The 72,089-nt window shown below is 41.0% G+C and overlaps 1 protein-coding gene across 5 annotated transcripts; it reads left to right on the top strand.

Moving 5' to 3' along the window:
• The first annotated feature begins 18,300 nt into the window (after positions 1-18,300).
• On the top strand, positions 18,301-44,973 carry nab2 (NGFI-A binding protein 2 (EGR1 binding protein 2)). 5 transcript variants are annotated; one of them, XM_051925220.1, is made up of 7 exons: positions 18,301-18,389; positions 26,524-27,444; positions 32,335-32,468; positions 33,558-33,609; positions 35,560-35,701; positions 35,947-36,147; positions 44,007-44,973. In XM_051925220.1, the coding sequence occupies exons 2-7, from the start codon at positions 26,536-26,538 to the stop codon at positions 44,108-44,110; spliced, it is 1,542 nt and encodes a 513-aa protein (XP_051781180.1). In that variant the 5' UTR covers positions 18,301-18,389; positions 26,524-26,535; the 3' UTR covers positions 44,111-44,973. The 5 variants fall into 5 exon arrangements, 4 of the variants coding, with proteins under 4 accessions (XP_051781180.1, XP_051781182.1, XP_028653874.1 ...); XR_007934523.1 differs by lacking the exon at positions 18,301-18,389 and adding an exon at positions 18,789-19,689 and having other exon boundaries at positions 35,603-35,701; positions 44,007-44,100; XM_028798040.2 differs by lacking the exon at positions 18,301-18,389 and adding an exon at positions 18,800-19,689.
• Positions 44,974-72,089: the final 27,116 nt, after the last annotated feature.

Below are 72,089 nucleotides of genomic sequence, written 5' to 3'. Positions count from 1 at the left end.
GTTTTAGCTAATTTCATGTGCACATTATTGATGGAGAGTTAAGTTGCTTGAAGCACAGTGCACTGAGAGAGGCTAGCCACGTGTGACATGTCAGCCTGTATATCGACAGGGAGTTTGGGACACGTCAGCCTGTGCATTGACGAGCTACTCTCTCGTGATGCCTGTGCATTGAGCCTGTATTTTCTTCTCTGGCTCCAGCAAGCCTCCTTGCTCTTTGTCTCTCCGCCTACTCACTCCTGTCATGTGGGTGCTATTCCTGACGATTCCGGTTGCCGGGCTAATGGCATCCTTGAGGAATTGCAGGCTGTGGATAAGCTGAGGAGTGCTAGAGCTGATAGGAGGGGGGCGGCCCGCTTGCAGCTGTGGGCGGAAGGATGTGCGTCATGCATTGAGGGGACAGACAGAGGTGGGGGAAGGAAGAGGGGCCAGGATAGGGAGACAGCTAGCGTCAGAATTTTAAACATGGAGGCTGGACAGAAAGGAAATATAAGATAAAAGAGTATAGTGGAAGAGAAGTTATTTATTCACCTGCTGAAAGTTTGATCATGGTCCAGGTTACTCAGAATGTCAGGTTTTCAACACGATTCCACCTGACCACTTTGACTAGAATTCTGCTTGGTGCAATATGGTTGTATTACCAATAGTTTAGAATACTTCAGCCAATTGACACTACATCATCCTAGTTACAATGCAAAAAATCTTATAAGGTTTGGCTTGATCACACTGCCATGGACAGATAATGATCAAGGTTTAATAAACTCCAGCTTTTTGTGAGGTAAGCTGAATGGTGCCAAACTGGTTACAGGACAGAGAAGTCAAAATTTATATAAAGTTTGGTTGTGTCACACTATACAAGAGTCTCAAACAAAATGTCATGTTCTTCTTTGATCTCCAGATAAGTGGACTCAAACAAGAGTTTTTCACAACCTGGCAAAGCCCTCTACATTGAGAATCAAAGAAAGCCCAAAGACTTAAGAGAGGCACTTCACAGTCAGGGTGGCTTATGCACTGTATGAGTCTTGGCGTCTAGAACAGCCATGCTTATAATAAGGACTAGCCTGCTCGAAACTTTGTTTTCCTAGTTGTTTTATTCAGGCATTTGATGTCAGCTAACCACCCTGTCTGTTTACATGGTGGGAGGTGGACATGCCCCATATCAAATTGTGTAATTCTAGCTTTTCTGATGAGCAGGGCGGATGGCCCACGCTGAAGAACTGGCATGTAGTGAGGGGCCTAGGAGGCTTGGCTTCAAGCCTGAGTCTTTTGAACAATACATCTGCTGTCCTGGCTAGCAGGCCAGATGAAGCTGGACTATTTCACTCCTACACATTATACTTACATTCCAGTCACTGCCATGCGGACAGTGCAGCTGCTACACAAATCTATGTGAGTGCTAACCAAACCTGTGGCAGGAATTAACTGTCCATTTCATACTTTACTAATCTGTCTTAATTGTGTCTAAGCTGTAAGGGGCTGAAGAGATTCTGCCTTCACATATGGGATGCCCACTGGGCATCATTAAACTGGGGTCTGTAGGATGTAAACAGTTAGAACTCAACCAATATGCAGTAGCACAGATATAACCTTGCATGACCATGATGGGCTTCCTCTGCAATGACTAAGCAGTTCTCTGCTAAATGGATAGTGCAATCAGAGTGAAACTGGGGTAGCACTCATCAAACCAAGATCTGTGATATGACTATGATGTATAGTCCTACCACCCTAGGAACCAACCACTATGCTGTGACTATGCTTGCTAGTACTGCTAGTAAATATCAGTGGTCTAGGCAGTTCCCACTGTTGTAAACATCTGAACAGACCACCGCACAATGAACACAGTGAGAAGCTCTGTCACTGACAGGTCCTGTGCTGACCCATACGACATAACCAGGTGCTCTTTATTTTTAGAGCTGTAATCTACATATTGAGATGAAACCCTGAAAAATAGGCAGAAGTGCTGCCCACGGTTTTCCGCTGAGCCGCAGGCCAGAATCCATTTGAAATAAAAGGTTTCCAGTGACGCCAAAGTAAGCGAATGCCCGCAGATTGAGCTGCTGCCATAAGAACTGTAGACGCACATATCCAGGATAACCTAATTTGCCGCTAACATCAAACAACATGAGCGTCATTTACAGGCTTTCAAAATGCAATATAGGAGTGTAAAAATAAATACTCCCTCTTCCTATCTCAGTAGTGCATGGATAAATAAAAGCCTTCTTCCACTCTGACCAGCAAGCGGGATTTGTAAATAAATACAGAATACACTAGTTCCCTTTTTCTCTGAAAAGTGGAAACAAGAATATATAAAGATCCTCCTTTACCTTGCTGACCAGTACCACAACCTGTAAATACAAATCTCCTTTATTCCTTTGTGACCAATGCACATAAGACTATAACTAAATATACTCCTCTTTCTCTCTGACAAGTGCACAGGACTGTACCTATAGCTGTGCTTCTCAAACTGTAGACCCCTGATGGGTCTACCGCAAAATAAGATGTTTGATTTGAAAATTCTAGGAGCTGAAGGTCTTGAGGGATTTAATAACCTCAAGTTCCTAGAAGGCTAGAACCACCTACCCTTTAATCTCCTTTCCAAGTAGTGCCCCCCTCCCCCTTCATTTCTTGTTTCCATCACTTTTTCATGGGGAAAATGTCCGTTAGTGTTTCAGTTTGCTAAAAACAGAGCTTAGATTCAGTACAAAAGTGAATCAAGCCCTACTCAGATGGGATTAACTTTATACCAGGCAGTATCAAATGTTGATTTTAACGTCAAAAGAATTTTCACAAATAATTTTGTTTTCCTTTAGGTTTAATTTATTAGGAGGAGAACGGGACTGTAAGGACCTTTGTACTGGCTTAGAAGAGAATGGTTTTAGAAGCACTGGTCTATACAGTCTCTAAGTTCGCCTCCTGATCAGTCCACAGCAGAGTAAATACAGAACCTCCTCTTTTTAAAATAGAGTCCCCAGGCACGTACTGAAACTCGTTCCATTGATGCTCCCCAACCAGACACTGCTCTTTCTTCCTGATCAGTGCTACAGAGACTCTTATGTATTCCTTCACTCCTCATATTCCCTGCATGTAACTACAGAGTCACCTAGTGCCTCACCTGACAACTGCATGAGAGAGGAAACACAGACAATCCCCACATCTGACCAAAGCCTAGGCATGTACTGTCAATGGAGTCCAGTATTGCTCCCTGACCAGTGTGGACCCTTATCTTTCTCACTGGTATACTGTAATGTCTTTTTCCTCCTGTCCAGTACTCAAGTGGTAATACTGTCACTGCTCTTCTACAATGGCCAGTACCCAGACACAGAGTCTCCCAGTTTATGGCTTGACCATAATAGCAAATGGAGATCATCCTGTTTTTTCCCTTGTCAGAGCCCAGGACTAAGAGTAAGGAAGGTCCACTTCTCTAAGCACGAGGGCACATTACACGTGCACTTTCTCCAAGGTGGTGGCGGGGGTGGCCCACGTCTACAAGCTTGACGGGGTCTCTTTTTGTGTCGGTGGGTGTCTCCAGTGTTGGGGGGAAAGGAGGGGGGTGCTGCTAATTTTAATTCCGCAAGTTTAAAGCAGCAATGCGGTCGGTGAGACTGGCGTCATAGGGAACTCCCCTCCGCCGCCCCCGCGCCCGTCAATCATGAAGACGCAACGCTCGCCCACGCGCCGCCAACAAGCGGATTTGGCTCCGAGGCGCAAAGACAAAGGCGGTAAAAACCCTGGGTGGGAATCTCAAATGACACAAAATACGTTTAACGGGTGAAAACGTGGATGACAGTACGAGTGTGGGGTTGCTGTGACCCCAAATGAAGGCGCAAGGCGCGTCAGGAGCTGCAGCTTCCACGCAGGTGTCAAGTCATACTGAATAAGATGTATGGATATCTTGCTTTTCCTTGCTCAGTCCATTGTGTGTAAATTGCATTATATGAAACTATGGTAAACATAAAATGAAATTCGTGCAGAAAGAAAATATATAAAACTTAAATATACGTTAAACTTATGTCGTACCAAAACACGGACATGTTAAGACCGCCTACCTCTCTTCGATTGCTGTAATTCAGTTAGGAAGTTCAAATGGGAGGTCCGGGAATCCCGCTCGTTGATTGGTGCACAGCGTTGTCAATCAGGAAGCGTACTGTTCACGGCGTAGCTGGCGTGAGATCGATTATACTGACAGTCTGTGTATAGCACCAGTGGGGGAGTGGAATTCCTTTTGAAGGGTACGTACTGGCTGCGGGGTAAAATGCTGCTTGAAAACTATCTTGGTACTACAGACCTTGTTAGAAATATATACAGTACTTGATCTAAATCCAATACATTCTTGACTATCCCTTCAAAATGAGAAGGGAAATCAAGGCGAGGCTGATCATCTTTAATACAGGTGGCTTATTAAAGACGTCTTTTCCACTATCACCTTGAACTTTATATGATTTGAATAAATCAGCTTCGTTACTGGCCAAGCTTGCCATCCTCTCAGGTCAGACATGTAGGTATATAGGTAGACGACAAGGTGTGAGCAGGGAGAAAAAAAAAAAGTTTGAGTACACGAAATGGAGAAAAAGATAAACGCATTTAGTAAGATGGGGAGCATTTAATCTGAAACGCAACTTGGTAACCCATTGGATTTCATGGTCTCTAGGTAGTATCCGATTGTAGAGTGACAACGTTCTAGATAGATAGAAAGATAGATAGATACTTTATTAATCCCAAGGGGAAATTCTCAACATTCTCTACATATTTTTAAAAAATAATATTATTTTTTGTTTGTCAAAAATCTACTTGAGATCAGATGATGTTAATCTGACCACTTCGTTTACTCTTTGCTGTTTTCAGTTCTTCAAAGCTCTATACACCTTAGTCTAGTCTGATAAACAGAACCATTTCTTAGACTTATTTATATCTCAATCTTTGCATATTAAACACATTTTTCTGCATTTTATTTAAATTTCTGGTAATCCTTTTTTTCCCTAAATCCTTTTTTTTGTAACAAACATTCTTCTGTTATTTTTATCCATTCTTAATTGCATTATTTCTTACTTCTGAAAATTCTTGAAAATTCAGACAAATCCATTGGCATTTTTTTTTATCATAAAAATTGTGGTGAGGACATACAACAATTTTCCTTTACATCTACAGTCCTCTCTAATATTACATTAGCTTGCCTAACTAGTAAATGTGTGGCTTTTGCTAATGACTTGCAAGATATCAATCCAGCAATGGGATGCTCATGCTTGGTCTGTCCTGATTGGCGTCAGATCATTGTGATACTCTTTGACATTGTCATCATCTGACAGAATACCACCATATACAGCAAACTTAAATGTGAGGTAAATTGAAAGCCTCACAACCACCTACTTCCCAGGAAAAAAATATTGAATATGAATTGTCTAAACTGAAACAGCAACTCCTCAAGGTTAGATTAAAAAAGCTGAGGTGAAAAGGACAAGACACAGTTAAACTCGAAGAAAACACAGACAACACACACTGCACAAACTGGACACAAGGCTCTGGGGCTATCCAGCAGCAGTGCTAACCACTGTGTGGCCAGACATTAACTGAAAAGCATTAGGCTGGCAAACAATTCAAAAAAATATTTTCTAAGTACCTGTTCTTTCTGGAACAAAACTCTGAAACAGAGGTATCATACTGCTTGCTTCCTTTCCACAAAGTGGATAGAACACACATGAGGCTTCCTTGTTGGGTTTTTAAGAATTTAGCCCCACAATTTTGAGTGAAGATGAAGAATGTATGGTCTTGCATTGGAAAAGCTTGACTTGGAACTGTAAAGAAAAAAATATCAGTCCTCTTTTAATAGCCAAGAATTACCTGGTAAGCCAAAACCACTGCAGGGCCAATTAGTCCATCCTCTCATTCAGAAATAGGCTTACAGCAAACTGCACAAAGAAAATTTAAAATACCACAAAACACAATATTGTTCTACATAAGAAATTACATTAAGTGTATGATGAAAAAACTGGGTAAAATTTGATTAAGAAGACAAAGTAGAGAGTTGCTGAGGAAAGCTAATTTTGCATAACATTTGTGCCACTGGCCATTAACACAGAAATGCTGTTGACTAAATCATATCCATCCATCCATTAACCAACCCACTATATCCTAACTACAGGGTCACGGGGGTCTGCTGGAGCCAATACCAGCCAACACAGGGCGCAAGGCAGGAAATAAAACCCCGGGCAGGGTGCCAGCCCACCGCAGGGCACACACACACACACACACCAAGCACACACTAGGGACAATTTAGAATTGCCAATGCACCTGTCATTGGACTGTGGGAGGAAGCCAGAGTACCCGGAGGAAACCCACGCAGACACGGGGAGAACATGCAAATTCCACGCAGGGAGGACCTGGGAAGCGAATCTGGTTCTCCTAACTGCGAGGCAGCAATGCTACCCACTGCGCCACCATGCCGCCCCTAAATCATATCCTTTACCACATTATTACCACAGAAACAATAAAGTGAAAGCTTTTTTACATTTTGCAGGTTTTGTTCAAAAGTAATCCCTTGTACTCTTGTGCATGCATGTCAGAACTCCTTATACTTGGCTTACTTAAAACTGACCTGCTTACCATTGCTTTGGCTTGCGGCAGTGGTGGACTTCTTTTCAAACCAGGCTGTCCCAAGAAGGCAATGGAAACCTTATTTCTCAGGTTGGTGAGATACTGGAAAACATGTGTGCTGTCCTATTGAATTAGGGTCATGTATCCTTTATCCAGTAGTCCACATGAATAACACAACTGCAGGAAATTAAACTTAAATTAACTTTTCTTATAATTTTCATTTTTCCTTTACAACACACTTTTTCTCCAATGACATGATCTGCAATAATGCAACATGGACCAGGATCTCAAATTAATGTTTCTAACATCTTCTAGAATCCATTTCATAAAGAACTGAGGTTGTTTTTATAGCAAATGGAGGTTATGTTCCCATGTACTATAAGTAGAAAAAAAAACTACTCCAGGTTAAGCCGAGCTACCAAAATCCAAAATACTGTATTTTGTATACCCTTTAAAAATTAGCAGATTGTAGAGAAGTTTGTCAGTTCACCCAGAGTAAATTACAGTGCTTCACTGATTTAGCTGCCACTCAGATTTGTAATTTGCTTTTGGTGAAATGAAGTCTCAAAAAAGTAAAGGTGTAACATCTAGTTTTGTAGCAACTCTAAAGTTGCCCAATAGGAGTAACAGGGAGTTTGGCTTATTACTGCCCCATCCAAGGTTGATTCCTACTTTGAGCAAAGCTGGTGGTAGAATAGGCTCTATTGGTACCTGACGACACAGAGCAGACAGATTTAGAAAATGGATACTTGGATAAGATAACAGAATATTTATATAGCTCCACTACTGGAAGCATATACAGTATATTCACTAACAAATTATGCAGAATACCTGTACACCTGCTTATCCATGCAATTATCTAATCAAACAAACAAGCAGTGTAATAGATAAAATAATGCAAACACATGTGAAGAGCTTCAGTTAATGTTCACGTCAAACACCAGACTGGGAAAAATATGTGATTTCAATGATTTAGATCATGGCATTGTTGGTGCCAGATGGGCTGGTCTGAGTATTCATGTAAATGCCAAAAGTTTCATGTTACAACAGTGTCTAGTGTTTAGTTAGATTGGCTTGTTAAACAAAACACCTCAGGTGAGTGTCAATTCTGCAGACTGAAACATATTTTTAACGAAAGAGGGCATAGGAGAATGGCCACACAGGTTTTCGAGCTGGTAGAAAGGCCATGGTAACTCAGATAATCACTGTGTTCAACTGGGGTGAGCAGAAAATCATCCCATCCCATCGAACATGTCGAACCTTGAAGTGGATGGGTTACAACAGCAGAACATCATGTCAGATGCCATTCCTGCCAGCCAAGAACAGAAAGTTGAGGTTGCATTGGCCAACAGCTCACCAAAACTGGACAGTTGAAGATGGGAAAAATGTGGCTTGGTCTGATGAATTTAGATTTCTGCTGAGGCACACAGATAGTTGGTTCCAACAGCATCAATCCATGCACCCTATCTTATGTCAGAAGTCCAGGCTGGTGGAGGTGTAACAGTGTGAGTAGGGCTGGCACCACCACTAAGGCAGACTAGGCATTCGCTTAGGGCGCAGATCATAATGGTGGGGAAAACCCAGCCGCACTGGTTAGCTACCAAACAGTCTGTTAGTGAACTAATAAGCTTGGCCTATGGCACAAAATAACTAATAAGTGTGAAGAATGTTTTCTTGGCATACTTTGGGCCCGTTAATACAAATCAGTCATTGCTTGAATGCTGCAGCCTGTTTGAGGATCATTGATGACTGTGTGCATCCCTTCATGGTCATAATTCACCCATCTTCTAATGGCTACTTCCTGCATGTTAATGCACCAGGTCACAAAGCAAAAGTTGCCTCAAACTGGTTTCATGAACATGACAATGAATTCAGTGTTCTTCGGTGGCTTTTCCAGTCACCTTATCTGAATCCAACTGAATACCTTTGGGATGTGGTGGAACAGGAGATTCACAGCATGACTGTGCAGCTGACAGATCTGCAGAAACTGAGTGATGCAAGCATGTCAACATGGACCACAATCTCAAACAAATGTTTCCAATATCTTGGGGAATCTGTGCCATGAAGAACTGATGCTGTTTTGAGTGCAAAAGGAATCCCTTGTCAATATTAGTAAAGTGTTCTGAATAATTTGCTCAGTAAGCGTGGAATTAAACTTCTTTTGGAGCAAGTCAAGAAAAAGAATCAAAATAACAGCCACAGCATATCTACAAGCAAAGGAAATAAAGGAAAACTGCAGAAATATACTCAATATTCAGACTTCCATGTAGTAGTGCCTTCTATATTCTGTGCTATAAAAATGTAGTCCCTCTGCACATACTATACAGTCTTCCATCTTAATTATGTGTATAAAATTAATTTTATAAAATGACATGCATACATTGAATAATCACAGAGTGCTTTCCAAAGAAACAAGTGACAATGAAAATAATTGTCAAATTCAATTATATTACATACACTACAAGAATGATGAGCTAATAATAAAAGGAGATACACTATTAAAAAGTAGAATATTTCAAGCACCCTTGACAAAGGATGATGGATCTTTAGAGCACACCGATTATCGTTGTAGTAGAAATCACAAGATTACAAAATAAAGGACAAAACAATCTACTTCTTTAACCCTCAAAGCAAATCCCAATTTATAATAGTGGCGTGAGATATTTTATAATGAGAGCATAGAGAGTTCAATGCAGCAAATGTAGTTAGCATTGTGAACTATACTGTATTGTGCAGGCACCTTTATTAGAATAAATTTCAGTTGTTTCAATGTATTTTTTACAAGTAAAGTAATCTGTTTATTTTCACACTATTATTTAGAGATTTGGTCTCTAAAGAAGTCCCAGCACTGCCTGCCTTTAATAAATGTTCATCTGCTATAATTACCTACTCAGTCAGAGATGGCATCTTAATGTGCACACACAACGCTACTTAATGCAAATAGGCCAGTGAAGCTTAAGGCCAAGATGAACTTAATTATTTCTGAATAAAGACATGAGATGAAAGAAAGGTAAAGTATACAGTAAGGTAAAAAATAAAATTCAAACCTGAAAAATATACTGTGCTTTATGGTTCTTGCTTAGCTACCCCTTATTATAAATATGCTAGTGACTGGAGGTACGGATGATCTCTTTTATTGTGAATTTAGAGAAAGAATGTGCAAAACTAAAGAATAAAGTGGTTTGTAATGTGACAGAATCAGTATGTCATCTAACAGCTGACGACACTTTGTCACTAATGGCATATGGTATCTAATGGCCCAGATTATTTCCTCTTATTTCCTCTCTTCTCAGATTTACACTAAAGGGAGGGCAAGAATGTATTTAAATCTCTCTTTTCTCTGACCTATCAGTGTCCTTGAATGTGGAATGGTGACAACGTCGTAATGGTCCGCTGATGTCTGTTCATGGTCCACACTGAGTACAGTGACATGTAAACATTCCAGGAAATCAAGATGTTTTTGTCTATCATGCTTATCCTTTCATGGCAGCTGCATAACTATCTCTGAATGGTTTATTTTGGTCAGGATAATACTCAGTGGCCTGGATTGGTTTCCGAAACACAGTCATTCAATCAGTTTTTTTATTTTAGATAACATCCTTTATATCATAATTTCATTTCAGTTATTTTTTGCATATAAAAATATGCTGAACAGTTTTAACAGTCAATTATTTAAACATACCTTTATATACACGAATGTATAAATTAGCTATGGACACAGTAAAAAATTTAAAACTGATTAACTTTGATCATCCATCCATTCATTTTCCAACCCGCTGAATCCGAACACAGAGTCACGGGGGTCTGCTGGAGCCAATCCGAGCCAACACAGGGCACAAGGCAGGAACCAATCCCGGGCAGGGTGCCAACCCACCGCAGAACTTTGATCATCTACTCTCTATATATAAAATCATAACCCTAAAAGTGCAATGATTTTGTGCAACGATTTTATGTGACTTTTTATGTCACGCTTTTTGTCACCCTTTAAATCGGGCTTATTTTAAAACCTACATATATATGTTTGGTGTCATTCTATTCCATTTTTTAAATTGCAAACTAAAAAATATCAAGAACTCACGACCCGCGAGACGAGATTTTGTGCCAGAGATTTAACCACGCCCGGGGCCGGAAATAAAACACAAAGAGTAGGACAGTTGTACAGGCTTTTAAATGTTTGAAGTGTCGCGTGAAATGCCGATGCAAGCCAGCAGCTGATCGAGCGAAGAGGAGGTAAAAAAAAAAACTGTATTTGTTTCCCATTGTATCACCGTTTAGGAGGGGGTTTTGGAGGAGCGACCGTGTCTCCTTGGGGTGCGTTCAGCCCCCCCCCCCTTCACAATGCGAGCGGCAGAGACGTGAAGTGGCTGGCGTGTAGCACAGGCCGGGGGCGTTGGCAAGTGAAGTGAGCAGGGGGGAACCCCCTAGTTAGACTATAGTCCTCCTATAATTTAGATATTACCAGCTGGCAACTGAGGAAAGAAAAACAAAAACTCCAGTTAACAGCAGTCCTGGACAAAATAAACCTCTGGTGAGTCCGTGGTCAGTTATAGCAAACAAAGACACACGTCTAATGTCCTAGTCCAACTGGTCACTTCCTGCTGTAAGTATGTGCTTTCATACAATACTAGTTTATTTAGAAACACATTGAATTTCATTTCATCTTAAGGCTCCCAATCTCACTAATGTCTTTTTTCATAGGTAAGAATGGTAGCTTGGGAATTTAACAGTGGCACCTCGTGACACTGCAGAATATTGAAAAGAGTAACAGAAAAGAGAAAGGTCAGTAAGAGTTCATAATGATTGCCATCCTTGTGCCAAATGACTAACATGCAGAGTTGCAATATGAACCATCATAATTCTTTACAAAGAAACTTTCACAATACAAGTGGAGCGTTTACAACAGCATCTTACCTGTGACTTCAGCCTCATTAGAAATATGTGCAGTTGTCACATTTTTAAAAGGTGGTTAGAGGCAGAAATTAATAAGTATATTTTTTGAATAATGTTGATAGTTGTTATTTTTTTACAGTAATGGACCAGTGTGTATATTTATTGTATATTTGTTTTGTGTGGTTTATTAAAAAAAATATGTATGCTTTAATTTGCAGTAATTCCACATAACAACTTCCGAAAATAACAAAAAGTGATCAAAATCTTATCAGTTCCTCCCATGTGACTAAGACACAGCCTTGAATTACCCTGTCTGCTTTACGGGATATTGAGGATTGAGACAGACATTTTTTTTTTCTCAGAATCATAATCAGAATGTACCAAAACATGAAGAAAGGCCAAGAAAATAATGCAGTTTCCACCTCCTTTATGCACTGGCTAAGGCGGGAGTCATAAGGTAAAATACAAAATCATTACATTGCATGAGAAATTACAAGAAAGTATACTTGAATGCCTACATGAGAAACAACATTATGAGAAAGAATTAGATAAGATTAAATTATATTATGCTTTTTTTGATCCCAAGGGGAAATTAAAAACTGATATAATGATATGAAAATACATCATTCAAACTTGACATGTACTTATAGACATGGTTGAATAAAGGTGAGGTTTCAAACGTGATTGAATGATTGCACTGAAAATCCAATGTGGCAACTGTGGGATGAAGAGGAATGGGGTCTTTATTGTGCTTGTCTTTTTCTTGTCTTCTTAGGGAGTCAATGCTTGGGGGGCTGTCCCAAAACAGGGCCTGTTCCGTTCCTTGTGTGAGCTTGGGCTATAAGTGTAACAATCTGTAGTTGTTGTTGTCCGCCACCAGATAATTTAAAACAGCCATGGGACACACAGAACTTGATATGGGCTAGCAACATGGAGTCCAAGCCTTCGTAAATAGGCTGCTCCTCGCACAAATTGACAACCAGCTTACTTGCCTTTGGGTAAGTGTACCTAATAAAGTGAAAGTTTAAAAAACGTTAAGATTATTCTGGACTAATTTTGTTCCTTATGTGGCAAAGGCTCTTTATTGGCACCAACCCGACACAGACTGACACCAGAGGTACGGGTAAAATAAGCAAAAAGATTTTATTTTTTCTTCACCTGTGGGGCAAGTCTTCCCCATAATCCCCACAGGCACAACACAGTCCCAAAAACACCACCAAAGAAAAACACCCAAACCACTCTTCTTTTCCTCCACTCCTCCCAGGGTCGCTTTGTCATCATTGTCATTGTCCTCGTCCTCGTCCTCGTCCCGACTCTGGTGCCCTGAGTAGTGGCTGCAGGCTCTTCTTATAGCCCACCCGGAAGTGCTTCAGGTGGTAATTAGCCTAATTAGGCTGCACTTCCGGGTGTGGCTGCATCACAGCCCAGATGGGCTTGTTAAGTCCTTGCAGCTTCCCCTGGCGGTGGCCACTGAACCCAATATGAACCCAGGAATGAGCTCCGAAGTCCCATGCCTGTGGCCCCGATGCAACCCAGGGGCCTGCCACCAAGTGTTCCGGGGGACATAGCATGGATCCCATGGCTACTCCCCCAGATCCAGTGTTGAAGGGTCGTCCTGGCCAGGCATAGGTCCTGGCTGTCCGCCACACTTACTATAAAGAATCCTTTGAAAATGTTGTCACATTTGCATGAAACTAGAGCCACATGTTAGTAACCTTGGAGTGTCTATAAACATTTCTAACAAACAGAGAAAACATAAATTAGGAGAGAATGGCATGGTGACTGAGGGTTGTTAACTCTTATATTTCTACTGCCCTGGATTCAAATATTGGCTTGGTCACTTTCTGTGTGGAGTTTGCACATCTGCCCATGTCTGTGTGGGATTGATTATGTGTCAAGGCGCTGAATTTTTTTTGTCTGTTGGGTTAGCTACTGACTCTAACCTCTGCACATGTGTGTATGAAAGTGACATGTGAATAAATATGAGGGACGTTCAAAAAGTTTCTGCACTTTTTTAACTCAATTCATTAAGAATTTCAAAAACAAATTACATCACTTTTCTACATAGTCATCTTCATTTGTGATGTAATTTTCGCAACATGGTACCAATATTTTAATGCCCATTTACTACTCCTCCAACGAAAATATGAACGTCCTTTGTAGCACCCTGTAAAACAATGGTTCCTACTTTGAACGCAATGCTGCCAGGGGAGACTCCAGACCCAGTGACCAAAGTAATAGTTAACAATATACACTGTTTATGGTAACACTGTTTTCATATACAGTATATAATCTTAAGGATTGCTTTAACAATAGCAGAGTTAGTTAACAATGGCAGTTTTGGTGTGTAGGTTAAGTGAAATCCCATCCAGGGTTGGACTTTGATGCTATGTGTATGGACTTGGGGTACTGTCAACCCTAAAACTGAATTAAATGGCCTTGGTAAATTGACAAATAGTGTGAATGTATTTTTATTATATTTAGTTTTATTATTAAGATTTAATTCATACAGTCTTCTCATTACAGGACCTTTATTATTCCAGAGTCATGAACCGGGCTAGGAAAATCATTACCGACCCCTCACATCAAGACCACAACATTTTGGAACGTCTACCATTGGCTAAGTGTTATAGATTAATATACACCAAAACAAACAGATATAAGAACAGTTTTTTCCATCATGCCATGAAGCTCACAAATGGTTAATTTCATCCCCCCAAGCCTCCCAGGGTCTTGCAATACTGCTCACATATTGTTAATACTTGTTTTTGTGTCAGTGTTTACTTCAGCATTCCTTACACTGAGCTGCACTCTGCACTTTGTATGCATATATACAGTACATAAATATATATTGCATAGTTTACTGTCAAATAATTCAAAGAGTATGCGGCACGTGTTTCGCCCTCATTTGGGCTCATCAGGCGTACACACTCTACTGCTCACCTCGCGGGGATCGAACCTCGGACGTCAGCATTCATTTTTATTTGACAGCCTACATAGGAAACCACCCATACAATCAGGTCGGGACTCATGATCAAGAGAGGAAGAACACAAACTGACAAAAGAAAATAACAGAAATAAAAAAGCTGCCAATCCCCCTGCCAAACTATGTGGCTACCAGCTAGAGAATTGTATACATGCCTGCATTCCAAACCAGAACAAAGCACTCTCCCTTTACATCAGCCCTCGTTCCCTCTCTCTGACTCATGACCCTGGCATCTTCCTTCAGCCGTTGACCCTTTATTCACCCCAGCCTCTCTGCCCTATTCTGAACTTATCATAACGCTGACTGATGGTGGCATCAGTCTCTTCATATGGTTTGCTTTCATGCTACCAAAATAGATAGATTAATGGACATTAAATTGAACAACAGGTGGCGCAGTGGTAGTGCTGCTGTTTGCAGTAAGGAGACTGTGGAAGATTGTGGGTTCACTTCCCGGTTCCTTCCTGTGTGGATAGTGCTTTGAGTACTGAGAAAAGCGCTATATACAGGTGCTGGTCATAAAATTAGAATATCATGACAAAGTTGATTTATTTCAGTAATTCCATTCAAAAAGTGAAACTTGTATATTAGATTCATTCATTACACACAGACTGATGTGTTTCAAATGTTTATTTCTTTTAATGTTGATGATTATAACTGACAACTAATGAAAGCCCAAATTCAGTATCTCGGAAAATTAGAATATTGTGAAAAGGTTCAATATTGAAGACACCTGGTGCCACACTCTAATCAGCTAATTAACTGAAAACACCTGCAAAAGCCTTTAAATGGTCTCTCAGTCTAGTTCTGTAGGCTACACAATCATGGGGAAGACTGCTGACTTGACAGTTGTCCAAAAGACAACCATTGACACCTTGCACAAGGAGGGCAAGACACAAAAGGTCATTGCTAAAGAGGCTGGCTGTTCACAGAGCTCTGTGTCCAAGCACATTAATAGAGAGGCGAAGGGAAGGACAAGATGTGATAGAAAAAAGTATACAAGCAATAGGGATAACCGCACCCTGGAGAGGATTGTGAAACAAAACCCATTCAAAAATGTGGGGGAGATTCACAAAGAGTGGACTGCAGCTGGAGTCAGTGCTTCAAGAATCACCACGCACAGACGTATGCAAGACATGGGTTTCAGCTGTCGCATTCCTTGTGTCAAGCCACTCTTGAACAAGAGACAGCGTCAGAAGCGTCTCGCCTGGGCTAAAGACAAAAAGGACTGGACTGCTGCTTTCTGATGAAAGTAAATTTTGCATTTCCTTTGGAAATCAAGGTCCCAGAGTCTGGAGGAAGAGAGGAGAGGCACAGAATCCACGTTGCGTGAGGTCCAGTGTAAAGTTTCCACAGTCAGTGATGGTTTGGGGTGCCATGTCATCTGCTGGTGTTGGTCCATTGTGTTTTCTGAGGTCCAAGGTCAACACAGCCATCTACCAGGAAGTTTAAGAGCACTTCATGCTTCCTGCTGCTGACGAACTTTATGGAGATGCAGATTTCTTTTTCCAACACAGTGCCAAAGCTACCAGTACCTGGTTTAAGGACCATGGTATCCCTGTTCTTGATTGGCCAGCAAACTCGCCTGACCTTAACCCCATAGAAAATCTATGGGGTATTGTGAAGAGGAAGATGCAATACGCCAGACTCAACAATTCAAAAGAGCTGAAGGCCACTATCAGAGCAACATGGGCTCTCATAACACCTGAGCAGTGCCACAGACTGATCGACTCTATGCCACGCCGCATTGCTACAGTAATCCAGGCCAAAGGAGCCCCAACTAAATATTAAGTGCTGTACATGCTCATACTTTTCATGTTCATACCTTTCAGTTGGCCAACATTTCTAAAAATCCTTTTGCATTGGTCTTAATTGATATTCTAATTTTCCGAGATACTGAATTTGGGACTTTCATTAGTTGTCAGTTATAATCATCAACATTAAAAGAAATAAACATTTGAAATACATCAGTCTGTGTGTAATGAATGAATCTAATATACAAGTTTCACTTTTTGAATGGAATTACTGAAATAAATCAACTTTTGTCATGATATTCTAATTTTATGACCAGCACCTGTAAATGTAATGAATTATTATTATTATTATTATTATTATTAATAAACTTGAGCTTGAATGTCTCAGTGTAACCTAATTGGTACCACGTGGCACAACCTAAAATGACAGCCTGACAATATCAATGGGCTGAAGCAGTTCTGCAAAGAGTAATGTGCCAAGGCACCTCCAAGCCAATGTACTAATTTATAAGACGTTTGACAAAATAGAGGAGACAATTCAGTCTATGAAGCACATTTGCTAACAGCTATGCACACAATATGGCCAAACATTTGTGAACACCTGACTATCACCTATATGAGGTTGTTGGACATCCCATTTCAAAACCATGTGCATTAATATGGACTTGCATTTATGGGATTTTGGATTATGTCTGTTAGAACGTATACCCGTTCAGCCAAAAGAGCATTTGTAAGATCAAAGATTAATGTTAGACAAGAAGACCAGGCTCGCAATCGGCCTTCCAGTGAACCCCTAAAGGTGTTCAATAGGATTGAAGTCAGAGCTCTGTAGAGACAACTTGAGTTCCTTCATGTCTTTATGGACTTGACTTTGAGCATCGGGTCGCATTCACGCAGGAACAGAAAAGGGTCTTCCTCAAATTGTTGTCACAAAGTTGAAAGCACACAATGTCTTTGTATGCTGTATCAGTACCCTTTACTGGAACCAAGGCATCTAGTCCAAACCCTAAAAACACCCCTAGAACATTATTCCTCCTTCATCGGACTTTACAGTAGCCATTATACAGTCCAGAAGGTGGTATTCTCCTGGCATCCACCAAACCCAGATTCATCCATCTTGTCGCTCAGCTAGTGAAACGTGATTCATCACTCTAAAGAACATGTTTACACTGCTCCAGAGTGCAATGGTGATGTGCTTTAAATTGCTCCAGCCAATGGCTTATGTTGCACATAGTGACCTTAGGCTTCTGTGCAACTATTTGGCCATGGTGACTCAATTCATGAAACTCTTGATGCACAGATCTTGTGCTGATTTTGCTTCCAGAGGCAGTTTTGCGCTCTGTTTTGAGTGATACAACAGAGGATAGGCACTTTTAACACACTATGTGTGCCTCAGCACTTGGCAACCCAGCTCTTTGAGTTTGTGTAGTCTACCACTTCATGGCTGAGCTGATGTTGCTCCTTGACCCTTCCACTTCACAATAATAGCACTTACATTTGACTAGGGCAGATGTAACAGATCACTGACTTGTGATAAAGATGGCATGCTATGACAGTGCCAAAGTTAAAGTCACCAACGTCTTTAGTATGACCCTTTGCACAGCCAGTGGAGACTGCATGGCTATATGCTTGATTTTATGCACCTTTTAACAATGGGCGCAACCAAAACACTTGAACTCAATAATTTGGAGGCATGTCCACATACTTTTGGCCATACAGTGTATATTTTCTCTATATCTCATCCAAGTATATATTTTTAATTCAGCACACAGACCAAGAAACATTTAATTGAAGTCATTACAGCTAAAGCAAGTTCCATTATGAAGTGACATCATTTTTTTAAACAAATATAAGTGAATGTGAAACCAGTATTTAAGTAGACATGGCACGTGCACGTTCAGATTATTTGTTTAGTCAAATTCTCTGTTCATGAGTACTCGGATAAAAATGAGGTCTCAAAGCTTTTTTTTCCATCTCTGTATGTGCTTAGCCGGGAATATTAGGAACTGTTAACTGACTGAGAAAGAAAAGTTGAAGAAAACGCATCTCAAGGGGTGCTGCCTGCACAACTGCACAAGCAGCGTCGACTCCCACACGCAAAGCAGACAAGGAAGCTGAAGGTTGAGAGATCAGCCCCAATTAGGTCAGCTTACGCCTTTGGACTTCAGTTTACTGCAGTGAGTATATGATGTACATACTGATATCATATGCATACATTCAATTGTGAAATATTTATCTTATATAAAAGATCTGCTGTCTTCACATTTTCTCTGAAGAGCTGTAACTCCCAACAAACCATCATAGGAAATGCGAGATGCCTTTTGTAGTATCTATGCCTTTTACGGCTATCGCTGGTGTTCCTTCAAAAGTGTATTTTTAAGGCGGCAGATGGGGGAGTCTAAAAAAGGCCGTTTATCACTTAAAAGAAAATAGAAGAAGTGGAAGCAACGACCGCCCCCGAGCTGAGCTCATCCAAAGACGCGCTAAGGATTTTTTTCCATCTAAAGAGAGGAAATTTCAAGATTAAAAAAAAGCGCGCAGAGGGAATCCCGAGAATGACGATTAAAAAAAAAAAACTTGCTAACCTACAGTTTGAGATGGTCTATCATTGATTTATAATTTCATCAGAGATTATAGTCTTTAATCCACGAGTGAACTAAACCATGCGCGTGCACGTAGCGCGTCCCATTTAAACCAGTTTAATTTTGTAATTTTTGCTCGTGCGCGACGCAACAACGAAACGTGGAAGGTAAACCCTGAGCAGACGCTGTACTTTCTTATTTACTGGTCCATATGCGGACAACAGGGCGGGCTACAACCGTAGTAGATGGTACATTGGTAGTAAAGAGTTAACCCCCAGCCCCCCACATTGTGATCTACTCCACACCTCCAGGTTGAAAACGCCTCTCTCTCTATCTCTCTCTCTCTTTCCCCGGGAGAGGAAAGCACTTTTTCGGTCAGATGGCGCGCTGCAGTCCGCCCCCGAGTCTCTCTCACCCACACACACACAACAGCAGCAGCAGCAGCAGTAGACTCAGCCCGTCATTAACAATGCGAGTCTGGGAAGGACAGGAGACAGCGCAGCGCCTGCAGCCGGGGAGAGGCAAGGACTAAAAGAGGAAAAAAAGTGAGTGTCTAAACTAAGAGGAGCGAAAGAGACCTAAACGAGCGTACTCTGTACTGGCGCTGCCCATCTTTTCTTCGCTGGGACAAACGACTTAGCCCGGGTTCCCACTACGCGTGCGAGTACACTAAAGACTCAGATTGAGGGCATCGCCCCCCACAAACTCAGTGGCATTCCCAGCCGAATCATCTGTACACGGGCAGTACTTCCAGAGTGTGATCGGGCACATTAAGGACCAGAGGAACTCGCGGCAAGACCGATTCCTGTTTACCGGCACCAGACCAACCCAGTCCGAATCCCGACTGCGCGATCGAACGCAAGAGGACCACATCCTACTGGATCTACCAGAAAAGGTGATACTATTATTGTTAGTAGCGAAACATTTTCATGCAACTTTTTAGTAAAAAGTCGAAAACGTGAAGACAAAATAGGACTGCACCATCCAGGTTTAGATCCTGTTTTAGCAGAGGGGCGAGGCACGGACGTGGGCGCATTGTGGAAGTTTGTTGGCAGACACCTGGTAGTAAGTGGAGCTCAGGGAGGCTTGTTATGTAGGACATCTAGAGTTAGGAGATCAGACCATCAAACATTTAATCCTCAGAGGCTTGTGGAAGCGTGTCTCACGGGTCACCACAGAACTATTTCAAATAGGGAGCTCTTCTGGCACTGTCAAATTGATCAACTTACTTTCTGGTCAGTTTATTTTATTTTTGCTGGCTTTCCCATTTTAGAATTTATTTCTGTGTGACCTGTCTTATTTTACCCTTTGTTCTATTAGTAGTTTTCATTCTGAATTGTGCTTTGTGTCAGTGCGCACATTGAAAGGTATTGTTTAGGATATAAGAGGAGTGACTGATTGAGTGATTGACTAATACGAAGCTCACTATTTAAAGCTTTCTTGGCGGTAATTCATGTTTGCTCACCTTAATCCTAGCTAAGCTGGAAATGTCGTAATCAGACTTCCATGCCTTTTTTTTGCAACTGGAGTTTCTCAAATCAGCTATCAGCATAACCAATTTGCATGTTGTTTTCACACTTTGACTTTTATTAACACACCTTGCTTGGGGAGAAGAGTCATCAAGAAAGACATACTATAGCAAGTTGGAGAAAACCATAACTGTGCTATATATTCTTGCTTCTGAGGCCCTTCAAGATTCCTAAATAAAGGATGGGGAATTTTACATGTTAGAGATAAGCACATTTTCGAATTGTTAGAAATGCTGTGTTTGTGCCATGCTGGATCACCTGAGCACTTTTTTGTTATCTGTTGTTCAGGTTCATATTCAGTTCAGTTCCGTTCATTGTATATAATGCCTTTCTCAGTAGACTGGCACAGAATACTACAAAGCTTATGTAGATCTGAAGTCTACGAGAGTGGGTGTGCATAAGTATGGCAAGCAATGGACAGGCGACACCATCCAGGTCTGGTTCAGGCCTTGCATTAAATGCTACTGGGATTGACAACAGCTCCCCGCCAAATACAAACTGGACAGGAAAACGGACGGATGGGCGGACATGCATTACAAGGCTGTTTATCAATCCATGCTCACTTGATTAGTGCCAGCTGCTTATAGATCAACAATTAATTAAGGGTCAGATATTGTTAGCCCCCACGACCTTGCTTGGTATTAAGCAGGGTTTGAAAATGGTATGGTATGGGGTACTGTATTGTTGGTTTTCATTAATGTTAATGAGTTTGTATTGTTTTCTGTGTGTTTTAACACATCTGTGTTTTTATGTGTACTAATTCTGTATTAAGTAATTTGTAAAATTTATACTTGAGAACTTATCAGTGCACTCTGTCCCTACACTCAGTAAGGAGTACTATGCAAAAATAAACTGAATTGAATTAGTACAATTCCTAGTATTCACTGTCACAAGGCTCCTCACAAAGCAAAACAAAGTTTGTAACAGTATCAAAAAAGCTGATGATAGTGGAAGAAGACACATTAATAAAATAAATTTAAAAACTAGAGATATATATTATACATTTACCATGAAGTATAATAACAACAAGGCATAAAGGCTATGCAAAACTGAATATGTGTACGTGTACATTATACAAATTAGCTTAATTGAGTAAACACTTCTAAAAGACTTTAAGAAGAGCCACTGAAGAAAGAGCAACTTACATTTTAAAAGAAGGTAAGAAATTCAGCATTGTACCTGTTGAAACTTCATTGGTTTGTGTGTGTTTTTTTAATATGATTAAATAAAGCAGGTTCAGAGTGAATGGATGAAATATACAGTATAGACAAACTTTTCCTTGTTCAATAAAGTGCTTGTAAAATAGTTCATTATTCACCCATCCATTTTTCTAACCTTTTATTAGATTGCAGGGTTACGCAAAGCTGGAATCTCCTGCAGCAGGAACCAACCCAGGATGAAGCAGCAGTCTGTCATGGAGCACATTCACGCACACACATACATATACTCATACAAGGCTTATTTAGTATCACTTCATTTAATGAGGACATCTCTGAAAACTGCAAAAAAACTTGGAGTATTGGCAAAACAAATTCTGGGAAAGTCTAAATTCATACAGAAAATGTGCTGTCCAGGAACTAAAATCTGGGCCTGAACATGGGAGGCAGCAGTGCTAACCTAGTGTGCCATTATTACAGTTATTACATTAAAATACATGTTTTTGAAACTGACTTTACAAAGAGCTGACGCAACAGCAGATGTCAATGTCTGTCAGTCTGTCTTTATTTTATACAGTGCCTGTCTTATACATAGTACCATCACAAGGTGCTTTACAAAGCACAAAAGAATTTAGTGCAAAGCGACACAAAATAACACGTTAGCATGCCTGCAGAAAAAATTGCAGGGACATACAGGTATTGAAACTCTGGGTGAACCTGCAAACATCCAGCCGAAAAGTCAGGTGATGACACAGTGAATGGACTGACAATGCAAATTAATGGACTGCAATACAGAGTCGGTCTTAATACAATAATTAAAAAGTCAAATTAGCATAAGGCACCCTAATTCAGGGTGTTCATTAGAAATATAATGGTTTACTTTGTGTAGTACGTAATAAACAAGAATAGTTGCATCACGTATTTGAAATATTAAAATATGTGCTTCAATTTAAATGTTTAAAGTCAAAAAATTCTCGATTGTAACAGAAATTTGCCATTTTCCACCTTCTGATAGAGTTCCTTAGAGTGCTAGATTCCTAGAAAAGGATAAAAAAATCAAAGTAACATCATATTTGTAATCACTGACCTTGAAATAGTCTATAATTATACCCCACATGCTCATGTTTGAAATTAGTAATTTTTAAAATTATAGGAGTGTCTCTTAAAGGATAGGAACACCAGTAAAGATTCAGATATGAAATATTTGTGATCATTAACCACAAAATAGAATATAACAACATTCTAAGTATCTATCTATCTATCTATCTACATGCCTATGTGCCCATTTTTTCAAAGTTTTATGAAAATAATTTTACCCCTTGTATCCCATTAAGGGATGAGACCCTGGGGTCCACTGATGCATGCACAACTTCTTCTGATCATTTTTGCTAAAGACACCCTTTGGTTCACTCTTTATCATAAGTGTGTAATTTCCTGCAAAAAATGTGGTTCAAACATGGCCTAAATTGAGTTTTTTTTTCGGATCTAGATTATAAAACATTGGGAGAGAACCCAAAAAACCTTGACATCTTGCATGACTAAGCATCAAGACGAGTCAAATGATATATCATATATGGGAGTTTCTTTGTAACGGTGAGTCAGGTGTAAGAAAAAAATGAAATGATTTCAAAGTGTTCATAAGTAATTCTTATCGACACAATAAAATTATTTGCAAAATAATTAAGTACAGAAAAAACAGAGGAGCTGGAAACTTTGTGCTCATTTCTGTTGGTATTCATTCTAGAAATGCCACATGGGCATTCCAGGTAAAGGCGAGTTGGAATAATTTCCAAATATGGTAGTTTGTTAGATTCTTGTTAGCCAAGTTCAACTAACCAGATACAGTGCATCCGGAAAGTATTCACAGCACGTCACTTTTTCCACATTTTGTTATGTTACAGCCTTATTCCAAAATGGATTAAATTCATTTTTTTCCTCAAAATTCTACACACAACACCCCATAATGACAACGTGAAAAAAGTTTACTTGAGATTTTTGCAAATTTATTAAAAATAAAAAAAACTGAGAAATCACATGTACATAAGTATTCACAGCCTTTGCTCAATACTTTGTCGATGCACCTTTGGAAGCAATTACAGCCTCAAGTCTTTTAGAATATGATGCCACAAGCTTGGCACACCTATCCTTGGCCAGTTTCGCCCATTCCTCTTTGCAGCACCTCTCAAGCTCCATCAGGTTGGATGGGAAGCGTCGGTGCACAGCCATTTTAAGATCTCTCCAGAGATGTTCAATCGGATTCAAGTCTGGCCTCTTGCTGGGCCACTCAAGGACATTCACAGAGTTGTCCTGAAGCCACTCCTTTGATATCTTGGCTGTGTGCTTAGGGTCGTTGTCCTGCTGAAAGATGAACCGTCACCCCAGTCTGAGGTCAAGAGCGCTCTGGAGCAGGTTTTCATCCGGGATGTCTCTGTACATTGCTGCAGTCATCTTTCCCTTTATCCTGACTAGTCTCCCAGTCCCTGCCGCTGAAAAACATCCCCACAGCATGATGCTGCCACCGCCATGCTTCACTGTAGGGATGGTATTGGCCTGGTGATGAGCGGTGCCTGGTTTCCTCCAAACGTGACGCCTGGCATTCACACCAAAGAGTTCAATCTTTGTCTCATCAGACCAGAGAATTTTCTTTCTCATGGTCTGAGAGTCCTTCAGGTGCCTTTTGGCAAACTCCAAATGGGCTGCCATGTGCCTTTTACTAAGGAGTGGCTTCCGTCTGGCCACTCTGCCATACAGGCCTGATTGGTGGATTGCTGCAGAGATGGTTGTCCTTCTGGAAGGTTCTCCTCACTCCACAGAGGACCTCTGGAGCTCTGACAGAGTGACCATCGGGTTCTTGGTCACCTCCCTGACTATGGCCCTTCTCCCCCGATCACTCAGTTTAGATGGCCGGCCAGCTCTAGGAAGAGTCCTGGTGGTTTCGAACTTCTTCCACTTACGGATGATGGAGGCCACTGTGCTCATTGGGACCTTCAAAGCAGCAGAAATTTTTCTGTAACCTTCCCCAGATTTGTGCCTTGAGACAATCCTGTCTCGGAGGTCTACAGACAATACCTTTGACTTCATGCTTGGTTTGTGCTCTGACATGAACTGTCAACTGTGGGACCTTATATAGACAGGTGTGTGCCTTTCCAAATCATGTCCAATCAACTAAATTTACCACAGGTGGACTCCAATTAAGCTGCAGAAACATCTCAAGGATGATCAGGGGAAACAGGATGCGCCTGAGCTCAATTTTGAGCTTCATGGCAAAGGCTGTGAATACTTATGTACATGTGCTTTCTCAATTTTTCTATTTTTAATAAATTTGCAAAAACTCAAGTAAACTTTTTTCATGTTGTCATTATGGGGTGTTGTGTGTAGAATTCTGAGGAAAAAATGAATTTAATCCATTTTGGAATAAGGCTGTAACATAACAAAATGTGGAAAAAGTGATGCGCTGCGAATACTTTCCGGATGCACTGTAGGTCTGTTCTTCATGGCTTTATTGAGTGACCAGCCTGAATGCAAGTTGTGCAGGATCTGTCAGATTACCCCAATGTCATTCTTTTAAAGCTGAGGTTTTGAGCCTCATTCTGTTTATGATCCACATGCTGTTTAATTGACATGTTCAGCATAGTGTGTTCATTTTCCACCTTTGGTCACTAACTGGTTGTATTGTCAGTAAACCTTCTGATCTGTTCAGGTTTAAGGTGGTTGATTAGTGGGCTTAAAACTTGCCCTGTTCCTTTCAGTAGCCCGTCGGCTTTCTTACTCCTTCAATTGGCTGATTCTACACTCTCTCTGTAATCAGTTTGCCTTTTTAATTGATACTCCACCTCAAGTATAGTTTATCTTTGTTCTCATCTCCTAGTAGATGGCCTGTTGATATGGTTAATTTGAACTTTTCCTTTTCAGTAGCTCCAAGTTCATCTGCCATATGCCTCATTCATTGTCCACTGCCCCATCATTGGGTTTAATTTCATATCATTTTCCATACATGTTGTTGTCTATGTTGTATTTGCATGTTCTCCCCTTGTCTGTGTGGATCCCCCCATGTACTGTTTTTTTTCCTAACTTTCCCAAAGACCTGATTCCAAATTAGCACCAGTAGGGGTGTTTGTGTGATTGAATGGGTCTGCGACAGACTGTTACCCCCTCCAGGGTTCTTGTGCACAGAGTTGCAAGGGCAGACTCTAGGCCCCAACAACAATAAACTGGATTAACTAGCTTTAGGAGTGATATTTTCTGTTATCGGTGCCCATAATAACATGTATCCTTATTGATACCTTTCCCAACTCATTTTATTTACATGTGTGTTGTTTTGCCTAGTTGATCCACTATCTGTACTAAGCAGTTCTGTGTCCTCAACTCTGGGCATTATGAGGGCTTTTAGCGCTACTCCATATTTCAGTATAAACTCATGTGAGGCAATGCTCTTCAAAGAGCTTCCATAAATTATGCCTAGTTTATTTGTTTGTGGAATATAAAGTTGAGATACTCATTTCAGCAAGCTGGTACATTGGTAAGTACTGCTTACTCTCAGTTCAAACAGCCTGGCTTGAAATCTCAAACCAGTCTCTATCTTTGTGGGTTTTGCATGTTCCTTTTCTGTCAATGTAGTACTTTCCGAGATACTCCTGTTTCCTTTGACATTCAAAAAATGTGCATATTATGTTGGCTGGAGTGTGCAAATTGGTGTATTTTGAGTAAGGGTGCGTAAAAGTGTCAATCTGGACTAGCATCCCATCCAGGGTTGGTTCCTACTTGTGCCAGATTTTGTTAGGAAACGCTTAGCTCCCTGACAAAGAAAATGGTTAAAAAAAATAAACAAGGGTGCCCACAGCTCATTGTCTTGCAGTTTAGGCAGCAAGTGCATGGAGATCCATTATATTTCTCATACACCCTCAAGCTGCAGTTGTAGGCTTCTGTCTTTGGTATTATATTTTAGGGCATTTGGGCATGTTTAGGTTCCTTGTAAGTAGCAAATATCATCTCTGGTTCCTGACTAATTTGTGTTTTCTTTTTCTCCTCCAAATGCTTCTGCAGGAAGTGTGACCCATGATGTCCCTTCCACGTACCCTTGGTGAGCTCCAACTGTACAGGGTCCTGCAACGTGCCAATCTGCTTTCCTACTATGACACCTTTATTCAGCAGGGTGGGGATGACGTGCAGCAATTGTGTGAGGCAGGGGAAGAGGAATTTTTGGAAATCATGGCCCTGGTTGGCATGGCTACCAAACCGCTGCATGTGCGGCGGCTGCAGAAGGCCTTGCGCGAGTGGGCCACCAATCCAGCCCTCTTCAATCAGCCCCTTGCAAGCGTTCCAGTTAATAGCATCCCTCTTTTCAAAATTTGTGATGCTCCGGGCCACCGCAAATCCGTGAGCAATGGACATTCCTCAAGCTCACCAGGTGGTGGGGATCATGAGAGACCAGGCTCTGCCCTCACTCCACAGTGCAGTGGAAGTCCCAAAAGCCCATCATCTCAGAGCTCCCAGCCAGATATTCAAGGGTCATACCGAGACAGAGTGCAACTCTCCCCTTTAGATCTGAGGGAACATTCAGGGTCTTGGATTGGACGCCACACCCCAGAGCCAGACGTTAACAGCAACCATTGCACCAGCAGTCAGCCTGCAGAAGATGACCATGCTGTTACCACACCGCCACTTTCCTCCACACCTCCTGCACCTATGTCCTATACCTTGGGTGTTGGTGCCAGACTGGAGGCAGAGACTGTGAAGGCTGTGTCAGAGAGTGTGGAGCGGCTCATGAAGACAGTACCCCGTACTGACCCTGGTGAGGTCAAGGCCCTGCTGAAGCTCAACAAGAAGCTGGCAAAGACAGTGGGGCACATCTTTGATATGGACCACATGGATCCAGCAAAGGAGGAAGAGATACGCAAGTATAGCCTGATCTATGGTCGGTTCGACTCCAAGAGACGGGAAGGCAAGCAACTCACCCACCATGAGGTAAAGATCTCTTTGCTTAGTACTTAGAAGAACCCTCCATAGTGATTAACAGAATATTGGCCTACAATCATAGTGACTTTCTGAATGAAGTTCACCCCGCCATATTACAAGTTTATACATTAATGTCTCTAATTATTTAATTACTCTGACATGACTCATGAACTTAACTTATCTACTGTCACATTGAAGAGGGCCTGCTATTATTTTTGTTGTGTGTAGATAATCATCATGACCCTCTGAATTTAATGAATCCTATCCAGTTATAATTAAAATCGATAGGAACACCAATCATTTTTATTTATAAATAGATTCAGTCACATCCTTGTTAATTAAAAATCATAGTTTCTTTAATTACAAATGATGATTGTAACTTTTATTTCAAATGAATTACATTTAGCTACAGCTGTATGAATCACTGTTGCTGATTATAGCCGTTCATCCTGACCAATGTTTCATAGTAGTTAATTGAGTCCAGTTGCAACAACTTCGGCTTATACTGTACGTCTAATTATAAATTGATCTACTAGCACAATTTCAGACTTGTGAATAATGGTATCCAAGTGTAGCTGCATTGCTAAGCTCCTTTAATTATTGCTATTTAATAAGAGCAAATGATCTTGAATGACCAATGTAATACGTTTGGCTTAATCACAGCCATATTGATTAAGACCATTAACAATTTGTATCAACTACAGCCAGTCACCTTGACTGATTACAAAAAATTAATTGCGTATGGCTACAGTCTGTGTAAGTGTAAATAAGACTACTTAAATAGATTAATTTCTGTTGTAGCCTTATTGATGAAGCACTTAATTACTTTCCTTAACTATGGACAATTGGTACAGGTTTCAAAATGTGACTAATTTCAGATGGCTATAACCTCAGTGATTAGACCCACTAATTACGTTACACTACAGCACATTCATATCAGCTTCTAAAAATTGCACAGTCATTATAACTTATCCATCCATCCATCCATCCATTTTATAACCTGCTTTTCCAGATCAGGGTTGTGGGAAGATCATGTCCTATCCTGAAAACATTTGGTACAAGGTGGACATCAACATATTACAATGTGTCAGTCTCACATAAATGAACTTAGTGTGACAAGTGTGTTTGATATTGACTATTACCTACTATAGTATTTTCTCATTAAGCTGTATAACCAAAGCCTGGTGAAATTAGTAAATTACATTTAGTAATCGTTGCTGGCTTCTGTACAAATGACCATTTATATTTATAATAAAAATATATTTTGAATTCTAATCCCAAGGTTGTATAAGTGTTATATTTGCATTTGAGTGTACTTGCATACTTTCTGGATTATAGAAAGAGGGAAGTTGTCAACATGGTGATGCATAGGGCCATCATGACCCCACATAATAGGTCAACCAGCTCGTCTTCTGTCCTACTACAGAGAGAGGGAAGGAACCAATAATTCTGATGAGTCCAGCTGTATCCTGGTCACACTCCCACACACATCAGTGGCTCAGTTCTGCTTTGTAAAGCCACCAGGTCAAAAACGCCCACTGTAGTGTATATTTCAAAAATCTGCTATGAATGCTCATTTATTGCAGCAATTGTCACTGACAGATAGTGCAATTATGGGCAGGATGCACCGATTTCTAAAAACACATCTGGTCACTCACAAGCAATAGAACAAGCAAATCAGAGAAATAAAGGCAGAAAAGTTTTCAACTTACCTTTAAAACAGATTATTTGTGTGTTAGCATTGTGCTCAGAAAATGTTAGAATGGTTATTGCTATGCTTAACTGTTCCTTGGTTAGGAATTAAGGACAGAGACCAAACTGATGAAAATTTGCCACAGATCAAACAGCCACATTTTATTTTATACAGTGCCTTTCATAATAAATACCAGCTGAAAGTGCTTTAATGTATACAGTACGGAGTAACATTAATCCAGCCATCCGTCCATTTACTGAGCCTACTTGTTCCAGTTCTAAGGTCTTGACCAGATATAGCTTCTCCTGCCAGCACTAGGCACAAGCAGAGCTTGGACGGAATGGTACTCCATCACAGATTACCAAAGATGTGGTTATAAAACATCAGAGTGAAAGGGTTTAGAGCTTAAGGCATCTCTGTATAAAATTATTGATTTCTAAGTTACATTACCTGAATAATCAATTGCAAAAGTGCATAGAAGTAGATCATCACATATGTTACACAAGAATTTTGTTTGCCCCCAATAATTGAGGTATCTGTAATTTATATAACAGAGCGAGCATCTCAACCCCCAACTAAAAAATCCTTTTGACACCCTGCACAGAGGGTAAGCACAGTAGACTCCAGGCCCTCTGTGTCAGCTACTGTATCTCGACTTGCACCCGTATATGTTTTATTAAATGTAGTGCCTTTGCTAACCAAAATCCATTCTAATGAGCATTGCACATGCAATGCAGTTGTTGACAGATTTGTTCCTTTGGGATTCCGACATGCTAAATAGCTTGTTCAGCATCCCACAGAGTGAGTCATGAAACTTAACTGCTGACCCAGTGGTCTCCAGCCGCTAGGCCACACAGTCTCCAAATGTAGATATCTTGGTTTTGTGAGGGCTTCCTTTGTTATACTCAGAATGCATTTTCTTAAATCGTTTTCCAAATTAGACTTTAAATAAAAAATCAAAAAGTCATATAATTAAATAAATACTTGTGCATCATTAGCTTCACAGTAGCTTATTTAAAGATCTAGCACAGCAGAATACCATCAAGAGATACCTAACAGAAATATCTCCTGTAAGCCACCAGGAGCTCCTTTGTGTATCAGTTCTGCACTAAGTAGTGCTGAAGTCCTAATATGCCCATATTGCTTGCCATATATTTCATTTTGTATTTATAAATATATGTGTAATCAGTCTGTACTGACATAATTTCAATATGCTGTGTGAAGTTACAGTACAGGAGTAACATGACCTCTGCTGCATCTTTCAGAAGCACATCCACCTCCAGTGTTTTGGTTTCAGCAGAAAGGTGTGGTGACATTAGAATGAAAAGGGAACAGTGCACTCTAGGAATGGAGATCCTTAGTTAACAATCTGGTTATGGTTCATATAACTAAAAAATTATGGAAAACTACAGAAAGCTCTCTTTCTGTGGGAAAAAAAAATTATCATATACAGCAAGGATGTTATCTTTGACCCTGCTGCCTCACAAATGTGGAATCTTGGGTTTGTTTCCTGGTTCAGTGTCACACTCACCCTGTCTCTATGGTTTTCTCTCATGTTTTCCTCCATTATCCTCAAAAGTTTTGTGTGTTAGATTGTTATTCTAAACTAGACCTGTGAAAGTGTTAGTGCATGCAACCTATGATGGACTGGCACATAGTGCTGTTCTGCAACTGTTCTTAGTAGGCTCCTACAACGGTGAATTGGATTAAACCAATATGGCAATGTTATGTTGTATGTGTATGGAAGAATGTATGTATTATTAGAGGAAGAAGTGTATGATGTGTATACTCCCTGTAGTGCTCTGGCACCCAGTTCCTTTCTGCCTTGCATCCATTGCCAGCAGGATAAACTCCAGCTGCCCTTCAACCTTGCATTTTCATATGCAGGTTTGGAAAAAGGATGGATACATACCTAATAAATAACTAAATAAATATCTGAATGCCAGTCTGGTTATTGACTGCAGGCTGTTTTCATGTTCTCCAATGTCTATGTGGATTTTCCTCCAGGTTCTTCAAGGATGAGCTTTCTGGATTGCCTGGTGACTCTATGAGTGGATCAGTCTGAGTGAATGTGGGTATGTGTGTGACTATATTTTTCAATGGACTGGCACCCTAACCAGGGGTGATTCCTACCTTTTGCTTAGTGCTACTGGGATACCTACTGGTTCCTTATGACCCTAAACTGTAAATATGAGTTAGAAAATAAAAAGATGGATGGATTCATAGATAATAAATTGTCACTAAAATTAGAACTTGGTGGCACAGAGACTTCTCTCAGTCAATATAAGAAGCTTGCGTGTTCTTCCCATGTCCATATGTTTATTTGGATTCTTTGGTTTGTACCATTCATCCCAAAATACATGCATGTTGGAAAATTGGTTAACGTAAATTTATGTGGTATGAGTGTTTGTGGTTAAAGGTGTGTATGGTCTACTATAGAGTGATGGCTCATATGTGACTGCTTCCAGCCTTGAGCCCAAATATTGTTAGGATACGTTCTGACTCCACACCACCTTGAACTGGATAAAGAGGTTCAGGAAATGGAGAAAATTGTAAATTTGACCCCCAACCACAGTCCCACAACATGCTATGAGATTGATTGGTAATTGTAGACTATCTATGGCACACTATCAATGGTGACCGCTTGTCTTGTGCATTTTGCTGCTGGATTAGTCTTTGGCTCCCTGCATCACTTTGTCATGTTAACTGAATTCAATATGGCTGGTAATAATAATAATTATTATAACAATAAAACCAATCAAGAAACTCTTCCTAGAGTGTAGTATTCCCTTTAGGAGTAGTCTGTATGACCATCCATTCATTTTCTAACCTGCTTAGCCAGTTCAGTGTAGCAGTGCCAGCAACACAAGGCCTACAGCAGTGGTCTGTTCACCCTAATCTAAAGACAGACGTATTAAATACTGGACTTAACTTCACACATCCTTTTATTTTGTCTAAGTCCTTCTTCTCTCTGCCACCTTCAAAAGTGCTTGATATCAAGCAGAAATGCAGCATTGCTTGATGGTGAAAGGATTGTGAAGAATTGAACTTAGGCAGCAGATTTTTGATTTACACAGTGTCTCAAGTGTCTCCTATTGTTTTTAGGCATTGTTATTTTGTTTTGCCATAATATGGCTTCTTTCATATTGCAGTGAAATTAATTCTCTGTCACCACTCCCCATTCTCTCTCTCTTTGTTTTCTGCAGTTGACCATCAATGAGGCATCAGCACAGTTCTGCATTCGGGACAATGCCCTACTTCTGCGGAGGGTCGAGCTCTTCTCACTGGCACGGCAGGTGGCACGGGAGTGTGCCTACACCTGTACCCTCAAGTGCTCCAGGTGACTAACTGGTTGGGAGTGAAGTAGGAGGGACTGGATATGCATTGTGATTTGGTGTATGTCACATTTTCAAAGAGTTAAGACAGAACAAAAAGCTGAACAGTACTCCAACACCCTCCCCGCCACATAAGACAATAAGAAGTTTGACAAATGACAGGAGAACATTCAATCCATCAGGCTTCTTTGGTTAGGTAATAGCTAAGGTGTCCTCATATCCTATCTAGATACTTTAAAATTTTGTCAAGGTTTCCACATCAGCTTTTCCTTCCAGTATAACTGGACCAGCCTGATCACCCTGGATGACTCCCAACCATTGAACAATGCATTTTATTTGGGTTAGGAATTCAGAAGTGTTCCCACAGCAGTGCTGGCCAGTCCTTCTATGAACAGATGGTTGTCCCTTTCAACTGCAGCTTGTATAAAGGTCACTAGTTTTGCAATGGCTGGTGAGGAGCTGCATTACTGCGTCAATCCTGTCTCTCTCCTGATAATGTCCCAGCAAAGGAAAGCTTGCTTGCGTATGTGTGAGTCATCCCACCAGTTGGGGGGGGGGAGATTGTGTTGGGGGGGGCAGGGAGTGTAACTATGCGTGTGTGAGAACCATCTGTGTTTGTACGTGTGTGGGTGTGTGTGAGGCGCCCACCTCTGTGAGCATGTGTGGGCGTGTGCCAAGCACTGCTCTATTCTGCAAAGCGTCCCTTATGAGTGTGTGCCTAACCAAGCACAAGTAAATGTATGCAGCACAGAGTGTGTGCGTACCTCAAATATTTGTGGGTTCAGGCTCAAATTGCAAATCAATATTTGACCAGAAAAATATGCAGTCATGAAGTTCCATGCTCAGATACATACAGGTCAAGACGAATTAGCACAGTCATGTTAATTTTCTCTTTGTACAACTTTTAATGGGAGAACCACCCACTATTGCTCCCCACCCTTATAAGTAATATTTTCTACTTCACTGTTTATCCTTCTAAGGAGCCTAGGCCAAACAATGTGGGTGCACCATATTGATGTCTCTGTGCAAATTTGTATGTTTGCACCTTCTTCTCTCATTCTTACATGCTTCCTCACCTTTCTGTTTTAATGCAGACTAAGCACTGATGAGGCAAACGGTTCAGCACCGAAGAAAATCAAGCAGGAGGTGAGTAATTATAACCTGTGCAACTCAATAGGGCACTTTTTCTGAGGAGAGGTTGAAGCTTGTGTGCGCCTCATGTCCACTCTGTATAGAGGAGTCTGCCTGTACTTTAGGCCTGCTTAGTGATTTGCAGCCTCATGAACTGCTTGGTCATTTCACTGAGATGAAGTGTCATTCTTGTATGTTAGCTTCAGGTTTAATAAGCTGTTTATAGTCAGACAAACAGCAAAGTCTAGTGAATAAGCCATTTGAGGATTACTCCACCCCACTATGTACGCCTGTAAAAAATGCATGTAAACAATAGTATTCCATCCTTTGTAATTCACCATGGACAAGAAAGAAAGAAAGAAAGAAAGAAAGAAAGAAAGAAAGAAAGAAAGAAAGAAAGAAAGAAAGAAAGAAAGAAAGAAAGAACAATAATGATGATTGTGTCCACTCCACTCCAATCCTCTCCGCAGGAACTAGCCACCTGTGTTTCCTGCAAACTCCATTCCGAGTGAACGTCTGTACTCTCCACTAACAAGAGCTGACAGTGCACTTGTCCATTTTAATTTACACCACCATGTCTTCTGTTTGTTCCACTGAGGGCTGACATAACACTCTCATGTGCACTCTGTTATAATGAGATATTTAGGCTTATACCCATTATTCTCTTCTGATAGGAGGTATGTGTGCTTCTAATTATTCTGTTTAGAGGAAATGTTATTGTCTCCTGTCTACTCCACCATTAAGCACTATTTCCACTCATGTCCACTTCACTACAATCCAAACGAAGTAACCATCTTTGCTTCCGTGTCAGCTGTACTATAAACTGTTGTCTATGCTTATGAAACTCCAATGAACTGGAAAACGCCATACATGCTTGCTGCTCTTTCCATTAAATGAGTTTCAGAGCCTTGTGTCCACTTTATTATGAACTGATATACATGGCAAATCAGCTCCAAGCTACTGTATAGAAAATACCCAGCTATACTTCCTGTGTATTCTAAGAAAGTGTAAATGACAGTGTCTCGTGTCCACTCCCACATAAAGATCTATTACTATGTATGTCCACTCCACTATGCTTCTACTAGAAGTATGTACCTTTGCCTCAAATTTAGCCAAAAGAGAGTCCACTTGACTATTCTGATGTTTTTCCCATCCACTGTCCATTCCACTAAGAGACAGTTATGCTCATTCCTCTGGTAAGGGAGGATGACTCTGCCTTATATCTGTCTACTCCATTCATTAAATGTTTGTCTGTATTTGTCCATAGAAGAGCAACTAGGCTGAATCCAGGTCTACAGGTGATGAGTTATGAGAAAAGATTAAAAGAGCCAAGCCTTTTCAGAGTTTAAGAGGAGACATGATTGAAGAGGCCCTGTGGTGGGTTAGCGCCCTACCCGGGGTTTGTTTCCTGCCTTGCTCCCTGTGTTGGGTGGGATTGGCTCCAGCAGACCCCCGTGACCCTGTAGTTAGGATATAGCGGGTTGGATAATGGATGGATGGATGATTGAAGTATTTAAAATTATGAAGGGAATTAGTACAGTGGATCAAGACTGTTACTTTAAAATGAGTTCAACAAGAACACGGGAACACAGTTGGAAACTTGTTAAGGGTAAATTTTGTACAAACATTAGGAAGTTTTTCTTCACATCGATAGACACATGGAATAAGCTACCAAGTAGCGTGGCAGACAGCAGGACTTTAGGGACTTTTAAAACTTGACTTGATGGTATTTTAGAAGAAGTAAGTGGATAGGACTGGCGAGCTTTACAGGGTGGAATGGCCTGTTCTCATCTAGATTGTTCTAATGTTTTAAAAATATATTGTCAATCAGTGCAGAATAAGATTCTTCTGGCCTGCGTCCACACCCAAAGCCATTGTTTTGTCTTCACCCTTTATGGTCCGTTGGTTTGGTCAAAATATTTATATTTAAAAGTCAGCAGCTCTGAGTGATTGTTTATATTGCAGGTGATGGTGTCTGAGTGTATCTCCTCCTCTCATGACCCTGCAGATGGACATGTTGGAGGGGCCGATGGATTCAATCCAAGCTTCCGCCATGGCGCAGATGAGGACAGCCTTTCTGGAGAGAGCCTTGATGGGCACACACAAGGTAAGTTGTATGTGGAGTAACATTGTTCACATGTCACATTCTTTTTGAATAAATGTGCCAGTGCAGGAATGTCCAGCTTCCATAACTGGCTGAGCTGGCCCATGAGCAATGAGCATTAACAGCTGGTGGGGAAGTAGTTCAGTCTTAGGTACCATAAGATTACAACTCCCTGCCTCAAACTCTTTATTAGGGGCCAAAAGAGTGATAGTCACATCTAACCAGTCTTTCCTGTGCTTGTTATGCAGGGCTGGGCTCGAGATCTAGTCTTTCCTCTTCCCCTTGCCCAACTGCAGATCCCCAACTTACCTTGACTGGCCCACCAACCTGGAACCGTCACCTGATGCAGCAGACCTTGATGGATGAGGGGCTTCGATTGGCAAGGCTTGTGTCACATGACCATGTTGGCAAGCTGAGCCCAAACACAGTGGGGGGCATCCTGCCAGCAGGTCAGTAGCTAGCAGTCAGTCATGAATGAGGCAAAGTATCCTTGGGGGTTCCGTTGACTTTAATTTGACCCCCCCCCCCCCAATTAGGTAAACAATACTTGTTATAGGCAACAGAAATTAAATTAAATTACTACTGAGAATAAAACTATCCTGAGCTTTGCCAACAGAATATTCCCAAATCTGCATATTCAAATTCAAGGTTGTAGGGGGCTAAAGTCTATTCTGGCAGAATCAGATGCCAGGCAGAATCCAACTTTGGATGAGATGCAGAATCCGCTGACATCCATAATGGTGCAATTTAGAGCCACTAATTGGACTAACATGTGGATCTTTGGGATGTGGGTGGAAAATCCAAATAAAAACTGACACACACAAACTGGAAGAAAATGCCAAATCCAGACAGACAGCAACTGGGTATAGGATTTGAACATGGTATCAGTGAGGTAGTTCGCCATAACCACTGTGCTGTACCTGGGCTTTGATGCTGCCACAAACTGTGTGATAGGAAATATTCATGACAGACTTTTCCTTGTAGATAAAATATGTCACCTTAAGGGACAAGCTCTTTGAGTCTTTAAAATCTCATTTTCCATTTGTTTCAAAGCAGAACTTAAACTCCTATTCTACTAAGTGGGACTTCAGGTGCAAAGGGCACAAGTAGCCCGGACAGCAGTGTATAGAAGCACCAGGAGAGGTGCAAGAAAGTGGTAGGAGAGCATTGAGATATTAACAGCCCCACTCATTACCACAACCACAGCACTATATGAATCATATGACTCCGTGATTCTTTATGTTTGTTCAACCATGCAACGCTATTTGGTTCAAGCTGCACAACATTCACACTTACATTTTGAAGCAGATGTACAGCACATTCCCTACAGAGAGTAACATGATTGTGGCCACAGTGCTTCTGACGCACAGTGATGTTAGTTCAGTGTAAACACGACAGAACATTGCGAGCATTCCAGTAAGAAACTGCCATCAGCATAATCTGCAACAGTATCATTAAGTGTCACCATGTGCCACTTGTTTCAAACATAGGCGGCTGTGTCATTCTGTGTTTGCGTGTGTCCTTATTTTCACCCTCCAAGATTGTAAAATCATTTAAAAATTATGAACACAGACTGCTACTCTGTTATGTGCTTCTGACATTCTTAAAGTCCACAAGGAATGTGAGTTTGGAAACCTCTGACCATTTCTGTTTCACAAAGCCGTGGTGTACCACGAACACCTAAATAGTGCACTTTAAAATCAAGTCAGAACAGATGAGCCATAACTGTCGTATCCCAAACAAGTGGGGACTTATTCATTTGCTTCATCTAGCTGATGGTGCAGTTTTATAAAATAATAGGTGCATGAAATTCAGTTTAAAGAATCAAATCAAAAGAAAGAATCAAGAAACAATGATTACTGCTTGCAACTCAGTGGTTGCAGGATCTTCAAGGCACTGCACTACAACTTGACACCAGCTTTAGATTGCGTAAGTTTTCATTTCCATCATCCCATGCTCCTTCTCAAAACAATCCACAGGTGGCCAGTATCCACAGAGGCACCAAAGTTCAGGACCTGATTATACAATTAATTGGGGTTCTCCAGTTTGTTGTTGAACTCTAAGCAGAATCTCACAAAGGGAGCAGCCATCTGCATAGCCTTGTCCAAAGGGTTCATGCCCAAAATGTGCTCTCAGTATACACTCCTCTAGGAGTTTTTATTTTCATGTAGCATTATTGTTCCTGGGCGGCACGGTGGCGCAGTGGGTAGCGCTGCTGCCTCGCAGTTGGGAGATCTGGGGACCTGGGTTCGATTCCCGGGTCCTCCCTGCGTGGAGTTTGCATGTTCTCCCCGTGTCTGCGTGGGTTTCCTCCGGGCGCTCCGCTTTCCTCCCACATTCCAAAGACATGCATGTTAGGTGGATTGACGATTCTAAATTGGCCCTAGTGTGTGCTTGGTGTGTGTGTGGGTGTGTTTGTGTGTGTCCTGCGGTGGGTTGGCACCCTGCCCAGGATTGGTTCCTGCCCTGTGTTGGCTGGGATTGGCTCCAGCAGACCCCCGTGACCCTGTGTTCGGATTCAGCAAGATGGAAAATGGATGGATGGATTATTGTTCCTATGAGCATTGCATAGGCAAGAATACCTGCTTCCTCTACATATACTGACTTAAGTGTCATTTTTAGTGTGTTAATATCATTAATTTTCACAGTATCTGTTGTATATCTTTTATACAGGGTGTCCCATAAGTCACTATACAATCAGTCAGTCAGTCATTATCCAACCCGCTATATCCTAACACAGGGTCACGGGGGTTTGGGAGCCAATCCCAGCAAACACAGGGCGCAGGGCAGGAACAAATCCCCGGGCAGGGCACCAGCCCACCGCAGTCACTATACACTTTTAGTAAATTCCTTAAAATTACACAAGAAACTGAGTTTATTCATCAACAAAGGATTCGTTGCAGTTTTACTTACTAGGCGTGTCATCAAGTTCCAACGCCTTGAAGACTAGTTGTATACCTCCACATGAGCGCCTCCATTTTCGACAACTTTCAGCCAACTTTGGGCGCAAGCCTCTCTGATGTTTTGCAGCATCTCTTCCCCGACCTCGCTGCAGGCCGTTCGCATTCTTTCCTCAAGCTGTGACAGGTTATGGGGGCTTAGTGGCTTACACCTTGCTTTTGATATAGCCCCACAATAAAAAGTCACAAGGTGTATGGTGTAAGAAGGACGCTATATAAGGCCTGACCCGACACAGATTGGACATGGGAGGCACGTGTAAAATAAAACAAATATTTATTTTTCTTCGTCTGTGGGCTACAGTAGCAACACCAAACACTCTTCTTCTTTCTTCCACCACCACTCATCCTCAGCAAGCTTTGTCCACCTCCACCCGACTATGACCGCTGAGTGGTGGTCACTGGCTCCCTTTTATTGGGTACCCAGAAGTGCTCCAGGTGTTTGATTGGCGAAATCCGGCTGCACTTCCGGGTAAGTCGAAACAAGTGCCCAAAAGGGGTCAGCAGCTCCTGCTGCAGCACCCCCTGGCGGCACCTGCAGAACCCCACCGAGCTGCACAGAATTCCAACCCCCATGAAGCCCTGGGGGAGTCCTAGGCACCGCTGCAACCCAGGGAGGCTGCCATCTAGCGTCCAGGGGGAGATACTGAGCTTCCCACTCTTGTCCCCCTGGCAGATGTGGTGAAGGGGCATCCCGGCCAGGCATAGGCCCTGGCCATCCGTCACAATGGTCAAGGGAGCATGGAGCCCATTTGAGGGGACGTCTTCAACCGATCCATCGGTCAGGAAACTTGATGTTCAGGAAATCTCTGACTAACCTGGCAAAGTGGGGATGGGCGTCACGGATACACTTACAAAAACAGCAAAGCCAAAGTTGTCATATGCTGATGGCTTAAGTCTCTCCAAATGCTACCTGGAATGAAATAGAAAAAAGGAAGTGTATAGTGAATTTTGGGACACCCTATATATAAGGAGCAGAGTGATGCAATAGTTACTTTACATCTCGAGAGGCCTGAAGTATACCCTTTATGCAGGATATTTGCATTTTCATGCCTCATGCTAAGTTAATTAAATTACTGGCACCTTGTGGATATATGAATGAGCTCTTCAATAGGCTGAAACTCTGTCCACAGTCAACAACAACATTTATTTATACAGTAATCCCTCCTCCATCGCGGGGGTTGCGTTCCAGACCCCCCCGTGAAAGGTGAAAATCCGCGAAGTAGAAACCATATGTTTATATGGTTATTTTTATATTGTCATGCTTGGGTCACAGATTTGCGCAGAAACACAGGAGGTTGTAGAGAGACAGGAACGTTATTCAAACACTGCAAACAAACATTTGTCTCTTTTTCAAAAGTTTAAACTGTGCTCCATGACAAGACAGAGATGACAGTTCCGTCTCAGAATTAAAAGAATGCAAACATATCTTCCTCTTCAAAGGAGTGCGCGTCAGGAGCAGAGACTGTCATAAAGACAGAGGAAAGCAAACAAATCAATAAGGCTGTTTTGGTTTTAAGTATGCGAAGCACAGCGGCACAAAGCAGTTACAATGAAGGCAGCAGCTCACACCCTCTCCGTCAGGAGCAGAGAGAGAGACAGAGAAAAACAAACAATTAAAAATCAATACGTGCCCTTCGAGCTTTTAAGAGAGCGAAGCACCGTGCAGCATGTCGCTTCACTAAGCAGCTGCACAGAAGGTAGCAATGTGAAGATAATCTTTCAGCATTTTTAGACGAGCGTCCGTATTGTCTAGGTGTGCGAACAGCCCCCCTGCTCAATCCCCCTACGTCAGGATCAGAGAAAGTCAGCGCAAGAGTGAGAGAAAAGTAAGTTGGGTAGCTTCTCAGCCATCTGCCAATAGCGTCCCTTGTATGAAATCAACTGGGCAAACCAACTGAGGAAGCATGTACCAGAAATTAAAAGACCCATTGTCCGCAGAAATCCGCGAACCAGCAAAAAATCCGCGATATATATTTAAATATGCTTCCATATAAAATCCGCGATAGAGTGAAGCCACGAAAGGCGAAGCGCGATATAGTGAGGGATTACTGTATAGCAAATTTCCATACTACTGATGAAGATGAAGAAAGAAAAGTTTAAAAATAATACAAATATAAAAAATAAGATTAGGTAATACTAAATAACAAAGAATAAAGTAAGGTCTAATGGCCGGGAGGACTTAAAAAACAAAACAAACAAAAAAAAAAAAACTCCAGAGGGCTGGAGAAAAAGAAAAAAACAAAATCTGCAGGGATTTCTGAGGCCGTGAGACCACCCAGTCCCCACTGGGCATTTTACCTAACATAAATGATCTAAATAAGTCCTCATGGTTTTCAGGTTTCACGTGGAAGAATTAAATGATGATGATCATGTGGACCTCTGGCCTTCAATCCATCAATGCCGGGACTACATGGTGTCTCGATAAGGTGGAGGTAGCGCAGATCGCAAACACAGAAAACCAGAAAAAGAACAGCAGAGAAAGTAGGGGTTAGTACGGATTGCGGGGCCATGATAAAAGCAATAATTCAATCCATATACAAAATATCAGGGTTACACGAAAATTAAACTATGAGAAAGCCATGTTAAAATTATGGGGTTTTAGCAGTTTTTAAAGTGCTCCACTGTATTAGCCTGGTGAATTTCTATCAGTAAGCTATTCCAGATTTTAGGTGCATGACAGCAGAAGGCTGCCTCCCCACTTCTTTTAAGTTTAGCTCTTGGAATTATAAGCAAACAGTCGAGTCCTCCTTTTTACCCAATACCACCGAGATAAGTTGTGGCCACTGCAAATCTGCACTGCATAACTTGCTATAGAAAAAGAGTAGTTGCAAGGGCCTTTACCTATTTAACACAATCCCAAGATGCTTTAACAATTAGAGAGAAGCTCTTACTGCATTTGTGCATTGTGAGTGCTAGCAGCTTAAGTGACTTTACTACAGATCACTCCATCAACCAGCCACTTTTCACATTACAGTCTTACACCTTAGCTAGTTGTTGACTCTGTTGTAAACTGAGATAATGCCATAACCATGCAAAGGTACTATTAGTCTTGCTTCTTGTAAATTCTGTGAAGGGTTGCATGGTTGTATAGTTTTAGCATTACTTTCTTACAGATTCAGAAGACTGAGATAAAATCCTGGCCTGGTCACTGTCTGTGCGGCATCTTAATATTCTCCCTGCGAGTTTTCCTCGAAGTATGACTCTTCTTATGTTGATCAGTGATGTTCAATTGGTCCGGTATAAGTCAGCGTGGGTGTACATGAGCAAGTCTGTCTGATGTTGGTTCCTGTCTTGCAGCCAGTGCTGCCAGTATATGCCATAGTAACCCTTTAACCCGATTTGAGTAGATCCAGAAAATGCATGGTCATTAACAGTAAGGAATCAAACATTTTACACTAATGTAGCTTAGACATGTCATATTGATAGGAAAAAATTAAATGCATAAACGTTGCATAAAACAGGACCATAATAAATATACTAAAATATGAAGGCAAATCATGAACAAGTCAAGTAGAAATAATTAACATGTTCGACCAAATAAGTAAATATTTAGATTTAAGTATATAAAATGATTGCATTAGTCCCTAATTGGAAGAGGAAAAGGAATTTCTGAATTTTGGATGAAAATAATTAAAGGCACAGCCTTCGAGACCTAGTATAAATTGGGATAGACAAAAGATGGGTATAAGCAGAGCTAAGCATTTTCACTGGAGCATAAGGGCCGACTCAGTCTGCTAAAGAGGTCAGTGAACTACCATGTAAAGATTCCACATGTTCCGCATTTTACTTGTAAAGGTGACAGATTGGCAATGACTTATACTCTGGACAGGTGACAGCAAATTTGAACTTGACTTGACTTAAAGGGGCCACACAAAATGAATAAGTATTGATGCAGTAAAGGCTGGCACAGTGGCATATCGTTTTTCTGTTAAAAACAGCCCCAGGATATGACACATTATCTGTCTTTTCTAGTTCATCTGCTTCACTTTGAATTTATTTATGTTATATATGATGCATTGATTACAACTTCTGTAATGCTAGTATAAAAGAAAAATGACCAATCTTTATATTATTGTACTTTTCTAGCTATTTCTATATGTCAACATTTGGAGCCCCGACAGGCTGTGTGACACACTCAGGGTCACACACTGTGTTACTTATGGAGATTGACCCAGAATTATTATGATTCACAGCTCAATGCCTTAAACACTCAGCCACACTTCTTGATATTTTGTTTTTTTTTTGCAAATCATCTTCATTTTTGAAAATATGATGCACCCGCTTCAAGTGCTTTGATTTTTTTAGCTTCATTTATTGTTGCTTTTGCCAAACTGGTTGTTGTGCTGTCCTTGCAGGAGCTGTCCAGCTCCCACCTTACTGCTCCTGCCTGTTACACTTTTCTTCTGGGCGTCTGCCTACAATTCAACTGTCAGGTGAGATGCATAAAAAATAAAACTATATTGAGAAGAGCAAACAGGTCCAAATGCTGAAAAAAAACTTGTTATAAAAATAGTGAGAAATGTAGACAGATGGCATATTCCAATGTTTGAAACATGTAATAGAGGATAAACAGCTGAACTTTACAAAGCACTCATATTGTTTAAAAGAAAAATGTGAAATGGTCATAGTTACTTCAAGTGGAGAAATAAGATGTTTTGGCTTAAAGGTCAAAAATGTAAAAGCAATGGGAACTCTAAATAAGGGCAGCAGATTTGCAGTTGAACTCAGGCGATATCTGTGAAGGAGCTGATCTGGGTATGTCTGTGACAGAGGGAGCCCATGGGAGACCATGCCTCCTGAAAATGGCACATGGGCTCAGTTCTTTAGCTTAAAGCTGAATGCTCTTTAAGAACAGAAATGATCCCCCCACCCCCTTTCTGATGCTAGCAGCAGGTGCAGATGAAGTAGGTGGTGGGCATACAGATTTGGAAACCCCCAGCACGTCACACAGTCAGGCGTGTAGGAGGGTGGGTAGGCGGATGAGAGGGTGCAAGCACGCAGCAGCCTGCCGAGTAACATGAACGTGAGTAGGTGGACGCTGTTTTTCTGTAGCACACAGTGAGGAAGGTTCAGCGTCCCTATATTTCCTCCTGGCAAATAACGAATGAGGAAGAGGAGGGTCTATACATTCACCTGTAGTCAGTTAACTGTGTGTGGGTGTGGGGTGGTCCTGTATCACTACCTCTGGGGATTATGCTATGAGTAACAGACAAACAGACCTTTGTAAGTTTTCATCTGCAGAGCACATGCAGGGATGAGGAGGAGGACCTTTACTTTTAACTCTGGGTTGTGCATGGTGAAGGACAGGAGGACTCATGTTCCCATAACTTGTCTCTTTGTATTTTTAGAGCTGGTGGAGAGAGGGGCCGATGGATGTCTTCGATCATCACTGCCAAGCCGACGGAGCAGTAGCTGCAGCACCAAAGAGGAGCAGGACAATGACTGCAAATAAAGCACAGCAGGACCTTCGACGTCCCCCTATGCCCCTCAGTGACCCCCATTCATCCCTTCACTCCTCAAATATTTAATCAGCAATAACCTACTGTTCACGTCACTGGGAGCTGCTCATAAGTCCACCTGCTCTCCATGCTGGCCGTGGGCTGCACTGCTGAGGGTTGCCAGGAACTGGACATGCAAATTCTTCTTTAGGGTACAGAGTGAGGACCTCTGTATGACACTGCAGAGATGTTGTCCCTAAGCCCAATTTGAATTGGCAGTGTAGCTCATATGGTTGCCTTTCATTATGGCCTGTCTGGCAGCTTTACATTACCGTCTGCCAGAGCAGGCTGGGCTCTGCCGGATACAGGATCTCTTGTGCTTTATACACTTCTCTTTTTCTATTTGACTATTGATTTTTTTTCAGTAGTTCAGTTTTCCATTTGTTTGAAAGCTGCTGGATAGTTTTTGACGGAGCAGTTCAGTTCAGTAGTGGTCAGAAATAACCAACAACTCTCCTTATGTTAGCCCCAGCAGAAGGCACTCAGATGCATTCTGCTTCTCCCTGTGTGAGGATCCATGGGCATATGCAAACATCTCTGTGCCCTTCATTGCAATAATGCCAGGGAGGATCTGTTGTTTTCTAACCAGGTCAACATTCAGACAGGGCCCAGTATTTACTGAGGCAGAGAGCTGAGCAAAAAGCCACATGCCTGAGCGGCACGGTGTAGGACTGGCAGGGCAGTGCCCCCTGGGTGACCTGTTTTAGTAAATCGCAAATATGATTAACTAGAACATTAGTTTGCATCATGATTTTATTTTGTTGTACAGTAGATTATTTATTTTATTATGTTTAAATAAAGTTTATTTTATTGTTTACATGATTGGCTGTTGTCCACATCTCTGCAGTCTCCAGGTATTCTTAACCCTATCAGAGACTGAGTCAGGGTTGTTCTCACTATTCCACCTTTGGAGCTCTGAGGTATGAACTGGGTTTGTAACAACATCCAGCAATCTGGACTGGGATCCTTGTGGGTTGTAGATATGCATAGTGCAAACACTTTTATTGCAATGTTCATTCAGCTGCTTTGTCTAGCAAATAAGTCCCAAAATTCAGAGTATAATCATTTACAGAATCATATTAATATTTTGTCCAATAATCTAATTAAATCCTCGCGACATGATTAGCCACCTTATCCAGTCTGGGACACATAATTTTCCGGGTCAGCTATGACCAATATTCACCCAACGTGGTCAAGTGCCATGTGTAGTAGTCCATTCAAATATAAACCACATAAGGTGAGTCAAATCAGTATTTTCACTGTGAAGCAAGTCTGTAATAGATTAGCAAACTTATCTAGTCTGTCTGTATTGCAATTTGTATTCAAGTCAAATGTGGGTCATGTTCTCCAGTCTACAGTCAATTATGCGTCATGTCCAAAATTAATTGCCTTGTCCATTAGTTCAGTCTGAGTTAGTAGTATATGTAGTGAAACAGAATCAGATTAGTGCAATTATTTTCTAACTAGTGAAACCCACTAACCTAAAATAAAATGCTACAAAAGGCTAAATGTAAATGCCAGTAAACTCTCTGCCTTTTGTTTACAATGGTAAGAACGTACTCTTGGTTATGAATTCTGAACGTGTATCTACTGTGTCTTGGGGGGTTAGCCATAGATGGATTTATAGGGACTTTGCTTTAATTACAATAAACGTTTCTGCCCACCAGGTTGCTACTATGTAAAATGTTTGGATTTTAATGAACATATCATAAACTTTCAATTTAGATCAAGGTCAAAGTTCTAGTCCCATTAGTTTGCAAGTAATAGTGTGACAGATAGACAGACATTAACATTTTATATATATACATAGATTAGTCCAAATATGTGAGTGTTAATTTGCAACTCTAAATTGGCCCTGTGCGAGTGATTGTGGGATGTGTACCATATGTCTAATGCCCAGTTCTGCCAGAGTGCAATGTGCTCTCCAAGATCCTGAACTAAATAAGTGGATTATTTGAGATTATTATGAATGGATGTATGTCTGGCTGGCTGGGTGAATTGATCACATCCAGATATTCAGAAATGATTAAATGCTCTACCCTGTAAGTCAGGCAAAACCAGCTCATGTCCAGGTTTCCAGATTAGGACTAGGGCCTTTGCTGACAAAATTCTGTAGCTAAATGTAGACCATATGCAAAGATTCAAGTTAGTAAGACTACTTGTTTATGTCACTAATTTGCCAATCTTTTGCATTTCAGAGTCAAGCAACTTACATCTCATAAAATCCATAGATACATAAGTGGGGTATCCAGTAATCTAGTTAAATGTAAACCATGTGTAATTAGATCAGGTCCAAGATGTCATGATCTCAAGTTCTTTTTAATTATTTTTAAGGGCTTGGGAACCTCATTATTAGTTTATTTGTATTTACACTTTACATTCATTTTGTCACCCAATGTTGGCTATGGATGAATCCTTGGTGCCTAAGTGTTGCAGAGCATGCATCAGTTGGGTAATGTACTAGACACCACTTCCATGTTACTTAAGAGGGAAGGGTTGCAGTAACTTCTTGTAGAATCTTTATCTAAAAAATAAAGAAGGATTCCTTGTTCCAAATTACTTAAAAATAATTTTAAAAATCAGGTTCTCAATTAAAGCAATCTGTTTTGCTCTACTAACCCCTTTGAGTCTTAAGGTTTGTTTATCAGACCTGGGCTTCTTAAAGAATAAACCAGTGACATGTTATTTTTAATGAGTCATTATCATTGGTTGCATACATACAGCAATCAAGTTTATTTTCTGTATTCCTGAGCCTTCTGGGTACATTGTCCTTCCACCCACAGTCAAGCAGGTTTAGTAGCCCAGTCAAATATGGACCATATCCAGTGAGTCACATCTGTGTCATTTCTTGACACTTACACTAGTCTGGGGGTGGTTGTGCATGTAAAAGTCACCTGAAGGCATCGTGCACTAATTCAGACTCCAGTTAGTGTCATTGAACTAATTCAAGTTGAACACAACGGTCCAGCACCAAATCACTATCATTATAGCCAGTTTTAGAATGGACAATTTCTGCCCATCCAAATCTCATTGACAACGACAGTACTCCAGTTAAAATTTGTATGTAAAGTGGGGCCATTTCCAGTTTATAATAGTAAAATTTGGACCATACATAGCGAGTCAAAGCAGCTCAATGATTATCAGCCTATTGCAATCTTGGCCTTTTTCTGTATTGTAGAGTCTCCTGGAAGAATTGCCTACTCACCCAGAGTTAAAGAAGTGTCATCAATGTTTCTCAGCCTTTTTGGTGTTGTAACACACTTTTCACATATTAGTGTATTCACAACCATCCAAGGGTAAATCGTATGAGATCATCAGAGCTTCTTCCTAGGTGATTCGAGTGTGATCATCAGAGTGGGAAGGGGAGTCCCCCTTGGTGAATCAAGCATGATCATTATTGCAAGAGCATCAGGGAGGGGATCTAATGCAATTGTCGGAGCAGTGACCTACCTCAACCTACTCACGACGCACCACGACACATTAATATAAACAATAGCAACTCACAATTCACTGGAGGCAGCCTGCAACCAACCCAGTGGTTGAGAAACACTGATGTATAGTATCCCTGGCACATAGACCATATTCATTGACTCAGAGGTAATGGAGGGGCATCTTCATTGATTCAAGTTCATTTTAATGTCATTGAACTGATCCAAAATCAAGACCCAGCCACACCCAATAAAATCTTCCACTCCAGATCAAAAACAGCGGTGGAGAGCCAGATCAGTACATTAACAGTAATCTAACCGAGACTGGAGCCTGTGCAGCAATCCACACTCTATTCTTGGAAATGGTCATCACATTCATATCAGATCTGTACTATGTATATTTTTGCAAGGTTGAATTCATCAATATCCAATAACTATTAATGGAAGTGTTTGATGTGTCTTAGAACTATCATCATTATTTTAATGTTAAATTAGAATTCTCTGATGGCAGGTACTGTCGTTTAATTATATCAAGTCTATGGTTAATATTTCACAGACACATCACGGCTTGACAGCCTGAATTCAGTGCTGACTTTTAAATCAGATGTCCTAAATGAAAAATCCTCACCCTCCAGAGCCAGAACATCTAAATGGTTGCAGACTTTACTATCAGACTGAAGAGTTAGCTCTCATGTTTGTCCTAGCCGTAAAATAGAAACCTCACACCTCTCTTTATGGCAATCTCAAGTTTGCCATAATAGAACAGCAGAAATGTTTCCATCCAGGATCTACAGTATATTCATTATAAATTTGAGATAATTTACAGTAAGTGACAACTCGCATTGCTCCTAGATTAATCTCTTTCCCAATAAGGCCTGCATGCTCATCAGTAATACAGCACAGAAAAGGTCAACCACACCAATCTGTATGCAACCAGACAGACGTTTGGATAGGGCCATCCAACATTATCTGATCGTGATTTGACAAGACACCTCTGAAACTCCAGTCTAAGTCTTCGTGATTCATGATGAGTCACACATCCTTATGATGTCAGCCGAGAAAACTGCATCTGCGTAGACCCTCCTGACAGGCCTAAGGGCTATTAATAGACCCACTGAGCTCTTATCACCAGGTGCACCTGTGCCACTGCCGGAGGGATGAGCAGGATGCACAGCGCCGTGTGCTTTGTAGTTGCTGGCTCTCCAGAAAACCCTGTAGGCTCAGCAAAACTGATGAAAGTCTTCAAATGGCTTGTGCCGCAGGTTTTAGTTTTGAAGGGGCTCAGCATCCTTTAGGCAAGGTAGGGGGGCCAGAGGTGGGATTTGAAGTCACCAGCTTCCATGGTAAAATGCACTTAAACCTAGGGAAGCTTACTCAGCAGGTTGCTAATACTTTCATGAAAAGAGTTAAAAGCTACCAAATAAATACCAAGGGATCTGAAATGAGGGAACTTCTGCTGAGATGAAAGTAAAGATGCTTTGCTGACTCAGTGCGGAGTATTCCAGTTTTTTTAAAATGTTAAGGAGAAGAATGGACAGATATATTCGAAGAACTGATCAAATAATAAGTCTGTCTTCATCTTATATGATACCTTACAAAATGTACAGCAAAATCGAGTACTTTGTAAAATACACAAAAATTAGAATTATAATTTAAATATAAGAAATGCATACATTAAAATAGTGGAAACTACTATGCCTAAAATAAAGAAATCAGTAAGAATACATGGAAGCAATCAGGAAAAGAAATATAAAATTAGTAAGAAATTCAACAACCAAAAGTCCATCCTCTCAATCATCATTTTCAAAGCATTAACCCTAAGATGTGGCTATTATCAAGAAGTCCCAATTCTAATAACTGAGTAGATACTGTAGATGGTAACGCTAATTACAAACCTGATACAATTCTTAGTTTTTTATCAGCAAACTCAGATGACAAGGAAATGTACAATGCTTGACTTTTATATTGTTTCCTCAATAGCGTCAGCAACTCTGGTTCATTTCCCTAGTGATGCTGTAGAAGCTGCCTTTCAAAATGGCATCAGGGAAGACGCAAAATATTTTCAACTATACTAAAAGAGAATTCTAATTAAAAATAAACATATTCATTGTTTTCAGCATCTCAAAATACCTATAATAGTAAGTAAAGGTTATTAAAAACAGCTCACAAAAATATGCTAAATTTCAAAATGAACCCACTTCCTAACAGAAACAGCTTGAAGAATTGAATATACATTAGGCAAAAGTTGTAACATAATGATTATGCTGGGCAGGTCATGATCGTAGTGCAGACAACATCAAATCCTCTGACTGCATATCTCAGTTGTAAATAATATAGGTCTTCCTCACAAAATGGTGTCAAAGAGTTCAAAATAAACAAAAACGTACATGCATTATACATCAGGGAGAAATCAAGGGAGAGTAAACATGAGTATCAAATTAACTGAAACAGAAAACCAGACTGTCTCTCCGGGCCTAGTCTCACAGAGCTATATACAGTATATAATATATACTGAGGAGAAAACCATGAGTGAATTTTGCTTAAAAGTGGGTGGGAAGAAATAGATGGCTCTCTGAGTGTCACATTTCTGGTAGAGGTAAGCACTGGAGAGAGGGGGAATGAAAGTCAGTAGGAGTAAGACGGAGTATGTGTGTGTAAATGAGAGGGAAGGTGGTAGACAGGTGAGACTGATAGACAAATTTAAATACTTGGGCTCAGCAGTCCAAAACAATGGAGAATGTGGCACAAGGGTGAAGAAGAAAGTACAGGCAGGGTGGACTTGGTGGAGAAGAGTGGCAAGACTGATTTGGGATAGAAGAGTATCTGCAAGAGTGAAAGGGAAGGTCTATAAAACGGTAGTGAGACCAGCTATGTCGTACGGTTTGGAGATGGTAGCACTGACAAAAAGGCAGGAGGCTGAGCTGGAAGTGGCAGAGCTGAAGATGCTATGATTTTCACTCAGTGTAATAAAGGTAGACAGGATTAAGAATGAGTATATTGATGGACAACACAGGTATGACAAGTTGATGACCAAGTGAGAGAGGCTAGATTGAGATGGTTTGGGCATGTGCAGAGGAGACATGAGGGGTACATCAGGAAAAGAATGTTGAGGATGATACTGTCAGGCGAGAAGAAAAGACGAAGGCCAAAGAGGAGGTTTATGGATGTGGTGAGGGAGGTCATGTGGCAGAAAATATTGAAAAAGACAGGGATAGATGGAGACTGATGATCCACTGTGGTGAACCCTAAATGGGAGTAGCTGGAAGAAAAAGAAGACTGAGTGTCACATTTCTAAACCAATCCAATCCTTCATTAAGGTAGCACTCAAAGTAGGGGTGGTGATTTTTCACTACAAAGAGCAATGGTGCTGTCGTTAACCTGGTCCAATTATGATGAACCATCTTCACTCAAAAAGTCTCTTAAAAAGACCCCAGTTAAACATATAAATGTGAGTCACATGTGTGGAGAGTATACTGCATGTATTACAAGTAAACATAACTTGTTGAAAGGCAAAAACCTTTCTGTAAAATCAGGTAATGCTTTGGCATTCAAAGACATCATTGGACTAGTGGTAAAAGTGAATATGTTGTTGCTGTTGTTCACAATTACAATCATAATGTCAGATGTAAGACTAAAAGAACTGGCAGCTATGTTAATGAAAATATGAATTGCAAAATATGCATTTTTGAAATAAATAATGTATCACACCCCAACAAAAGGAGATTTAAAGGGTTGCCATTAAGATAGTTGATAACAAACAGTCACATGAGATGTAGGTTTTGGTACTCAAGAACACCTGAATAAGTATGTTTAACGACACTCCAGCAGAAACACAAATGAGGGTGCACAGCATCCACCTTCTGCCCATACGTCTACATGAATAACTAAAGTAGTTAATGATTCTGTCTCATTGGAAATACAAACATGCCACGCCAAGAATTCAGCCGCAGAATTTTAGCATGTAGTAAATACATAGACCACAATTTAATTTGCTGTTGTTATGCCATATTCTGATGCAATAATCAAATAGTTTCTGCAATAGTTTCTTTTTCTATCTCTCCATCTTTCCGTAGTTATTTTATATATTTTTTAAGTATATGAGCAGAAATGGGACTCTGCAAACCCAAATGTTTAAAGTGCGCAGATTGGAGGAAATTGGGTGCGGGTTTTTAGAACGAAATCTTATGGGTGGAACTTTTTCAGTAGCAGAGTTCACTGCTAATCAATACAAACTTTTTAACAAGTTGTCCCCGGACATTTACTCTTATTTTAGAATCAGGTCTGGCCTTGCAGAACTTCTCCGGGTCTAATTGCATATGTTTATGACCTTATATATCTAGTTTGACTGACTTGTAAACTTACCAGTTTACCAATAGTACTAGGGTGTTGTACCGTGTTAGCCATTATGAATGTAGAGAAAAGCCAAGCAAAATGACACCTTTTATTGGCTAACTAGAAAGATTACAATATGCAAGCTTTCGAGGCAACTCAGGCCCCTGGGGCCTGAGTTGCCTCGAAAGCTTGCATATTGTAATCTTTCTAGTTAGCCAATAAAAGGTGTCATTTTGCTTGGCTTTTCTCTACAGTTTACCAATAAAATGCTTCCTTCTACCTCAAAGTGTCTTTGTGCCCCTCTTCTATATCTAGCCTTTCTTCCTTCTTCTGTTTGAGCTGTTGCCCCAGTCTTTGTCCTGACTTTGTATTTGCCCAGGACTGTTCTCTGTAAGTGGCATTTAAATTCTGTCTTGGAGTTCCATCGAGGTCTGAGATGCTCTCTGTATGATCCAAGACCTTTCTGTAGCTCCCTCTGGTGGATCACAATACCTCTGCACGTCTAGGACCCAATTTTTGCTTTGTTTTCAGGTTACTAATGTTGGTTTGTATTTTGTGATATGGATTTCGTTGGGTCTCTCCTCTCACGTATATCACATTGATATGCCTGCAATCGCCATGATCACCGGGTCACTCATCACACAGTGGGATGTGAGTAGGATGTTTAATCAGTGGAAAGTCGTACAGGGTGACGAAGACAAACTACAGTCCCACAAGTTTGTGATGATATTAGTACAATTAATGCTCCAAAACCCTAATTTGTCAAATGTAGAAAGTTTATTTTTGACAAGGAATATAACATAGACTTTTATTTTACTTTTTCACATACAAAATCCTAGCTGTGTGAAAATGTAAGACCCAAGTTTTGAGCCTGATTATTCCAATAGCATTTAGAGCAAGGTGAGAATCAAACTTAGGCCTGTTCACACACATACCTACACATACTTATACCTGGTCAATCTAGAGTGACCACTTCATCCAACACAGGACTGAGATGCCGGATTACTTGAATTGGGAGAATATATAAATTATACACATAAGATGTGTACAGTCTAGGAGCTGAACCTAGTTTCTTAGAACTGTGAGTCCACATCATTAACCACTGAGCCAACAAGCTAGATGAATTTTGGGACCTATACTATCACCATCAGGAACAAGGCAGGAAGCAACACTAGGCTGGTGGGTCCAGGGACCAGTGGCCTCCCATTGCTGCCCTAATAAATCTACACCAAACAGAATGAGTTGTCCAGATTGAAGAATGACCTTCTGCTGGAGCCTTGTCTAGAGTGGTACTGTTTTCTCGCTGTGTTGTAATGTCTTACCATACCATACCATACCATATTTATTTGTTGAGCGCTTAAAAACACAGCATTACAACCGACCAAAGCGCTGTACAGTTAAAACAAACAGGACTAAAAACAAAATATTAAAAGCAAACATTAGGAGAGAATTTGAACTAAGAAACTAAAAACAGGTCAGAGGACCCAATAAAATAGAGAAAATAGCGAAAAACAAGTAGAAAATGAAACAAGTTAAGAATTAAAAGCCAATGTGAAGAAGTGCGTTTTTAAGCGTACTTTGAATGTGGCAACTGAAGTGGCTTGCCTAACCACTAAGGGTCTTACTTCAAAAGTAACATGCCATTTGAAAAGCCATATCTGCAGCTCAAAGAGAAACCCACTGCAGGACACACATTCACACACCAGGGCCAATTTAGAATCACCAATCCACCTAACCTGCATGTCTTTGGACTGTGGGAGGAAACCCACACAGACACGGGGAGAACATGCAAATTCCACGCAGGGAGGATCTGGGAAGTGACCCCAGGTCTCCTTACTGCGAGGCAACAGCGCTACCACTGTGCCACCATGCCACCTTCAAAGAGAAACATGCATTTTGAAAATAAGGGAAGATGAGACTTAATCTTGAGGTCAAAAGAGGTACTTTGTTTTTGCACATCATTCCATCCTTTTTGTCTTAAGGCTTAATGACTGTCAGATGTTGTGATATAAGAGAGAAACAAATCATTGTGGAGGAAGGTCAGAGTGCACAGAAGTACCAGGCACTCTCAGGAACAGATGCATTAGCTGGGATCTGATGGTCTGGAACAAGGATATCTGACATGCATGCTGCCATCTCTCCAGAAGAAGCTGTAGGTTAGCTCAAATTCTTTAGCGAATCGCTGCACTGACATTCCCAGAAAGGGGTGGGCTGCCACTTGACGCAAGCTCACAAGATCCGCCTCCTCCTGCCTACTCAAAAAGTTATTTTTACTTGGCTACGTGCAGCGTGCCTGCTGGCCTGCTCATCCACACTCCACACGACAGCATCGGCTGCTGCCGTGACGTGCTGGGGGTTTCCAGATTACTCCGCCTCCCCCACCTCAAGCATATTTACTCCAGAATCAGCATTAGAGTTGGCATCTGAAAGCTTTCTCGTGACCAGTTAATCACCTATTACATGCTTTGTAAAGCCATCTGCATTGTATCAAAGGTCAAAGTGATGCCAGGCTAAATTGTGTATTGACCAGCCCATAACAATCATTAACCACTTAGGCCTTGGGAGGAAAGTGAAGAGAGGATATATGCTTTTTTCATTGGAGTTATGAAGAGAAATATTATCCTAGTGTGACTTTTAGGAGGCAAATTTCCTATGAACATATACAACAATGTAACAACTGTCAAATATTTTCAGTTCCATGTCAGCTTCCAACAAAAAAAAAAAAATAACATGCTTACAACGTGCTAGGAGTAGTTGCTCCAGCAGTTTCTTCTCTTATGATGCAGACAAGCAAACTTGGAACTCACAGAGGCAACCCCCCAGGCAGACACGCAGTCCAGTTCCACCCCCCAGAAATCAGCCAGGTGTTATGTGGGTATCCCATTGGCCTGGTCCAATCATTTGGGTCCTCAGCAATGAGGATCCTATGAACCGGTACACCCTCAGGCCGTAGTGCCGTAACTGATGCTCCCTCACAATGCAGGTAATGTGCCTCATTTGGGACTCCGTGAGCAACCATTCATTAGACACAAAGTCAAACTAGTGGTACCCAAGGATTCTCCAAACAGACACAGTACCAAAGGAGTCCAGTCTTCATCTCAGGTCACTGGATAGTGTCCATGTCTTGCAACTATATAACAAAACAGGAAGCACCAGGACTCTAAAGACTTGGACCTTTGTCCTTTTGCGGAGATATCAGGAGTGCCACACATCCCTATTAAGGTGACCTCATGCCCCAACAGCCTCTCTCAATCCATCTTTGCACATGAATGTAAATGCCAAGGTAAGTAACCTCTTGAACAAGGTTGACACTCTCTCTGCAGACAGACACACTACCAATGGCTGTGCCCAAGAGATCATTATAGGACTGGATCTTGGTTTTATACAGGACACTCGCAAGCCCAGAGATTCAGACTCCTTGCTTTGTCTCTCAAGAGCCTCGATTAGAGCCTCCATCGACTCTGTGAAGTTCACAGCATCATCGACATAGTCAAGATTACTGAATCTTTATCCAGCAACAGAAGCCCCACATTCGCTTAACCTCCCAACCCTGCCCAACAGCCATTCCATTGAAGCATTGAATATAGTAGGAGCAAGAACACACCAATGACAAACCCCAGAATCAAATGGGAAAAACAAAGAGGTTCTGCCTCCACTCTGCATAGCACTCACAGGAAAAGCATACAGCCAAGCCATGATATCCAGCAACTTTGGGAGGATCCCACAAAGTCTCAGGATGCCCCACAGAGCAGCCTGATCAACTGAGTTGAACGCTTTACGAAAATTGACAAAAACTTGAAAGAAACTCTGCCAATATTCGCAATTGCACTCCATGACAGCTCTCAGTGCCAAGATGTGGTCAATAGTAGACTTTTTAGGCATAAAACCAGACTGTTCCAGTCACTGAAGGGTGAGCAAGTGATAACATATCCTATTGAGGATGACCCTAACAAGGACCTTACCTGGCACCAAGAGCAGTGTTATCCCCCTGTAGATGCCTCAATCCATGCAATCACCCTTCCCTTTCCAGATAGGGACAAGAAGTCCTGTCTTTCAGTCAGTTGGTATGACATCCGTCTCCCAAATGGAAGCAAAGATTGCTTGCAATACAAGGAGGACAGCCTTACCACCATCCTGGTTCACCACCTGTGCAACCTCAGTGAGTTTGAGTGGTTCACAGCTAATTGGAGGATCATCCTCAAGAACCATGGACCCAGAGAATGTCCAACGTTGTAGTCGGAGGATCAGCTTTAAACAGCTGCTCAAAATAGCCAACCCAGCAGGTCACAATTGCAGCATCAATCGTAAGGACCATTCCATCACCCACCCTGACTGCAACTCTGAGGAACAGATTTGCATGTGCATAATGCTTTGATTCCTCTGTAAGCAGGACATGGGTCACTAGCTCATAGATGATGTGTCACTTGCTCACAGATTCCTCTAACAAACACTTCCTTCTCTTCCCTCAGAGCCCTCACAGCCGTCCTTCTTAGTTCCCGGTACAGACCTGAGTTGCCATCAAGCTGTGCCCTGTGAATCCTCTTGATGATATCCAGGGTTCTCTGCGAGATGAAACACCTTCTTCTGGGTATACCAGCAACACAAATACAACCCTCAGCAACCTCCAGGGTCTTGTCACGGAAGATCTCCCACATCACATTAAGATCAGCAGTAGCACCCAAGTCTGTAAGTTCCCCACAGAAACTATATATAACTCATTAGAAACATCCTGATCTTGGAGTCTGGCCAGGTCCAGCCTCATTCTTCTAGTTGGTGGTAGCCTACTGGACCTAAGCTGGATCTTCAGAGTAGCAGCAAGTCTGTGGTCAAAATTCACAACCGGGGCACTTCTGTAGACTCTGCAGTTCTGTAGGGGCCTCCAGCATGTGCTCACGAGGATTTGATCAATCTCTTTCACCACACTACTAGTATTGGAGTACCAAGTACAAACAATGCAGCTCAGGGTGTTGGAACCAGGATCCAGTGATCCACAGCCTCTGGCCTTTTGCGAAGTCAAGAAACATGAAGCCACTTTCACCACGGCTGCTAGACCCATGGGGACTGAGACAACCCTCAATCCTCATAGCCATCCCTGTCAGTGCCAGTTGTTGAATTGAAGTCAGCCATGGCCAGAAGAGTGTCTCCTCAAAGCCATGCATCAACCACTGATTGAAGTTGCAAATAAAATATCTCCCTCACAGATACATCACTCCTTGTGGTCGGAGCATACACTGAGACAACAGACAAGGCACCCAAAGAGTACCTTAATCTGAATCTCATAATATGCTTGTTGAAAGGAGTGACATTGGATACCATTAGAAGGAGCTGATCTGCCAGAGTATGACGGCCATCAGAGCGATCAGACCAGTAAAAGTAAAACATTTACCCACCTGCTGAGATCTGGCCAGTCCCAGGTCTACACACCTCAGAGAGTGCTGCCACTGAAACCCGGGGTTTATGAAGCTGCTCCGACAGCAGAGGAAGATGATCATCATGCTGAAGAGACAAGACGCTCCACGTGCCTATCTGGAGGGGCCACCTCAAATTGGATCCCGAGTGCTGCTGTGCAGTGGGCCACACCTCAGCACCACACCAGTTCTGATCCCCAACAGGCCTGACCCTATTGCCTCTCCAAGGTTTTGACTCTTTCGGGGATGAGGATCCTGAGTGCTTTCCCTTATCCCTTCATAATGCAGCGGAGCTACTCCTGTGGAGAGCAGAAAGGAGTCCTGTCTGCCATTTCAGAGTTGTGTGAAGTTTTTACGGTGGCTGGAGTGCCAATCCTGCCATCAGCCCCCAAGATTTCCCTGCAAGTTGGAGGACTGCTTGCAGGGCCAGATGCAATTGATTGTCATACCCAGGACATTCCCAGGAACATACCCAGGAATTCCTACCTTGACGTCAAAATAGGCTCTATATTAGTTCTGACTCTCGTTTTAGTACCCATATACATTGTCATCACTTTACCACCCTTAAAGTGCTTCAAAAAGAGACAGATAAAATTAGGAATAGAAACATAAAAAATAAATTCAATAAATAATGTCCCTGGCCTGAGTTCTTAGAAGATTCACTATTTTTCACTATCTGTTAATTTTTCTGTGTACACACTGTTGGGGTATTTTGGTAAAAAATCTTGATCCTGGTTCACTACAGCACTTGTACAGAAAAGGTTCTTTAGATTCCATAAGACTGTATAAGTCAAAAGAAATGTATTTAACAATTACGTCTTTAGAGCACACCATGCAATCAGTCAGTTATCACGGTTGTGTTAACAATACTTTGTTTGGCAAAGCTTTTATAGTTTATGAATTTACAAAAGCATATTTAAGGTGAGCTGATAACATGCTAATCTAATGCACAAAGGTCCATATATGGGACATCAGATCATCCTGCTTTTGGTTACTGAGTGAGATACAGGATACTACATTCGAAGGTCAGGGGTTACCCTGGGGTCTGTATACTAAAATGATTTCATTCCACTTAGAGTAGTTACACAAAAGGTAATATTGCTGAAAAGTTTAATAGACTTAAACTATTACATAAAGGTTTTCGGTTGCAGGTCCCAGACAGGAAATCGTAGTTTTGAGATTGTTGACTTTTTATGTCTCTGTCCTCCAGTGCTGCTCTGGTCAGACACTGTTCTTCAAGTGAAAGTGTCCTTTATGGAGTCTGCAATGGAAGAGGTGAAATCTGGTGAGACCGGAAGTGATGTCAACCTGGGAACGGAAACAGAAGGATGAATTATATACTATTTACAACCTCTCCAGTCCACCCAGTGTGTCATTAAATCACTCCTTGTAAGACACTCACAAAGTTGACAATACCAATGGGATCCATGGAAATCCTCTTAATAGGTCTTTAAGATTTCAGCACATTCAGCTGAAAGACAGATTGGGAAGCAGAGGAGAAGAGAGGAGAGTGTTACGCTATAGTCAAGATGTATGTGCATTGTCTTTTTTATTCTTGTTTTTGCTATTTTTAACTACTCTATTCATGTTGTAATGTAATTTCTGTTATGTTTATTTATTAGTTAGTGTTTATACATTTTATATTTAAGCATACTTATGTTCCTTGTGTTTTTTTGTGGAATCCCAAGAAGCAGGACCATCCTTATGTCACTGTTGCTGGACCATCCTCAGCTTTTACATTAAGGTGAAAGAAATGGACTCATCAGTGTTTCATTGACGTTTGGAGTGTGCATTTCTTCAAGAGTATTGGTTTTCTGTTTTCTTTCTTTTTGGAACTTTAAATAAAATTCTTCATCTATAAGGATTTCATATTAGATTTGTCTGTTTCTCTTCCTTTGTGTGGCATTTTTTGATATATTTTAGGGCATTGAAAAGAATATTTTCAACTTTAAAAGCTAGGATCCCATTTTAGGCCTTTGCAGGCCAAAACCTGCCTGGAGTAAGGTCATATCTGGGGAGACCAGTGAAGGTTCTGGCCTGTTTTGTGGGAATTGTTACAGCCTTTTTGCTATGGACGTGTCACCCTTCACAACAGAAAGTTATGGATAAGGGAAACTGGGATGCTATGCTGGCAAAGGGACCTGTCCATGTAAATGAGGGCCAGGAGGGATGTTTGACACTACAGATGTAGATCATTTCATTTCCTCCTGGGACTGGCAGATATGGTGTGTTCACAACCAAAAACCAATGAGAAATGAAGCTGACATTTAAAACATTATCTATAGTATTTAAAACTTTGTGACTAATGGAAAATACCTGACTATGAGGTAAACTATTCACACCTGTATTTCATGGAAAAACTACTTTTGCCTTGATGGTTTTGCAAAATTTTCACACCAATATGAAATTCACTTTGACAAGAAATTGTTACTTTCACCCTAAACAAATTCTAATTCACTTCATGTTTTATGTAGCTTGATCATATACCTATATGGAGGAACCAGGGCTTTGTTGGGCATACATCAGGTATATATCTCCTCCAAATTGTTTATGATGTAAAGACAAGCCATGGCATGCTTTTAGGTTAAGAACTAGGCCCTTCATTTTGCAAAATGATTGGTGACACAGAGTAACAGAAGAATTTAAACATAAGACAAGGCTATATGAAAATCTCATGCATGATTCATTAAATACCAAATGCATACCAAATGTGAGCGTCTGCCAATCATTAGACAATAGATCACTATTGAATATAGGCAGCATGTATGTACACATTTTTGTATTATAATTATTCACAACAAACCTTGAAGGTGTAGTATATGGCAAGGGCATATCTGTCAGAGAAAGACTAAGAATAAAGAAAAATGATATATATATAGTGAGTAGGGCGGCACGGTGGCGCAGTGGGTAGCGCTGCTGCCTCGCAGTTGGGAGACCTGGGGACCTGGGTTCGCTTCCCGGGTCCTCCCTGCGTGGAGTTTGCATGTTCTCCCCGTGTCTGCGTGGGTTTCCTCCGGGCGCTCCGGTTTCCTCCCACAGTCCAAAGACATGCAGGTTAGGTGGATTGGCGATTCTAAATTGGCCCTAGTGTGTGCTTGGTGTGTGGGTGTGTTTGTGTGTGTCCTGCGGTGGGTTGGCACCCTGCCCGGGATTGGTTCCTGCCCTGTGTTGGCTGGGATTGGCTCCAGCAGACCCCTGTGACCCTGTGTTCGGATTCAGCGGGTTGGAGAATGGATGGATGGATGGATATAGTGAGTCTGAAGGCAGAATTCCTTAAAGGGTGCAAACAAGGGAGTGATTTTATTTCAAAGAAAATCTTGAGACGAGATGAGACTATTGCCAAGAGATTTTTTCAAGTCTCATCCTCCTCTCAACTATTTACGGTTAACGGTCCACGCCCACGGTTCTCTCACCTCTCATTCGTGTGAATGCTTTTGACAGACACAGTTCCAGCGCTCTCAGCTCTTATAAATTTTTACGTTTTCCTCACTTTAAGTTCCAAGTAAAACAAGACTTATTATGCCCAAATCTTATTGAAGAATTTTACCCCATAGGGTTATCAATAGAAGAAATGAGTACACGGACAATCCTAGCACCGAGAAACGATTAAGTCAAACGAATTACTGCAAAAATTGTCGATCGGTTACACGGCAAATTGGTTAAATGCGTATCAACAGACTATACTGAAACAGTTGGTGGTGATTTTATGGAAGACAATATCCCGTAGAATAACTACAGCCATTAACGCCATCTGGTCTTCCACTGTTGAAGGAAGGATGTATCGTAATGTTATTGTGTAATTTATGTATGAGTGATGGGCTATGCAATGAGACAAGATTAGTTGTATTCAAAATTGGTCCAACAATTCTGACATGTAAAATTTTAACAGGCGACAAGAAAGCTAATGTAGTACATCTTCCGCGGATAACATTAGCACACCAAATGAGGTCTTGATTCGTATTAAAACATTTAGTTTCCTGTTAGAATAGCTTTTGCTATGACGATTAACAAATCACAGGGACTAACATTCCAAAAAGTTGGTTTATTTATTAGAGAGAGGGAAACGATATTCACTCATGGGCAGTTATACGTTGCGTTGTCATGATGTAACTCCAAACACTGTATCAAAATTCAATGCGATATTGACAAAAAGTGAATTCCAAATACTGTTTTTACTGAAGTTTTTACAGTAAAAGTGTAAGTTTAAAAAGTATTTGCATGTTAATTTCAAAGCCAAACAGAATGAAAATGTATAACGCAATGACTACCTCTAACATAACATGAAACATAATTTTCTTTTGATTTATTATGTTTTACTATTTTTTACTATAGTTAATTACTCTCTGTAATGTAAAATAGTTAGGTCTATTATGCATATGTAACCATCCCCATGAAAATAACAATCTGTTTAAATTGTATATCCGCTTCCCCATATGCGAACGGTAGAGCCGCGAAGTGGCTAGCACATAGCATCTGCCCGGCGGTTGGCGAGCGAAGCGAGCAGGGGGCAGAGCTCCCTAGTAAATATAGAATAATGTGAGAAGAAACTGCAGGTTAACTGTTGATAGAAAAGCATAGGCCTAATGGTCATGTCAAGAAGTAGATGCATTATGGTATCATTTTCAGTTTTATAAATGTTTTGAAAGCTGCTGTCTTCCTGTAAGGTCAGTCTCTGCCATCTGTACCTATTTACTATTTAAGAACCAGACAAGACTGGTTAAAGGTTGTGTTTTTGATGAAACAGACTTCTTATCATGTACGCCACCCTGCCGCCAAGTCTTGCTGTTACTGTTTAATTCCCTACGAGAACTACTCTCATCAGAGTAGATATTTTGCTTTTTGATGTTCTTTTCTCTCCATGTGTGCTTGATAAGCAATGTATGAATTTCATATAGCTTTGTGTAAAGTAAATTAGGTGGGCCTGAGCATTATTTGATTATGCTTTTACATTTCTTACTTTTACGTGGTGCACTGAATCCAAATTCCATGGCATGTGGTCTGTTAGTCAGTCTTTTGATTAAACCTGCCAACTGCAGATGGAACAATTTTAAATATTACTGTACATAAACCATATACAGTATGAAGAGGCTTTTCATTGTCAGACTTATCACAAGCTGCTTGCTATTTGGTAAAAACACAGCCTTTGTGGAATTCTTGCCTGATGAAAGACAAAACCAGCCATTCCGCTCCTCACATTTTTAGTATAATGCCTTCAGCGCCTTCTGCTGTTCTACCTTACTTCAGAATACTCCACCTTAACACTCTTCCATTTCTCCCCTGACTCTGCTTCTTTGTCACCAGATTCTCTGCAGGAAACCTGCAACCTTCTTCCTGATTATACATAGACTACCTTCTCTCTGACTCCTTTTGAAGGCTTGTCCCTTCATTATAATTTACTTTATGCTGTACTTCATGATTCAGAAATTATCTCTGTGCAGAACAAGCAAACCCTTGACTATCCTGTTTTGACTTTCCAATAATTTCATCCAATTTCTGCAACATTTTTCATCTTTCCAGCAGATGTTTTGACCTCATGGACTAGTGAGACCACATTTTAATTGACCTCCTGTTCCTTACTGCTGATAATGAATCTCTGTCTGTGCTGGATCTCCTTGAGCTCATTCTGTCTTTACCACCAAGCACCCCAATGAAAGAGATGGACACATCCACTGGACTTAATGTAAAGTGTTAACTATAGAATTCTCCAGGCTAGCACTGTGGAACAATTTAAAAAACTACTAAAGCTCATTATTTTAATATGGCTTCTTCATAACTACAACTGTATTCCTAATAGACCATATGGGTATTGATTTAACATATTCTTCAGAGATCTTCTATTTATACTAATCCCCACTATTCTCTGCTGTAATTTTTCCAGTTCTTGCACAGTGGTGATCTGCACCACCACCACCTGACCAAAGTACCATGCAGCCCCCTGAGATGATGGAATGAAGGCAGGTGTCTCATCTGTCCTCAAGACCAACATCATCAAAATCCTATCATGTGAAGCCTGAAAACTGAGAAGTTTGCTTTAGGAACATTAATGTTAGGTAGAATGCCCAGTGGGGGCTGTGAGGTCTTTTATCCTTGGAGCCCCCGCAGATTTTGTTTTTTTCAACATTTTTAAAAGGGGATGTGATGGCATAGTGGGTAGTTTTGAAAGCTCAAGGGTCTAATGTCCTGTGGTTCAGTTTTTGCACTTGGACATTCTCTGAGTGGGTCTTACACAGTTCCATTACAAGGCTCTCATCCTTGGGTGGACATTAGAACATGTAAAGAGGGCAACTAAATGCCAAATAAGCTCTATTTTCACTGAATTTTCATTAGGTGGGCAGATGACCTTTTTGGGTAGCCCCCACTAGTTATGCTTTCCTCCTACATCCCCCAACACATGCATGTTAGATTCAATGGAGAGTCTAAATCACCTCTTGTGGGTGTGTGCATGAGTGGGCAATGAAATGGACTGTCAGAGGTCATTCCCTGTTTTGTGCCCAATGCTGGAATAAGCAAAGCTACCCACTCACCATCTCAAATCCCCCTGAACTGGATTAAGTGGGATTAAGCATGGATTTTTTTTAATGTTGCACTTTCAATTACTCCACTAAGAAAAACACAATACCATATTATAAGAAACTGAAGTGCACACTTAAAAATGAAGGTTCCAAAATGGTTCTTCATACCAGTGCCATTGGGCAACCATTTTTTGTTCCTTAAAGAACCATCTATATGATGGTTCCAGAAATAACCTTTATTTATTTAGAGCTGTAACAGGCTGCTTAGCCATGAATAGATGGCAACAGATTTATACAATGATTTTTGAAGTAATCTTGCTGCATAAAATAACACAGGCTACGTTCAGGTTTTCTTGATCGGTTACTGTCCTACACATCAAATATTTATTTTTGTCCACATACTGTATTAGGAATCCTTTTCCTGAACCAACTTCGTAAGTTAAGAACCCTTTCCAGATTTAAACAGATCTTTGTCAAGCGAACCAGTAAAATGCCATTAAGGAGTCGTTATTTTTAAGTTTTCCTGAAGTGTTAAAGCTGCTTCGCCAACGGTCTTATTTTAACTCTTTTGAATAAAAGTGGGTGTGCCCTGAGGATAAAATATGTGGCAATGGAGGCGGAGTGGGTGGGATGGTGGGCGGGACTGGGACGCCTATGTGACGTCAGATATATTCGGGTGTTGTATCAATCTACAACAGATGCTTCTTGCTGTGTTTCGATTTTAATTTTATTTAAGAGCTGATATTGTTATTAATTAAATGTCCTTGTGGACTTTAGGATTGGTGCGTTAAACCGCTTTTCTGTACTGCAGTACAAAGTATTCATTCGAGATACATTTGTTCATATACCGCCGTGATGAGCAACTCAGCCTCATTAAACATCATTAAAATAATACGTTCTAAATGTGTGCGGCTATTCCGGCATTTTCAGACCAGCTCATTTCGAGGCGACACCGACAGCATCCTGCGCAAGCAGTCCTTTTTGAGGCCAGCTTGAAGTCGCCGCAGTCAACAATAATGAATAGATAACTCGAAAAAACCAGTCCTTCCAAAACCACAAAGATGGTACCCGGCCGGGTTTAAAGCGACTCCAGTCTACCCAAAACCGAGAAACAGTTGTGCTAAACGTTGTGTTATATTTTGAGATCACATCTCATTATCTAATCATTTTCTAAGCAGCGTATCTACAGTTGATTCAGAAAGAAGTTAGATCACTTCACTTTCTTCACACTTTATTGTGTTGATTTAATTTAAAGGGGATAAATTGGCCATTTTTGCCCATCAATCAACACTCAATACACCACAATGGCAAAGTGAAAACACATTTTCAGACAGGTTTGCAAATTTAGTAAAAATCAACAAAATGACATCTCTCATTCATATACAGTGGTGTGAAAAACTATTTGCCCCCTTCCTGATTTCTTATTCTTTTGCATGTTTGTCACACAAAATGTTTCTGATGATCAAACACATTTAACCATTAGTCAAATATAACACAAGTAAACACAAAATGCAGTTTTTAAATGATGGATTTTATTATTTAGGGAGAAAAAAAATCCAAACCTACATGGCCCTGTGTGAAAAAGTAATTGCCCCCTTGTTAAAAAATAACCTAACTGTGGTGTATCACACCTGAGTTTAATTTCCGTAGCCACCCCCAGGCCTGATTACTGCCACACCTGTTTCAATCAAGAAATCACTCAAATAGGAGCTGCCTGACACAGAGAAGTAGACCAAAAGCACCTCAAAAGCTAGACATCATGCCAAGATCCAAAGAAATTCAGGAACAAATGAGAACAGAAGTAATTGAGATCTATCAGTCTGGTAAAGGTTATTAAGCCATTTCTACACAGTGAGAGCCATTATCCACAAATGGCAAAAACATGGAACAGTGGTGAACCTTCCCAGGAGTGGCCGGCCGACCAAAATTACCCCAAGAGCGCAGAGACAACTCATCCGAGAGGTCACAAAAGACCCCAGGATAACGTCTAAAGAACTGCAGGCCTCACTTGCCTCAATTAAGGTCAGTGTTCATGACTCCACCATAAGAAAGAGACTGGGCAAAAATGGCCTGCATGGCAGATGTCCAAGACGCAAACCACTGTTAAGCAAAAAGAACATTAGGGCTCGTCTCAATTTTGCTAAGAAACATCTCAATGATTGCCAAGACTTTTGGGAAAATACCTTGTGGACTGATGAGACAAAAGTTGAACTTTTTGGAAGGCAAATGTCCCGTTACATCTGGCGTAAAAGGAACACAGCATTTCAGAAAAAGAACATCATACCAACAGTAAAATATGGTGGTGGTAGTGTGATGGTCTGGGGTTGTTTTGCTGCTTCAGGACCTGGAAGGCTTGCTGTGATAGATGGAACCATGAATTCTACTGTGTACCAAAAAATCCTGAAGGAGAATGTCCGGCCATCTGTTCGTCAACTCAAGCTGAAGCGATCTTGGGTGCTGCAACAGGACAATGACCCAAAACACACCAGCAAATCCACCTCTGAATGGCTGAAGAAAACAAAATGAAGACTTTGGAGTGGCCTAGTCAAAGTCCTGACCTGAATCCAATTGAGATGCTATGGCATGACCTTAAAAAGGCGGTTCATGCTAGAAAACCCTCAAATAAAGCTGAATTACAACAATTTTGCAAAGATGAGTGGGCCAAAATTCCTCCAGAGCGCTGTAAAAGACTCATTGCAAGTTATCGCAAACGCTTGATTGCAGTTATTGCTGCTAAGGGTGGCCCAACCAGTTATTAGGTTCAGGGGGCAATTACTTTTTCACACAGGGCCATGTAGGTTCGGATTTTTTTTCTCCCTAAATAATAAAAACCACCATTTACAAACTGCATTTTGTGTTTACTTGTGTTATATTTGACTAATGGTTAAATGTGTTTGATGATCAGAAACATTTTGTGTGACAAACATGCAAAAGAATAAGAAATCAGGAAGGGGGCAAATAGTTTTTCACACCACTGTATGTATTCAGAACTTTAACGTAGTACTTTGTATAAGCCCCTTTGGCAACAATCGAAGCTTCGTGTCTTCTTGGAGTAAGTATCTACAAGCTCTGCACACCTGGATTTAGGTAGTACATGCCATTCTTGCAGGAAGATCCTCCCAAATTCCTTTAGATAAGGTGTAGAAGCATCTGTAAACTGCCATCTTCAAGTCTCCACATATATGCTCTATATGGTTTAAATCTAAGCTTGGGCTGGGCAAACACGCAGGCACACACATCATAAACGCGCTAAAGCAAATGTAGCGTCAGTTAATGCCGTTTGTCCACCTAACCTGTTTAACAGAAACCAACTTGAACAACTTTGGGATGCGGAAGGAAAACACACATAGACACTGGATTATCGTGGTTACGCCAAGCGGACAACCCGGCGCTGTAGCGTTGCAGGACGTTAGACGTCAGATCCGTGAGGTAGCAGCGCTAGTCAAATTCGAGTTATTTACCCCGGTCAACAATGGAGTCGGCACTAACCTGTAATACACCAGCTGCTCGCTGTGAGGCGACAAATAATAGGAAAAAACACACACACAAAAAAAACGTGCTGTACCTTAAAAGGCTAACAACGATTGGAATCAATCAGACTTCACAAATGAGGCGGTAGAGATGAGCAACGTGACTCGAGTAAGAGTTTACAAATAATTATGAATCATTCCAGTGTTCGAGATCTTTCATTTGCTAAGTCTTCTGTGGTTCAGGGTTTCCGGCGATAGAAAGCCACAACTTCTACTAACCTTTAGGCTGGAAATCAGTTGTAAAGGGTGACAAGCGCATTTTATTATTGCTTTAGCACAAAACATTCCGCTTCGTTCTAAAAACGTATTAAGTTTAAATTAACGAACACGTTATGTTCAATGTACAGCATTCGAAGTTTAGATGACACTTTACTGCTTTTGAACCAAACTAGAGAAGCTGAAAGAATACTTGCAAAAGACAAAAGTTCAAGGCTCTCCTAAAGATCTAGAAACCGTTGATTCTTTGCTAAACCCACTAGCTTTCATTTTACCCCTCAGGTTTGTATATAGTTTTATTTTAAATTATTAAATGAGCACTATTCATATTTGAGAAAAGTTTGTTATATGCACCAATCATGGCGCCGGAAAGTGGCATTGCGTTGCATGTTGATCAACGCATGCAAGTGAGAATTTCAATGTACACCTGACAGTAATGAGCCTATAAAAATAACATTGCCAAAAGTACGAGGACGCCAACAAAATGATCGAGTTCGGGTATTTAAGCCTCTCCCATTGTTAACATGTGCATAAAATCAAACACACAGCCAAGCAATCTCCATTGACAAACACTGGCAGTACAATGGGTCTTACAGGAGAGTACAGCAACTTTCAATGTTGTACTGTCATAAGATGCCATCTTTTCCACAAATATGCATGTGAAACTTCTAATCTGCTAGATCTGCACAAGTGAAATGTAAGTGTTGTTACTGTGAAGCTGAAGCATCAAGGAGCAACAGCAGCTCTGCCACAAAGTGGTAGACCACATCAGCTCACAGAGCAGGTCCATCAAGTGCTGAACTGCGTAGCATGTAAAAATGGCCTATCTTCTGTTGTATCGCTCACAACAGATTATCAGGCTGCCCCTGGAAGCATCATCAGCACAAGAATTGTGTGTTTAGAGCTTCATGAAGTGGGCTTGCATGGCAGAGCAGCCACACAGAGGCCTAAGATCACTATACCAGTGCCAAGCGTTGGCTGGAGTGGTGTAAAGCAAACCACCAATGGAGTCTGGAGCAGTGGAAACATGTTCTCTCGAGTGATGGATCAAGTTTCATAACTGCTAGTCTGATGGACAAATATGGGTTTTGTGGATACCAGGAGAATGCTACTTCCAGACTGCATGGTGCCTACTGTAAAGTTTGGTAGTGGATGGATAACTATATGGGGCTGTTTTGGAAGGTTTGGGCTATGGACCCTTGGTTCCAGTGAATGTTGCTGTTAATACCACAACATAAAGAGTCATTTTAGATAATTGCACCCTTCCAAATTTGTGGCCACAACGGTTTGGGGAAGGCCCTTCTTCCAGGTTCTTCTTAGAGAGTCAAGGCTGGGGGGCTGTCAAGAGGCAGGGCCTGTTAAAGCCCATAGCGGCACTTCCTGTGTGATTTTGGGCTATACAAAAATAAACTGTATTGTATTGTATTGTATTGTATAAAGACATGGAGGAAATCAAGTGGTCCTCACAAACCCCTGACCTCAGTCCTGCACGACTCCTTTAGGAATGAACTGTAATGCTGATTGCAAACCTGGACTCCTGGTCTAACATCAATCTTTGATGTCATAAATGCTCTCTTGGCCGAATGAGAATACAGTAAGTTCTAACAGACACAATCTAAAATCTTCTGAAAAGCCTACCTAGCAGAGAAGAAGCTGTTATAGTCGAAAAGGGCGGCCAAGCTCAGTGGCGTAGCTCGAGTTTGCGCCACTCAGGGCAGGGCGGGGCTTCAATTTGCCGCCCTCCAACATATCTGAATACTGTATGTTAACCTATTTAAATAGAACATTAAAATGAGGTATAGAGAAAAATTAAGATACATTTTGCATAGATTTATTTATATATAGAGAAACAGCAATATTTTTTTTCACATATAATTATTTATAAGCATCAACTAGACAAGAACATAGTACAGACACACTGATAAGACGTGTTCTGATTATTAGTTTAATATAGTTAATGCCCATGGACTTGGAATGAAATGTCCAAGAAGCTCATATAGGTATGATGGTCAGGTCTCCACAACCCATTGGCCATAAAGCGTATCTGTGAATCTTTTATTTAATACTTGCTGCTGTCCTCCATAATTGGAATAAAGGACATTTTATTTATGTATTCATTTGTACGTGATGTCTGCTCTTTGATCATGAAGTGCGACATTAGCTGTCATGTCTGGTACAGTTGACATGCAAAATATAAACTTACATTTTTTATAATTCTTACAATGAGTATGCCTTCTAGTTTAACTGCACTGAATTCACTTAAGAATTTAAAAAGTTCTTCCAAGTTTGATCTAATTGCGTTTTTTAGGTTTTAATGCACCAATCCATTTCGTGAGCCTCCTTTTTTTGATTATTGGATCACACGGAGATGGAACCTCATCCAGCAGCATCGGGCCCTGGACTAAGATGTCAGCCCATCACAGAGCAGCTGGCTCATATGGACCTCAGGTCAGTTACCCCAGCAAGCACATCTTGAGGATATGGAAGGAAACGGTAGAACATTTCATACAAACACCACTTAGGTTTGTCATGCTCATCATTAAAGATAAAGCTACGTGAAAGCGAGCTCTTGAAGTGTATGCTTTATACAAGAACACTTGACAAAAATTCAATTGCTCTTCTAATAAAGTCATTTATGCTGGGTATTAAGTGCACTACATTACACATTTTTTTCCTTCCTAATTGTTGTGTTTATACCAATGTGCTCATCTATCATTGTTTGCATTTGTCTTAACAACACATAAATAAGATGGCAGGGAATTAAGAAACTGGACTATAAACCAGGATGTACCTCATATTTTTAAAAATAATGGTTCTAATATGGCTGTTTACTTGGTTTGTGATTCCTTGTAGAACCTTTGCTCGACAAAGAACCATTTCATTCCAAGAAGGTTCTTTGGGCTTTGAAAAGGTTTATAAAACACATGGACAAAACAGCAATCTCTAATGTGTAATTAGCCATATAGCAGGATGGTCAAAGATCAAGAAAACCTGAACTCAGCCCATGTTACTGTATGCAGTGAGAGTTCTTTTCTAATCATGAACCTATCTGTACTGCACACATCTGTCACACATCCTTTCATGGTTATTTATAAGAAGTGAAGCAAAATGATGCCTTTTATTTGCTAACTGAGTAGATGACAATATATACAAGTCCTCAAGGCCGCACAGGCTCCTTTTTCAGGAATGGTGGAAGAGAGCTGCCTCAAAAGCTTGCATATTGTTATCTACTCAGTCAGCCAATAAAAGATGCTATTTTGCTTCACTTCTCATTGCGTCCACAAATTGCTAACTCTACTACATTTACATTTATTTGCTTAGCAGATGCTTTTATCCAAAGTGATTTACTCAAACAATTGAGTAACAGTAGGCTAGGGCCTATTTGTTCAGTAAGTGTAATAGGATGGATAACAAAAGTTGATTGTGAAAAGATGTAATAATTCATACATTTACAATCATAGGTTACAATCACTAAAGTAATTAAAAAACAAATTAACCAAGAGTATAAATTATTGCAGAGCAAAGTTTTTTTTTTGCCTCATCAATTCGACAGATATTCACAGAACAGATAGGACTTCAATCGCTTCTTAAATATATAAATATTTATATACTCAATCAGCAGTAGGGATGGAGGTGGGCAGCCTGTTCCACTAACTAGGAACTACAGAGGAAAAGTGTCTAGATTGAGACTTGATGCTGCACATCCCCAGATGCTGTTCCCTGGCAGACCTGAGTGGGTGCAAAGGACTATAGCACTTCACCGGTGTCTCCATATACTCAGGTGCTGACCCATTGACTACTCCATAGGCAAGCATCAGCGATTTGAACTTAATGCGTACTGCTGCAGGGGTCTTAATAAATAAAGGTTCTTTCTGAAACCTTGTCGTGGATGGTTCTTTTGGGATCCAAAAATAATTCCACTGTGGCACCTTTATTTTTAAGAGTGTAGGGCTGCATCTCTGCTACATGAGGATGATGTTGTCCTTTCGGCTTCATCAAACTCTGTTTTCTGGCACACACTGGAGCAGTTTTCAACTGAGAGTTATGTGGTTGGGGTAAGAATCAACACCTCCCAAACCATGGTCCTCTCCCAGACAGAGACTAACTCGCTTTCTGCAGGTTACGTGGAAGCAGTTGCTCCACTTGGAGGAGTTTAAGTACTTTGAGTACCTTGCTGATGAGAGGAGGCAGAGCAGATTGTTAAATTGACTTGTGAATCTATGCATCAATGGCCATACTACAAGAAGGTAGTTGTGAAGCAGGAACTACAGTCTATAACAGTATGCTTTGCAAGTCGATGTGTGTCCCCATCCTTGCCTCATTAGGTTAGGTAAGGACCTAAAGAATGAGATTCTTACACAAAGTTGTTGGATACTGTGGTGGGCTGGCGCCCTGCCGGGGGTTTGTTTCCTGCCTTGCGCCCTATGTTGGCTGGGATTGGCTCCAGCAGACCCCTGTGACCCTGTAGTTATGATATAGCAAGTTGGATAATGGATGGATGGATGGA

This window comes from Erpetoichthys calabaricus, chromosome 3 (assembly GCF_900747795.2).
Source record: "Erpetoichthys calabaricus chromosome 3, fErpCal1.3, whole genome shotgun sequence".
Lineage (NCBI taxonomy): Eukaryota > Metazoa > Chordata > Cladistia > Polypteriformes > Polypteridae > Erpetoichthys > Erpetoichthys calabaricus.
The sequence above is the reverse complement of the archived record's forward strand: the minus strand, read 5'-3'. Positions and strand labels throughout refer to the sequence as shown.

What these genes read in the sequence shown, in the direction of transcription:
- nab2 (XM_051925220.1), top strand. Translation starts at nt 26,536, where the DNA reads ATGATGTCCCTTCCACGTACCCTTGGTGAGCTCCAACTGTACAGGGTC. An exon ending in TGTACCCTCAAGTGCTCCAG is followed by an intron (nt 32,469 to 33,557) that starts GTGACTAACTGG and finishes GTTTTAATGCAG; the next exon opens with ACTAAGCACTGATGAGGCAA. An exon ending in GGGGGGCATCCTGCCAGCAG is followed by an intron (nt 36,148 to 44,006) that starts GTCAGTAGCTAG and finishes TTGTATTTTTAG; the next exon opens with AGCTGGTGGAGAGAGGGGCC.